We start from the raw sequence: 68,974 nt of genomic DNA, 5'->3' as shown, positions 1-68,974 counted from the left end.
ATAGTCATAGTATCTTTATTGATAACATAGTATCTTTTTCTAAGAACATTGTATATTTTTCTTGTTGTTGACAGGTTGAGATCTACATTTCAAACAAAAAGTAGACCTTCTCAATTGATTAAATTGATGAAGGGATTCACTGAGAAACAAAAAATCTCAGTGAGAGAGATTGGTTTTGGGGGCCTTCTTAGTTTGAAGTTATGTAGAAATTCAACTGGAATGCTTGGTTGGCTTGTAGATTGTTTTGATCCCGATAGTTGTATGTTTTCCATAGACTCTTTGAAGTGCTTTCCAATTTCTGAACATGATGTATATGATGTTTTTTGTCTACCTCTGAACCCAAACAATAATGTAGAATTAGTTTCAAGGTGTGCGAACAAATATAATCCTGATTTTCCCTTGAAACAAGAATTTAGATCCTTTTTTTGGTTTTGAAGATATGAATGCAGCAATTCCTTTAGAATTGCTTGAACGAATGATCCCTAAGATGACTGATGGTGGGGATGAGTTCAAGCAACTTTTTGTTTTGCATGCTATTTCTTCTTTTTTAGCCCCTACCCAATACAGAACAATAGATCTTAAGATTGTAAAGTCTATAGTAGATCCGAATAAGATTAGTACTTTTAATTGGTGTAAGTATGTTCTTGATCAGTTTTGTGATTCTGTAGTTAGATATCGTAAAGGAAAGTTGCAATTTTTTTCTGGATGCATTGTTTTGATGGAAATTATTTATTTTCATCGTTTGAAGTTCAAGAATATCTCTGTGCCATCCTCTTTACCTCTTATCTCTCATTAGACTGATAAGGATGTATCAAAAAGAATTAAGGAGGAAATATCTGTTAATCATTTTGGAAATGGTATAATTTTGAGTACATATCCTGTGAGTGAGACGATGGTTTTTGAGTCTGGTCAAGCTGTTGGGTTAAAGGTGAACCACGTTGATATTGGACAACCAAGTGTAAATGAAGAACCCTTCAGAGATCAACCAGTGCAAAACGATGATAAAATTGAGTTTCAGTTGCCTTTGAATGCAATGCGAAATTCTGATATACGCCGATTAGCTGGGGATGTAAGTATAATCTTACTTATTTATGTTGCCTTCAACATTATATTTTTTATATAATGTCATAGTTACTTTCTTTTGAACAACATTTTTACTTATATTTACTTGTTTTTGTAGGAAATATGTGAGTTGCTTATGCTCATGAGGAGGGACACTTAAGTTGTGTCTGAGTTTTACATGGAGAAAATTAAATTGTTCTTAGAACAAAAACGTTCATTGTCTTCTCCTCCTGTCCCTTTACCTGATGTTCCTTCTACCTCATCTACACCTTTTTCTGAAACCCAAAGTTTTTTTTATGAATCCTACCGTGCTGAATACAATTGATGAGATTGTTGACACGGTTAAATGGGTCACCTCTATTCCAAGGATGGTGAATGAGGGTTTTGTTGCCGATGAGGGTAATGTACAAGTGAATGAGGGTGTTGATATTGTGGCTGATGTACTGGGGGATGTTGATGTTGTTTTGGATGAGGTATTTGAAGATTATGTACTGGATGAGGTTGAATTGGATCAAGTTGTTAATGATGTGGCAAATAATGTCATTGTTTTTGAAAGCCATGGTTATGAGAATGTATTGATACACGGCAGGGCAAAGTGTTCCATTCCTTTTAGAGGTGTGAATGATAAATTTATGTATGTTTTACATCTAATGAAATCAAACAAAAAATACATGAGAACTCTTGGTTCATTACTTCAAGAATCAGTCGACTATTGTTTTGTTTTTGATAAATGTTTCGACAATAGGTGAGTCTTTTTTTTTTGTTTTTCTTTTTTTGTGATTTTTGTTTTTTATTATACTTATTTTATTCTTTTATTTGACAGTGAATTGCTTGTGAATTATGACGACTATTTGAGAATTCAAAGGGAAGAGTTTTATACTCTGGGGGATCCCTCAAAGTGTACTCATGTTACTGTTGTGGATTGTTGGTGTCTATTACTCAATGAAAATGAAAAGAATAAGGAATCTTCCAAAAAGTTCTTTTTTAGTGCTAGTTCTAGTGTAAGTTTTTTGTCATTTTTATTCTAAATTAACTTTTATTCTATTTTGAACTATTTTAAGTTATTTTATTGTTTATTTTTACAGCTTGCTTTGTTGGATTTTAATAATAATGGTGGTTCTCAACAAATAGATTTAATTTATGATTCTTGGTCAAATGGGTGAATTTCAACCAAGTTGATTTGTCTAAGTTTGATCTGGTAAGATATTTTTTTAATGATTGATTCACTTATATAGTCACTATTTTAGTTATTATAGCTACTAATAGGTAGTTAGTACTTTTGCAATCACTTTTTTTTAGATATTTTATTGAATCAGTGATATATAATATACAGATTGTTGTTCCGATACTGAAGGGCAGTCAGTACTTCTTACTTCTTTTGAATATGAAGTTAAGAATAGTTCAATGGATTGACAATGTGAACCATATCGCTATTTCAGAAGAAGAAATTAGAAAGCTAGGTGACACTATGGTATGTGTAACATTTTATTATCTGAAAAACCTTTTGCCTATGTTGCTAAGATTATGAAATATTTATTAATAAATATTTAAGTGAAATTTTTGTAGAAAGATTTGCCGTCAATAATTTTTGATGATAAGATGCAAGCTACTAATGTTATTCCATTATGGAAAATGGAACGAGTTCCCACTGATTGGAAAACGACTGCTAGGACTAACATTGAAAGTGATGTATTCATGATGATGAGCATGCTTTTTTTGAGGGAACAGTTGATTTCCAGTGTCCAATATTGAATGCAGTTACGATTTTTCTTCTTAATATTATCTTTAAATGTATTTTTTTGAATGACATTCTAATTAAAAGATTCAAACTAAATGTATTTTCTTTTTATGTAGGCTCCATTGAGACATGTTGCAAGAGTTAAGATTGCTGGATCTTTGGTGTTATCTGATTTGAACAAACAAAGATCTAAAGTTCTAGAAGAGGTGTCCAATTTTAAGGATAAAAGACGCTCCATTGCCAAACAAGTTTCTATCAGAAGAATAAAGATTCGGTAATGTGAAGTACAAGATGAAGTTGTGAAGTTTTTAGTTGTACAAACATTTGATGGAACATAGTAGATAATCTAATTACTGTAGTTACTAGATAATCTAATTACTAGATAATCTAATGTGAAGTTTTTTATGACTGACAATCTTTTTCTATTTTCCAAATTAAAAAAAGGAGTAACTACACCTAGTCATAGTAACCATTAATCATAACATAGTATCTTTTTCTAAGAACATAGTAGCATTCACTTTTGCAACTTTTTCTTAGGTAATTCATTTCTCATATTCCTTTAGATCTGCATTCTGTTGCCTTTTTTCTTGTTTTTTTTTTATTGTTGTTTAACAATTTCGAATATATGCTCGATTTTAGTAGTTTTTTATGCTCCTCTAATTTTTTTTGAAATTTTGAAAAATAATTAGGGTTAAAGACATTCTTATTCAGTTCTGTGGATTCATTTTAAAAAAATTTCATATTATTTGCTTTATCTTTGTCAAATGCCTTTAGTTTTTCTACCCTAAAAATTTGATAATTGGTAATATTGTTGTTATAATTAATATTTAAAATTTAGTGATTTTCATGAATATTTGTATAGTATTGGTGTCAAAAATCCGGTTTTGTCTTGATTGGAGCAGATAAGGTATTCACCTGTACGGTCCTCGGTTCAATTCTGATTTGGCCCATCTTTTCCCTCACCCTCTCCTGCAAGTTAAAAAAATAAAAGAAAAAAAAAACTGTTGGTGTCTGAGTTTAATGGCAATCTGTGAATTTATGATCATATCAAGCGATAAGCTGATTAGTGTGTATGCTAGATTGATACTATATGAAAATAACGAGTTCGATTTTATCAATCCGATTTTGAATTTTTAGCAGATATTCATATCAAACCCATGTGGTGGAAATAACAAGTGAGACAGTGATTAAGAAACCAAAATGGTTAACATCAGTTGTGTGGAATCATTTTGAAAGGGTGAAGAACGCTAATATATGTTATGCTGATCAAAATTACAAAACAGAAGACAATAGCTATACATAGTCATAGTAACTTTTAATAATAACATAGTATCTGTTTCTAAGAACATAGTAGCATTCACTTTTGCAACAAAAGATTTTTCAAAATTACAAAAGAGAAGACAGTAGCTATACATAGTCATAGTAACTTTTAATAATAACATAGTATTTTTTTCTAAGAACATAGTAGCATTCACTTTTGCAACAAAAGATTTTTCAAAATTACAAAACAGAAGACAGTAGCTATCCATAGTCATCTTAATAATCTCTTCATCTATTTGTTCTTCAGCATCAATTTTTCTGCATAACAAAAATTTTTCGCTTTCATTTACATAATCAAATTATTAAATAAGGATACATTAAAATATAAGCAAATTATATATTTTTATACCTTAAGTGGGGTATCTTTTGTTGATGGGAAATTTCGACTATCATGATAATCAAATTTACCATAAGTTTTGCACTTTCTTTTGGGCTTCTTGCTTTGCTCAATAGTTTGTTCCTTTTCCCCAATTATTCTTTGTCTTTTTCCTTTGTTCTTTGATTGGATTGAGTTTTGTATTTCCATTGTCGAAGATGAACTTGTGCCTACTAACAATTCAATTTGTTGCTCTTTAGTAATGTCCACCCTCACATCATCACTTTCCTCCAATTTTCTACTAATATCTTTTAGGTTTTCTAAAAGTGATTGTAAATCACTCTCACTCCGTTGAGCTAAACCTACACAATTGAAAATTTCACACCAAACTTCCCCCAACAACTTCCCCACGTTGTCACACTTTTTGCTCTCTTCAATCAGATTCCCATGCAAATCAAATATAGGCTTCTTTAATGCTAGCTTTGTCCAACGATCTAAAACATATTGCTTTGGTATTTGTGTTATTTGTCTTGCACTCATAACACAAATAGCATGGGAACATAATATTCCTATCCGTTTAAATAACTTGCAATCACAATCTACCTTCAACTCGTCAATTGAACTTCCCAGTATAAATTTCACCTTGTACATCTTACTTACCGTTGAGTCCAACACAGTTATACTTTCCACACTTTCAATCTTTTCAATATTTTAAATATAAGTTTTGAAACAAGACTTATAAACTTCATTTTGAAAAAGAAATTTTTTTTTTCTAGTATAGACTTCACCGGCATGTTTTTCAATCGGCAATGGTGTTTTATATTGTGGGTTTGTGTGAAGTGATTCAGCATTGAGCTTATCTTGTTTGTACCTCTGTGTATCCATTGCACTTTCATAACTCATATAAAATTCAACAAGTGTCATGTGAGGGTTTGAAAAATGGTTGAAGAAACTATTAACACTTTCCGATCGGGATGTAGTTCTCAAAATCCCCCCTAATGGGATATCCCTAAAATATGCGGGTATCCATTGATCTCGTATACTAAATATACTACTAAACCATTTATCTGTTTGAAGATTATATTTGGTCATAATTCCCTCCCATTTTTCCTCAAATTCATTTTCTTCTTGATCAATATTCCACACACACCCATTTAATTCTTTCAAAAAATCCTCATTTTTGTTCAATTCCGGTCCAACTTTATCAGTCACTTTACTCATGATGTGCCACATGCAAAGTTTGTGTATTGTGTGTGGAAATACATTTTTAATCGCAATTTTCATTGCAGGGTCTTGATCAGTTATCAAATATGTTGGCATACACTCCCCCATACAATGTAAAAAATTCATAAATAACCACTCAAAAGATTCACTATCTTCCTTAGCTAATAAACCTATACCAAATGTAATACAAGACTTACGATGATCTACACCAGTAAAAGAGGCTAAAACCATGCTATACTTATTGGTGTTATAAGTACAATCAAAAGTAACCATTTCTCCAAATAAACAATAATTCTTTCTACTTATCGCATCGGCCCAAAATAAACGTGAAATGTGGTCCTCCTCATCTAAAGCATAATCAAAATAAAACCCCGTGTAAATATCTCTTTTTCTGATAAAATTCTCGATCAACATCTTCCCATCATCTCCTTTAATATATGTTTTCAAATCCCTATGGAAATTCTTAAAATCTTGCATTGTCACTCCCACATTCTCATAACCCCCGACATTTTCCTTAAACAATCTTAAGGATTTAACCGGTCCTATATTAACCCGTGCATTCTTAGATATGAAATTTTTGTGTAACAAAGTCATTTTCCTATTACCCAATAAATATTGACGCAATGTAGGGCTAACTAGACAATGATTGTGCGCCTCTTCGAATTTTAAAACATGGTATGTTCTCTTCGCTATGTCATATTTCAAAATCAATCTAGCTTTACAACCAATTCTTTTGGTTGATCTCTTATAACGTGCAATAACATCTGCACTTTTCTTAGGTTTAGGTTTTATGATACCCTCCCTACTACAAACAAAATATTTCAAAAAAACAATACCCTTTTTTTTGTAGCTAGTAGATGAACGTATATCAAAACCGCAAATTTCAGCATATTTACCATAAAAATCTAAGGCTTTCTCTAAGTTTTCAAAAGCCATACCAACAAATGGCTTTTTATCAAACTCACAATGAGGAATCCACAGGGTAGAACCATTTGGGGTAACTTGTGTTATAGTTCTTGGAGTTTGAGTCCCTGTTTAACATAGTCATAGTAACCATTAATCATAACATAGTATCTTTTTCTAAGAACATAATAGCATTCACTTTTGCAACAAAGATTTTTCAAACTTACAAAAGTGAAGACAGTAGCTATACATAGTCATAGTAACTTTTAATCACAACATAGTATCTTTTTCCAAGAACATAGTAGCATTTACTTTTGCAACAAAAATTTTCCAAAATTAAAAAAAGAAAACAGTAAGTATACATAGTCATAGTAACCATTAATCATAACATAATATCTTTTTCTAAGAACATAGTAGCATTCACTTTTGCAACAAAGATTTTTCAAACTTACAAAAGAGAAGACAGTAACTATATATAGTCATAGTAACCTTTAATCACAACATAGTATCTTTTTCTCAAAACATAGTAGCATTCACTTTTGCAACAAATATTTTTCAAAATTACAAAACAGAAGACAGTAGCTTTACACAGTCATAGTAACTTTTAATAATAACATAGTATCTTTTACTGAGAACATAGTAGCATTCACTTTTGCAACAAAAGATTTTTCAAAATTACAAAAGAGAAGACAGTAGCTATACATAGTCATAGTAACCTTTAATCATAACATAGTATCTTTTTCTGAGAATATAGTAGCATTCACTTTTGCAAAATAATCATAACATAGTATCTTTTTTTTTTGAAGAACATATTAACATTACCTTCTGACAGTTCTTTTTCATTGTTGAAAGTTTTTGGTGAATCTTCCATTTTAAGCACTTTTTGTAAATCTCAATCTGAGTCTGTAAATCAAAACATGACAATAATGACTTGAATCAAAACTTTTTAAACTCATAAACCCTAAAAATCGAACACAGTATCAAAAATGAAATCAAGAATACAGTAACACATAAACCCTAAAAATTGAAATCATACTTTTAAACACATAAACCCTAAAAACAACAATTTATAATCACATTGAATAAAAACTAAGAAATCAATCAAAACAAATCTGAATTTATAAACACGTACACATAAGAAATCGAAAACAAGTGAAGATTTTTCGCAGACTTAGAAATCAAGAGAAGAGGAAGATTTTCGCAGAAGAAAACGAAAACTAAGAAATGAATCAAAACAAAACGAAAAATAAAAACTCAAAAATGGTAAATTTCTAATTTGCATACCTTAATTCAAGAGAAGAGGAAGATTTCGCAAAAGAAATCGAAGGTTTTTGGACGATTTTGAAGGTTTTTCGAAGAGTATAGCATGGAAGAGAAAGGCGCTATTATTTTTCAAAAAAACCGAATCATCCTTTTTTTTTGTCTTGCCCTATTTTTCTGGTTTTTTATCCAGACCATTAGATCCTTGAGAAATCGAAGGCTCAAAATCCTTCTCATCCTTCTCATTTTCATACCCTTTCTCATTGGATCCCTCCCCTATATATATATATATATATATATATATATATATATATATATATATATATATATATATATATATATATATATGTATATATATATATATGTATATATATATATATATGTATATATATATATATATATATATATATATATATATGTATATATATATATATATATATATATATATATATATATATATATATATATATATATATATATATATGTATATATATATATATATATATATATATATATATATATATATATATATATATATATATATATATATGTATATATATATATATATGTATATATATATATATATGTATATATATATATATATATATATATGTATATATATATATATATATATATATATATATATGTATATATATATATATATGTATATATATATATATATGTATATATATATATATATATATATTTATATATATATATATATATATACACACACACACACACACACATATATATACATATACATACATATATATATATATATATATATATATATATATATATATATATATATATATATATATATATATATATATATATATATATATATATATATATATATATATATATATATATATATATATATATATATATATATATATATATATATATATATATATATATATATATATATATATATCTTAATTGTATTCAATCTTCTCTATAATGTAGATGTGCGACATTTATTATGCGTATGACATATAACCAATGACGTAGAGAACGTGGTGGACGCATTATGTGGCGACAAAAGAAATCAACAAGGGTAGATATTCAGGCAAACCAGATGGAACCCCTTGGTTAGTAGTTCTACGCCCGCTGAATTTTAAAATAGATCAGAATCGATTATGGCTACTTGGTCAACTAGAAATAAAAGGGTCGTTTAATATTTGGCTGGAACATAGATTCCACATAAAGAGAAATTTGTGCGTGTATGGACAAATGGCTGTTTACACATGGGTAACCAGACTTCCAGCAGAGTTGAAAGCCAACACTTGTCTTTCAAGTATTATCTTGGTAGTGGTAATAGCTCATTTGATACCCTGTTTAAAAGGGCACACGCACAAATAACAAATCAGTAATCGAGGATCCAACAAGCGCTACAGGAATCCATGAATTCTATTTCAAGGTCTTTGTGATATAATTTCTTGAGACCGTTATATCGTCATGTATCCATTTATGTCTTGGAACAATTGCTGCTTGAGCATAACCGTATGTTAGAGTTGGGTGATTATGTCTTTAACAATTGCGGTTGTGCATTTCAGAGCACTCATGGATTACCTTGTGCTTGTTACTTTTATTTATCGATCAAGCCACAAGGTTCATTGTATTTAGATGACATACATCAATTCTGGAAGACACTAACGTACATAGAGGCAGAAGTTGACACCAACAAAGGAGTACGAAATGCAAACGCTGATGATAAAGAGTACTTTCAATCGTTGGTTGATGAAGTGCTAAAAGCCGATTCCGTAGTTGTACGACGCATGTCTCAGGTACTTGAAGATGAATTACATCCTGATGGTACCGATATATTTGAGCCACATGTAAGTTCACCGAAAAACGGAAGACTAACTACAAGCAAAACCCTCAGTAGAAACAAAAGCGCTTTTGAATACAACATATCGTCCTCTAGGGATCGCGTATCGAGATCTTCATCACGCGAGAGATCTAGTTCTCGATCAACGCAATCGTCATTTGGAATTAACTTTAGTTTCAACTTAACTGGTACCCATCTTTCCTATTTGTTATTCAAATTAGTTTATTACAATTGAATGCTACTAACTTTTTTTTTTATTACGGATGGTTCAGCGGGTCGGGGTTTTTCACTCTTTCCATGACCAAATACATTTCGCATATTCTTCCTCCATACTTGTTAGATTGGATTGATGTTATCGGTGATGGAACCTATGGATCTAGAGCTATTGCCGTCACAGAGTTGGGAGGCGAGTAGGCATGACCTCTTTTACGACGTGCAATGTTCATGGAAATGCAAACGAATAGAGAGCAATACCTACGTTTGTATCTATTAGCAGAGACGCTAGATAATGCTATGCTCAGAATTGGTTCACATAGCAAGGGACCTGCACCATTTATTCACTGGTTAGAAGCACTGCTGAGATTGTACTCTGCAGCAACCTTTCTTAACATTGCCATTGCGTACTATGGTTCTACTGACGGTAATCCCTACTATAATTGTTTAGTTCTTCCATTAAGGTGAACAACGGGAACAGGAGTGCATGGTGTAAATAAAGTTCTACATATTTGTTGAGTGAATAAAAATCATTATGTTCAACTTTTAATGAACAATGATTCATCTCCACTGCCGCCAATCCAGCGATCATGGAGAGAAGCAGCTGACAATTCATGCAGACATTTAGAAACACATTTTCGCAGCAGGATTTCTCTTTGGAATAGAGTGTATGGGGTACAACTACCACAAGGTAATACTATCGCTGAAGATGCACTCAATTTAGATAGTCCATAGTACAGTAGTGCATATTGATTTAAGAATTGTATTTATTGTGTACTTAATTATGTTACCTTTGTATCTAAATAGCATTCAATATTTATAAATAAATATATTAATAAAAAATATAAAAAGCATTAATGTTAATTAATAGAAACCATTCGAGTAGTTTAGAAATACACGAATGGTTTCCATTAATTAACATCAGTAGAGTGACTGAGCTGCGGTCTAGTTGCGCGTTTTGTGCGACTCCTCCGTGGTTGGGTCGCATGCGACTAGTTCCTTCGATTATTTTTTTTTTTGAATTTTAGAATGAAATTTGATTAGAAATTACCTCGAATTGTTTTTTACGTTTTGATTTCCTTAGCTTTAGCTCTACAAATTTTAAGTTTGGATTTAGTATTTTTAGAGTGATAAAAGTTTTATTGAGTGAGATTGAAGTATTTTATACAAGTTTTAAATCGATGGCATTTTCGTCATTTCATTTAAATAGGGATGACGATAAAATGAAAAAGGTGGCGAAATGTTAATTGGGTTAATTATTCTCCGTGGATTATAACGTGTTGGGGATGTGGCTCTACAATCTCAAGTCTCATCGGTGCAAGTAGTACCGCGCTTTTCCATAGTCGACTGATAGTAAAATTGCTCCCACAAACTCATTTTGATCTCTATTTTGCTTAATCATGTCCTCTCTAAGCCAATCTTCTTGGCTCTGTTCTCTTCACACTACCAAAACCATTCAACCCTCTAAAATAATCATTCCTTTTCACCCTAAAATCAAATCCCTGAAATTCTCTTCTTTTACTGTAAGTAATTCCAAAGATCAATCTTCTTTGACACCCATTTCCTCAAATGACTCTGAACAAACCTTGGAAGAGTCTAAGCCAAATCGAGTTAAACTTGCACTTGAGAAAGCTCGAGAGTATAAAAAATCATTGCAATTGGATGATAATCAAGAAAATAGTAATGACCCAGTAGGTGAATCTGCTGGAATTGTTTGTGGAAATGTGAATTCACCAGGTAATTTTAATCTCAGTGTAATTTCATTGATTTTGTAGATATGTATTCTATTGATGATGTTATGTATGCATATTTCATTGGGGGACTATTCTTTTTCTGATTCATATCTATTTGAACAAGTTTATATTTGTTTGTATGAAAGACTGGGCTAAATTTTTAGGCCTTTCTGATACTAAAATGCCTCTAATTTTATATCGATTTGAACATGTTTATATTAGTTTGTATGATGTTATGTAAGAAGAATCGGATGTATCCAACCTTATCGTATGATCCTACATATTGCCAAAACTGCTTCTTGGTTCATATAAGTATGTGCACATTGATAAATTATGTACTAAGAGTTCCTTCCTAAAGAATAATTAGCTTAGATGGTTATGATTTTCGAAAACCAAGGTTAAAATGTTACAACCCGTTTGATTAATGGATAATTTTGTGCAAATCCCTGAAATCTATTTTCATTGAACATTGGGGTTTGGTTTTAGGGGAGGATGATGGTGAAGAAAAGGCGATTCCGGAAGTGGTTAGAAGAGCTATGGAAAAGGCAAAAGATTATAAAGAGAACAAAGGAGTAATGAGCAATGTGGATAATGAAAACCCATCAGGTACTTTGAATATATTAAATTGTTTATGTATATATTTTCAACATTAGATTGTAGGTGATATAGAGATATCAATGAAGAGATTGAGCAGTTGCATAGTTATACTTGTAAAATATGTCTTCGCTATAATTTTCTTGCATGCTCTGTGATCACAAATTGTGGGACTTGAGAGATGATTGATGATGAAATCTCAGGTGATATGAAAGGCGGAGATATGGAGGTCCCTGAGGCCGTTAGAATTGCAATGGGGAAGGCCAACGAGTATAAGAAGAACAAGGGGTTCGTAGATAACAGCAGTAGCATTGTAGAAGATTCAAAATTGATAGGTATAAAATGGAAGTCATTTTCTCTAGATTGAATGGTGTTAAAAAAGTTTTGGAACTTGAAGTTAAATATGGGTTTGTGGAATTGAGTCACGAGTTCATAAGCGTTTCGTCTGTAGGATTTGAAGGAGGAAATGCAAGCAATATGGGGAGTAGAAATAATGAGCAGAACACTGAAAAAAAAGGAGATCTTAAAATTTCCAGCATTGATTTTGTTGGCCTCAATTTTTCGGATAGGAAGACGGGCAGGGCACTACCAGCTGGTCTGGTTCCACTTTCAAACCCTTTTCCCGATGATGACTTGCCTGAGGTAGAAATTCTTGTTGGTGATGCCAGCAAATTTGGAGAGGCTGCATCTTCAGAATCAAAGACGCCTTCGCAGGAAGAAGGTTCTGATCTTTATAAGCCAAAAGTTTCTACTTGGGGCATGTTTCCCAGACCTAACAATATTTCCAAAACGGTATGCTGTATGCTGCAGTTTCTTTTCATGAATATACCTCCTACTTTGGCTTTCATTATAGTGCGTCAATTCAGGAGTCATTTTATGAAATCACATTAAATTATATATACTCAATTGATTTAATTTTTATGTCTCTATCATCCCATTTGATAGTCTTTTGTGTGTGCGTATGTGTAATTCGAAAGTTTTTGTGAAGAGTAACATTAAGAGTAAAATGGGAAGGTTCAACGTTCACTCATAATTGAGTGTTTCAGGTTGTTTTCAGATGATCTAAAAGTGAATTGTAGCACATATTAGAGTTAAAGCGAGTAATAAAGGAGAGTTGTGTATGCTATATGTGAATGTAGCTCATTTCATTGTAGATATTAATTTTGGGCCTATACAGGTGAATTTTATATCATTGTCAATAGGAATATAGATTTTGTCAGCTAGCTCAGAGCATTGCTGATGGGATATAATTCTTGTCGTATCACGTAATGCCTCTAACTCGACTATAGACAAGAAATGGTGGTATGGTTCTGCTATGATCTGGCTACTTGAATTAAACAGTAAATTTGGGAATGAAATATTAAAAGGACAAAAGCAAAATGATATTATAATATTGATGAACAAAGAAAGATTGTAGCCCTAGAAATGATAAAAGAAAGATAAACCAAGCACTTCGAAAAGCTTGAGGTCTCCTAAAAATGAGTATAAACTCACCCACAATTTGCTTACTAATTTCTTGATTGTATTGTCTCTCTAATTCCTCTTATTTAATTACTATTTTACCTCTTCGTTAGCCCAATAACAGGTCATTGCAGGTTCATATGTTTTGATCCTTAACTTTATGTTTGTTGAAAAACAAATTTGCTGATTTGTTGTTCTATGTTAATTTTATATTTTGACGGTTTAATATGTTATTGAAAAAAGATATACTAGGAAATCATGGGGAAAAAGATCGGATTCTTCTTTCTTTGTGATAAAGCTTGGTAATTTGAACGAGTATGCTTTGTGGAAATCTCCACCAAAGATTTTTTTTTTTTTGGAATGTAGCTTGTTAACTCCTTATTGTCCCAAGTTGTGGTATCCTTTACATGGTTTCGGCCTTCGATACTGATTCCTTGTGTTTAATATGTATTGTTTGATGTTCAGTTTCTAAATTTAATGTCTGAGTTACGTCTATGTTTCTACAGTTTGGTGGCGGTAGAAACATTCGCCCTGGAGAAGCACTTGAAACTCCAGAGGACAAAGCTTCTAAAGAAGCTCGCACCCGACAATTAATTGCTGCTTATAAGCGTAAGATGGGATTAAATATAGATCCGAAGCTTAAAGCAGAATGTGAGAAGGTATGCTTAGAGCTTACAACTTTTTGCATAATCTTTAGTCTTCTTTAGCATGGAAATAGAGTGCTTTTAGCCTTTAACTAGGTTAGCGATTGATGCACTAGCCATGCACATTTCTTTGAAATCTTCCACCATTGAAAGGAGTCTTCCACCATTGAAAGTAATTAGGCAATAATTAGTTTGTTCCTTGCTGAGAGCGAGTTTAATTGCTTTGAAATCTTGTATGAAAGTAGAAGTATTCTGATTGTGGTTCGTTGTATCTATCACTTCTGTATCTGCTTGTTATTTTTTTAAAAAAAAAACCTCATCCCTTTGACTTGAATTGAGTATGACGGTATGTGATATCTTTGTATTCTAATTCGGTTCTGTAGTCTTTTAGGCATTGAAAAATGGTGACTTACTGATGGATGTTGGAAAGTTGAAGGAGGCTCTACCGTTCTATGAAACAGTTATGGATAAGTTGGCTTTCCAGGTAACCTTTTTGATATATAATTTATATGAATTACTTTGCTTCTCATTTATTTTGATCATGCCTTCATTGTTGGTTTGTCAACTTTGTGTTTCATTCCGTTATCCATCTATTTTTCTGAAAACCAAACTGGGATTCTTTAGCTTACCCTTTGATAATAAATTACAATAAATTGATAATAAAAACCTTCAGTCATTTGATAATAAATTACAATAATTACTCAATTTTTAAAGTACTATGGTGTTGGCATGCAAATAAGAAACTAAGAGAGTGAAATCTTGCATATAAGCCAATGTTGTAGAGTGATTAATCAAGGGAGAAGTGGTCTTAAGTTTTTAGATGGTAGTAGAAAAGGGTTCGTGGGCTCAAATGTCCATTGAATGCAAAAACCTTACCAAAAATTGAAAATGTTGCACTCTAAAGAAAAAATGGAGCAAATATGTTTTAGAAATTCATATTGTCTACAAGACACTCTTACGCTTGGATAGGGCTGAACACGGTTTGGTCTAAACCGTAAACCAAACCGGATCAAACCGTAATTTAAATATTTGGTTTGGTCTACAGTTTAAATGGTCTGGTCCGGTTTTTCTTTTTTTTTTAAAAAAAACGGTTTACGGTTCGGTCCCGGTTTTAAAATTTTAAAACCAAACCGGACCGGAAAACCGTAATAAAATCAAATTTTAGGGGATTAGGGCTAGGCAACTACTCAGTACTCATGATAATCGCTGCTCTATTTTTCTGCCATTTGCTTAGACAAGGAGGATGCTTATGTGGTCAAATTTGATATGTATTAGGAACAAGTTCTTGGACTATCAACCAATCAACTTCACTTTGTCCTACACATCTCCACTTGCATAATTATCACCATTTTCCCTTCCCCTGCTCATTCCCTTTTCTTAGCTACCCTTTCTACTGACAGTACTATCAATCTCTTGAATCTTCGATAAGGTCCTTCTGCATTTGAAATAGAGTAGTTATCTGTTATTTTACAATAGTAGCTATATATCTGTCCTATCCCTTTTGGATGTAGCTCAATTAAAAAAAAAAAAAAAAAAAAAAAAAAAACCGTAGACCAGACCGGACCAGAACGGTCTGGTCTGGTCCGGTCTGGTCTTTTAACTGGTCTGGTCTGGTCTGAAAAATTTCCAGACCGGAATTTCTAGTCTGGTCTGATTTTTCTGTCAAACCAGACCAGACCGGACCGTGTGCAGCCCTACGCTTGGATATGTAAGCTTGATGCGATGTCTTGGGTTGAAGATAGCATGATTTTTATTTGCTCACTTTGCTCATTGTATTTCCTGTTTTTGTCTCTCGGAACCATCATGCCAAAGCTCTAAGAACACAATCTGTTAATTCAGAGTGTCATTTTTCACTAAGCAAAGAATAAATTTGCATATGATCAACGAAAACTCATTTTCCTCTTTAATTAGTGAAAATTCAAAAACTTAGCTCATAATATTATCTTTCACATTAATGCACAAATTAATATCCATATATTGTTGAGGGAGTCCTTTCTCTAAGTATGAAACTCTTAAGTCATAGTCCCTCCTATCTTGCTCTAAATGTCCCATTTGGGATTTGACATTATTTATCAATTATTCTAAATTTGAATTTCATACTTAATCTATAAGTTAAAACATAGTCAAGTGAGATTTTGTTTGATTCGTCTAAATGTGAATTTTATTCATATTAACTTTTTATAATTTTAATTACGCACAAATAAAGATATTAAGGATTGAATCAACACATTGGCAAGCGCGCAAATTCCAAATAGTAGGGGATAGGAGGGTGTAGTGCTGAGGGAATAGTTTCAAGTCTCTTGTCCCACATTGAATATTACCTGATGGAGAAAAAATGAACCGTTTTCCTCTTAATTTGCTAACTTTTTAGGTGTTTTTGTATAAATTGTGGAGTGATCCTTGTTATATTGGAAAATGTGTACTTAATAGTCTGCTTTGTTTTGATAGTTGACCTATTGCTTTTAGATCCTCCACATGGCATATTAAATGTTGTAGTTTATCATTCTGTTCATGGTGTTTAACTGTGCATTGGGAATACTCCTAATTACAGTTCCAAAACATGATCCGTTGATCCTTTATAGAATTGTTTTATCTATGTCACTCAAACTCATATACCTATGTGTCCAGGTGTTTAGCATGGATAATTTGAACCAAATTGAAGTATTGAGTGTCCTACCCATGTCCGAGTTTTGAGGATCCGAATTGTTTACTGAAGTTATAGTAGAATTGTTTATGATTTCAATCATATTACTCTGATTCTTATTAGTTTTGTATTGTTTTTTTTTTGCAGACCGAGCTTCATGGTTTAGCTGCTTTGCAATGGTCAATTTGTGAGGATTCACTTAGTAGGTATGCTCTTGAAAGTGATGAGTTCCGTTTCTTTGTGAATACACACGTGACCTATATAATGGCTGCTCTTATATGCAAATGTTGGTTTGGTTGAAGCTACTACCAAGCCTTGTAAATTTCTTGCTATTGCATACTGAAGACAATGCTTGGCTGTCTCGTTATTCTACACATTCTAACATATTATGGCATTTTTGTCGAGCATTCGGCTTGTTTGCCAAGAATACTGCATAAACTTGTTGTCTTTTGGTTTGTTTGAGAAGTGCTGTTTGGGTAATCTTTTGGGTAAACACTCTTATCCTGGTATCTTTATCTGTGTTTCAAGAAATCGCACAAATTTTTATTTCTTTTGTCCAGTTGCATATTAAGTAAAAAAATTCATGTTACAGAAGAAACTAAAGCAGTCAATTCAGGTTTAAAGAGCAAAAAAAGTTTCGGTTTTGTTATTTTGACCAGAGTAGCTGCTCAATGCGTACATTGCAACACCATTCAATTTCTCCACTTCCACTTAGTGGCTCCTGCCTAAGTGAGGTTTGGAGGGGACGAATGTACGCAACTTTACACTTAACAACAAAGAGGTTGTTTTCGATTGAACCTCGAGTGTATACATAACAAAGGTGAAACAAGTATTGCAATTTTAGAAACTCTTAACACCCTAGCTCTTAGTTGTATCATTTCCTTGTTGGGCTTCACATGTTTACCTTGTGATATCTGCATCATTGAAAGTATTATTATGGGGGAAACATCTATTTAAGATATATTGACTTGGTGCTATTGTTATCTTTGTTGCTGGAGAAATTTTTTCGTTGATAACCAAAAGAAACATTTTAGGCAAAAGCCCATACAATTGAACCAAGGAACTAAAACACGAAACCCCATTAACAAGCTTCAGGGTCCACTCATACTCACCTAGGAATTGTCTTGTTAGCAACTCCTATTCTCAGGGAATAGAACTAAACAAGCTTTTGGAATTTCACCATTATCAACTTTACAAGTAAATCTGAAAAATTATGTCTTTAAAATGAAATGCCTGAGCTTCTGAATAATAACATATGTTCATGCAACTTACACTTGTTCAATATCTATACTCTTAATGCAATAACCATGTCAAGTTATTGAGGTTAGATATAGCAGTTCCATTGACATTCTAATCTCCAGCAAGTTCAGGGAGGCAAATTTTCATCCAAGAAGATATGAATGCTTTCTTTGAAATAGCCGAGTCACCAGGATATTTGGACCTCCACCATAAGTTTTCATGGAGAAGAAATAAGCTAATGCCAGAACTGCATGCTGCGTTGTACGGAATTGACCAATTTTTATCAACCTGTAAAAGTTTTCCAGCCCATGATTTAATCTTCACCAGGATTTAGTTACAGTTACAAACTTACAATATAAGTCCCATTTTTTTTTTGTGGCTAGTGGAAATCGATTTTCAAATGGGAAGGCACCTTGAACCAATATGCATCCAAAATTTGCTAGTGGAAATTTGTTAGAAAAACCCATGTAATACTAAGGGGACAGTCCTCTTGAAATCGCTACATACCTTATTTAGCAATGTTCCATTTACTTTACTAAATTTTAAATTTGGCTATCTATTTACATTTTCTCTCTTGATTTCAACTGAAAAGCTTTCCCTCTTCATCTCTTCCACATATTTCTTTTTCTTCATGTTCTCCCATTATATGCCAAAAATAAATTTACTGGACTGTGAAGCAAAGTTGCAGGAAATTTTCTGGTGTATGAGTTATAAATGCTATTGTAGATCTAGAAATTATTAATTTCTAATTGTAAATAAAAGTAGCTAGGCAATGTTAAAGCTAAGTATTGGACTGTAATGCAAATATGGAGTTGTTTGTAGCTTACATTGTTATGAAACTGCATGGTCTTAATGGCTCATTTAGCATTCTTGCCTTTTGGCCTTTGTTCTGTAGGTCTGAGAACGCTCGAGCTATGTATGAGAAGCTTCAGTCACACCCGAATGCTGAAGTGAGCAAAAAGGCACGACAGTTCATGTTTAGCTTCCAGGTAAATTTGATCTTTATGAATATTCTATAAAATGTCGTACTGTCTTTAACGTATTGAGAATATCGGTTGTGAAATGGTTGTCAATTATGTAGGTGATGTTTACGATTTCTAGGTGGCTGGTGATGGAAAAATTTCTTTCTGAAACATGTATTTTACATTTGAAAACTTGCATTTTACTAATCCCTTCCCTTTACTCAAAGGTGTTTTAACACTTTCTTGTCAAAATGGTGTTTAATATCACACTTCACCATAGGGAACATAAACTTAAATAGGGCATGCAGAGTTGTATGTTTGACTTTTGGTGTCATAGAATCGATTAAAACTGAGGAACTAAGAAAAACTTTCTGAACTGGAGGTGTTTAACGGGGGGCTCAACCTAATGGGTTAAGAGTCGGGTCACATTTTAACGGGTCATTAGCAGGTGGGGTCAATAATGGGTCAGGTCATTAACGGGCCTTGGTGTAAAGGGTAGGGTCGGACTTGGTTGGATAATTATAGAAATTGGTTGAAAAAATTTTTTTTACCACTTTTATTATTATTATTTTTTATTTTTTATTTTATTTTTATATAATATGTAATACACATAGGTGGGTTGATCCATTAGGTGGGTCAGGTCATTGTTAAAATTTGTCATCAAGCGTTATTTGTTATTAGTTTTGTTCATTAATTGGAATAATTCAAATATGCCAGGCCATGGAGATGATGAAAATTACTAGATCAACTGGTAAACCCAAGAACACGGGCTACCAGAGCTATTTTGAAGCTTTCGTTGAAGACAAACCAAATTATAGTTCCGAGAGCACGGAAGAGAAGGAAAATGCCTTTAATCAGGCTCTCTTGTACATAGTGTTTCTGGCTTCACCCATCTTACTCGTGCTACTATATGTTGCCATCAAGCAAGTATAGATTTTGAACGACTGAGCTTTGCCGATTACAAATTTAACAAGTCCGAGCTGTTTCGACTCTTGTACATCTTCGTAATTATTATTCTCTCTTGAAAGGATACGCTGTTGTACGTCACTATATATGCTAGAATTTGTCGTGCAATCTGTAAATGCTCCACCGGCAGAGTTACATGTCATATTATAGTTTATGGATGATAATAATGTCGATTGAAGGATCTACAAGCGTTTTGGTTTTTTGTGTGTTGTGGTCTCCGTTCCAGGAGAATATTGTTCGAGGTGGCCGACTGTTGTCTTCTATGATTGAAATGAAAAGATCGAAAACTTTTCTTAAATTTCTTGTTTTTTATTCTTGTTTTCTAAAATTCATTTCAAACAAAGTTTATTGTTAGTGACAACTAGTTTAAGTTAAAGTTAGTCACATCCTATGATAATGAATCAAAAATCAATTTTTGTGGGATCTCCTACTCAGCGATGCATTGTATGTTTTAAGCTTGGGTGTAATGAAAACTATGCAAAGATTGCTAATTTGTCGTTCAAAAGGGAAGCACAACATTGCCCGATTGTGGTGTCAAAAGAGGAAGGACATATTACTTATACTAGGACGTTGTCCAAAAACGACGTACCATATGGCCCGAGTGTGTCGAATGTGCAAGGGTACAGTATGGTTTAAGGATAAGAAGTTAAGGAAAACCAATAGTTTTATGTTCAGATTGGATCTTAAAACATTGATAGCTTCACTAGTGCTCGAGCCAAAACAATAGTAAGTGGAAGGCAAGAATATAAATTGTGGTGTGCAAACAAGATAAAAATCAGAATGAAGTTGGTGTTATTAAGGATGAATGAGCATATAAAGATGAAGTAGACAGAAAGAATGATAGGATTATAAGAGCAAAAGTCATAAGTGCCTATGCACTGGAAGTGGGGATAGAAGAATCAATTAAAATGAAATTTTGGAAGGATCTCAATGTATGGTGCAAATATACCAATGAATGGGAAGCTCTATATCAAAGGTGATTTGAATGGACATATAGGTTTATGTTGCGGTGGCTTCGTAAGCACCTAGGTTTTGGATATAGAACTAGGAATACAGAAGGAGATTTTTTTTTTTTTTTTTTTTTTTGGATTTTGCACTCTCATATGATTTGTGGCTAGGGATGGGCATGGTCTTGGACCCTATGTGTCTAGACCCAACCCGACCCTAATTTAATGGTTTGGATCCATCTATGTTTGGACCTTATGGGTCCGAGTCGAATCTAGGTCAATGACCTTAGGGTCCGAGTCTACACATTTGAGACTCAGATTCGACCCATGGATCCATAGACTCCTATTCCTCTTAGGAGTCCCATTTGACTTTTCACGGATTTTAAAAAGAGCCAAACTTGGACCCTAAGGGTCGGAAAGGGAGTGGTATTATGGGTTTTTAATGTAAGGATTAAGGAATTAATGATTTCCATCAATTTCAAGCATTTTGTAGCCCAATTTAAAAGCTGATTTATTAGCACCAAAAGTCTGAACTTTCTTTTCAGCTCAAGACCAAAATTACATCGATCGTCTACTTAACTCCGAAAGTACATAAGTAAGTCCTACAGGTACAATAATTTTTGGAAATTACATAAATTTCTCAAGAGTACTAAAGAAAATTAAATACATCAGTTACGGTATCTCAGATAGCCTTCTCAATTCTTCGACAGCTTCGGTGTAGTTGCAGTCGTTCCTAATCATGTGAGTGCGGATTTTTTTGCGATCATTGACTTCAGATTTTCCAAATTACCAAAAATGACGCATCAATAATTTCTTAAATAGCCACTGAATTGTAAACAACCAAATTTTCAAATTTAAAAAATTCATCACATTACCTAAATTTATTTTAAAACCCAAAATACAATGTCCAAAAACAAGGAAATCAAAAACTGCCGCCAATGACAGAAAACCAAAATAATGTCTGGCGCCAATTAAAGCTCAAAATTATCAAAACACACAGCAACATGAAAATTGGAGTGCCTAAAACTTCCATCAATTACAATTAGGTGCCAAAAATAAAATGTAAACCACCAAATATTATCAATCATTACATGAAAAACAGAAGCAATAAATAGACCAAACACAAGTCATTAATTACACACTCATCTAAAAAAATGACTCCTTCAAAAAATCTAAGTACTCAACAAAGAACCCAAATAATGCAGAAGCTGTTGTCTGCATTAAATAAGAAAGACAAACCAGTGCTAGGCACAATCAATGCACTTGTCACTGAGTTTCAAGTGTGTAGGAAAACAATCACACGTTTGTGGAATGAAGTGACAAAGCAGATTAAGAATAACAACACAGTGATTAACTTTAACAGCAAGAGAGTGGGCAGACAAGCACCAAACAGAATCCAATTCGATGAAGAAAAGTTTAAGGCCATCAAATATGAACTCAAGTGTACTCAGCATTCAGTAGCAAAGCAGATGGAGGTGTCACAAACAACGATGTGTAGGTAGAAGAAGAACAAAGTTATAAGAAAGCACACAAACGCAATTAAACCCACTTTAAATGAAAACAACAAGCTACACAGGTTAAATTTTTCATTATCATGTGAATATGATGAACAAAATGATTTATTCAAGTTTAAGCCATATACTAACGTTGTTCATATAGATATGAAAAATATTTCTATCTAACCTGAGAGACACAAACTTATTATCTAGCTCCGGGTGAAGTAGAACCACATAGAGAGTGTCAATCTAAGAGGTTCATTCCCAAAATCATGTTCATGTGTGCTGTCGCAAAGCCAATATTTACAACTGATGGTGATGTCTTTTTTGATGGTAAGATAGATATATTGCCATTCATTACACAGGAGCCAACGAAAAGGAGTTCCAAGAACAGGAAGAGGGGGGAGTTGGAAACAAAGCCAATACAGTCAATTACGAAAGAGCACATTAGAGCAATGCTTATAACTAATGTGTTACCAACATAAGAGCAAAATGACCTCAAGGTTTGTCAAAGCACATTTATATTCAACAAGATAATGCCAAGCCACATATAGCACATAATGACAGAGAATTTTGGGAGGAGGCAATGAAAAATGGATTTTACATACAATTAGTGCAACAACCTCCAAATTCCCTTGACATAAATGTACTAGATCTAGGTTTTTATAGATCAATTCAAGCATTGCAATATCATTTCAGAATCTAAGTCCACAATGTTTAAGGTTTGTATTCATCACTTTACATGCTCTTATGATAGAGGTCATGAAAAGATAAGGGGGATTTGACTATCATATTCCTCACATGAACATAACAAAGGCAGCAAGGGAAGATACTTTAGCAGATTACCTAAGTATTGAAAAACAATTGGTTGTTGATTCACTTCAACATTAATTCACAAAGCTAAGTACGGAAAAAATGAATCAGTTAGTGGAACTGATTGGCTATGCAGGGGGGATTGAACAAGGGACTATGCAAGTCAATGGTAATGTTGACATGGGAATGTACAATTAACAGAAAACAACAACAACCAATTTGAACCAAAACATCATTATTTTTGGGAGCATCAAAGCAAAATCAACAACATAGAAACCAGCATATGAAGAACAAAACAACAACCAACACAACAGTCCATGAAGAAGTTAAGCAACAACAGCACAGAAACCAGTAGTCCATGTAGAACAACAACCAACACAACAGTTTCCAACACAACAACATGTTTCAAGTGTAAATCCTTTTGATTTTGGACATATTTTTGTGATCTTAAACATGGGATGTTTCAGATGTAAACAACAAATTAAAAAATTTATGTTTTTTTCAATGAAACATTTGTATTCATATATTCATAAATGAAAAAATTGGTACACTTGTTTAATTCTTTGAAATCATTGAATGGAAAATCGAACATCTTTGTGCTTACAACGTTGGAAAATAATCCTAACCCTGTTTGTTCGATTTATGGTGGCTAAAAATTGCTCTCACTTAAAGATCACAAAGCAATGGAATAAAATGCATCAAAAAACGTTTAAATTAAAAATCATCAATGGAATAGTCAAACTTGGGTCTAGGTCTGGGTCCAATAAAAAAATATGGTCTGGATTTGGGTGTAGTTGCACCCAGCTCAGATCCTACTTTTTCACTTACCTATTAGTGTTCTTGTTCTTTAGCATTTTACATACCATCTTTTACTCGTTTTATTACCTTGTTTTATTTTTATTGTTTTTAAGTATTTTTATATTTATGAATAGTCAAACTTGTGTTGTATGATGCAACCTTTGAAATTTCAGTTTTACTTAATCATTTCATCTGCATGTTTCTTTCTTTTTTTTCTGAGGAGTTTACTTGAGTTTGAGATTTTTTGGTCGCATCCTCCTTTATAGGTATGGGTTGCCATCCCCTTCCCTCCTTAGACCTTGCTCATAGTTCCTATGGGTGGAATACACTGGGTTTAATGATGATGATGATGAAATAATGTAAATATTTTAGCTCTTCTAACAATTTTACATGTCACTGCCTAGATGCTTGTTTGAGTTCATACAAGGACTTTAATAAGAACGTTATTGTCTAGATTAGGTACACCCTCTACCTTTAATACATTGACTTCTTTAAGAAGATCTCCATGTAAGAAAACATTTCTCATTTCTCATTCATAAACAATTCAATGATTTAGATGCTACGACTAATAAACATTTAATGGTATCACTTTCACTTAGGGATGGCCAAGGAGCGGGTTACCTGAAACCGAACCGGTGCCGAACCGTCCTGGAACCGGAATCGTTCGTGACAGGTTCCGAACCGGCCTGAACCGCGGAACCGTGAAACCGCCAGAAAAAAAGTTTTCGAAATCGTGAAACCACCGAAAAAAAACTGCTTGAACCGTATCTAAGAACCGCGAGCCGGAACCGGTCCGGGTGAACCGGCCCAACGGTTCCATTGAACCGGAACCGAAATCGGTCCGGGTGAACCGGCCCAGCGGTTCCATGGAACCGAAACTATTAAACTAGCCGTTAAACGAGCCGTTTATAGCCATTGCAAATTTTTTTAGAAATGCACATCACTTTCAATCATTTTCATTCAGAACTCATCTCTTCTTCTACTCTCTCTACTTACTTTCTCTACTTAATTACTTAATTATGCAATTATTCTCTTAATTACATAATTAGTCTTTTAATTATTTCTTAATTTAGTTAATTACATAATTAGTCTATTAATTATTTATTTATTTCTTAATTCTATTATTATTTCAATATTATCAATCATGTCTTCTTTTTTGAATAAAGCCTCTTAAAAAGTTACTAAAGGGGCAAAATCATTCAGAGGTTCTAGCTCCAAAAGAAAGGCCACTTCAACTCCGTTGGTATCAACAACACCTTCGATTAGTAATTATAATTATGAACCAAATTATCCAAAAGGGTACGACTATTATGAGTGTATTACTATTTTTTATCATCTTCATAAGCATTCGCATGATGATACTAACCTATATTTAAAGCCGATTCTTGCAAATATGATGGATAAGTGGAAGACATATTTTACTAATTTTCCTTTTATTTATGGAATTGCGACCATTTTAGACCCATGTTTTATGACAGAAGTTCTTACTAAAGTAATTGGATTTTACTACCAATCATTAGATCGCCCGCCTAGTGATATACATAATTATGTTAGAACTTGTAAAAAACTTTTAGCAGAACTTTATGATTACTATGCTAGTGTATATAAGCCAAGTTGCGATACGTCTAGGCGTGCTAGCCTCTCGGCACGTCCCTCTTATTATAATTCCGTAATAGCTAACATAATAAGCCAAGATGATAGTTTTGTAGGATCATATTCTTCTTCACCCTCCACTTCATATTTAGAATTAGATAATTATCTTAAACATCACTTTGAAATTGACCAAGGTAGCTATAATATTTTAGAATGGTGGAAAGAAAAATCTACAAAATTTCCCATATTATCGAGAATTGCAAAGGATATCTTTGCAATTCCTGCTTCTACGATTGTGTCGGAGTCTGCTATTAGTGCAGGTAGAAGAGTTTTAGACGAAAAGAGATTCGTCTTGCTCCACATAATATTCAAATATGTGTTTGCAAGAAAGATTGAGATCAAGCGGAGCTTCGAATACAAGGACTAAAGAACGATGATGATCAGGGCGATGATGATGATCCATGGATGATGATGGATACATCTGTATCATCGTCAGGAGGAGATTCAACGGAAACATCTAACCAACTAGATGATGATGACGAAGACGAATAGGATCAATCGGACAACGATCAATCAATATTCAACAACTACAAATAAAAGGTATGACAAAGAACTACGTGGGCTTTGATTCCTTCAGGATACGTAGGCAGCTTAGTATTCCTTTGGGTATTAGGTTCAAGTCCATTTTCTCCCTATTTTTTTATTAATCATCTTTATCGTTGATTCGTTTCTTATTAATTTATTTTTTTCATTCTTTTTAGTAAATATTTTAATAACGATGACAAGCAATGAATTTTGGCTAATAATCAAGTAATCATCAAAGGTACGTCTGCATTATTATAGTATTTTTATATTATACTTAAAGCAAAAATAAAAATGGAACCAATGGTCCGACCCGCCTGACCCGTGAGTTGGAACCGTTGGAACCGCCTCATGAACCGTCAAGAAACCGTTTGGAACCGCCCGAAATCGGAACCGGAACGTTCGAATCAGGTTCCAAATGGAACCGGAAATGGTTGAAACCGGAACGGAACCGGCCCAACCCGGACCGTGGCCATCACTACTTTATAGGAGAAAAGGTCCCCTCATAGTCAATATCGTATTTTTGCCAATACCCTTTTGCTACTAAACGAATTTCACACCTTTCTAAACCTCCACATGATTTGAATTTACTTTCATAGGACCATTAACTTCATGATGCTTTTTTTTCCTTTTTTTTTTTTTTTTTTTTTTTTTTTTTTTTTTTTAAGGGAAGACTTGCAATTTTTCAAGTTTTATTCCTAGAGAAAGCTGTCAACTTTAGACATTGCTTCAATGCTAGCCTCTTTATAAGATTTTGGTTCAACATACTTTAACTGTATTTGGACAGTAGAAGAAAATCACTAGACTTTCCGAAAACAGAAGACAGTGAAGAAATATATCATGGTCAAGAGGTAAACTAGAATTATATCAAAAACACACCACTGGGCACTGATTAGACTACCATTCCTAATTAGGGAAAATATCATTTTAAAATTTGTACAAATATTAAAATAAGAAAACCACAATAAAAAAAAAAATTTCATATCCACATAATATTAAAAAGTAAATTAAGGAAAAAAAATTCATCACAAAAAATATATGAAGTATTGTTTCCATATACATCAAATCATACTGAATATTCTAGAGAGACAAAGGTCCCCAAATATGTGAAATTTTAATGCATAAACACAACCATTTAAATTAAAAAATGCAATAATGGTGGACCCTTTGGAATTTTATTTTTTTTTATAAAAGCACCCCATTAGCAAAAGTCCGCACAATGTTCCTTTCCTTTAGCATCTTTCAAAATTGACTACTAACTCCTTCCGTGTCATTGAATTTGAATTATTTTTTATTTTCGTTCATCTTAGTTATTTTGTATCATTTTTATTTTTGACACTGACCCATCACTTTCTTTTAATCTTATTCATAATTCTAACTTTCTTTTAATTTCATCTACACAATTTATTCTTATTTTTTTATTTATTACCATTTTTTAAAACTTAACCACCTTCTCTTTGACGCGATTCAAAAAGATAGATGAGTACATAATAATAATAATAATAATAATAATAATAATAATAAGACTAAGGCAGTTGAAATGATGCCAAAATAGATAGCACCACATAACTAAAACTTGAAAAACCCCGCAAATACAACTAACATACAAAATACAACTACTTTCCCTTTGTCTTTCCTTGTTCAACAGATTTGCTTAAGCAAAAGGGTTAAGGGTACCCCCAAAACCCAAATACCTGGTTTTCATAGCTTTCTAAATGGTGCACAAAAAAGGGGATGATTTGAAGGCAATAGGGATGAACAAATCTCGACTGATCACACGATCAGATGTTGAGATTAGCCTTTGTTTATCGCCTGAAAGATATAGAGTTGTCCGGCAGCCTAGAAAATCACCTCGTCTTGTTACGCCAAACACGAAAAAGACATCACCTTGTGCCATTCCTAATTATATGAAGAGTACACGCAGTTCAGAGGCAAGAAAGCAGAATAATCCTAAGGCAAAAACATTAAGCCAAACATCATGTTTTAAGAGGGTAAGAACCTTAACAAAGTCTCCTAGTTTTAAGCACACCGGAATATCAACCTGTTCGTCAACCTTAAAAGAATCAAAGGTTCCCCGTTACCTTGAATTGATACCTGGTGCAACTGAAGCTGAAGGGTGTTCAGTACTCAGAGTTTGCTCTTATAACTACTGTTCTCTCAATGGTCATCACCATAAATCTGCACCTCCGTTGAAGCGTTTCCTGTGTTCAACGCGGAGGGTGATCAGAGGAGTAAAAAACGGAAATGATCACGACAATTTCTTCGTTGAAATCTATGTTCCCGGAAAAGAGGCTGCTGCACAAGTCTCTGAGAGCTTATCAGATGGACCGTGCTCTGAAATTGATTTTCTCTATGGTGTTGATCAAAGCAAAGACACTAATTTTCCGAGTTCTATTCAGAATCATTCATCATTTGAGACGGAATTGGAGGAGGGAAGCTGTACTGGCATCAGTTTAGATGAGTTTTTCTGTGAAAACTCGGATATAGAGTGGGAAGAAGGGAAAATTTATACCAGCAATGACAATGATGATCAAGGTATACCAGGTTTCAAGATGTGTAAAAGTTTTGGCGAGTTCTTGGATGAGTTCCCACCATATTTTCATGATGAAATCGTAGAGTTTGCATGTTTTAGTGATGCTGATTCCTTACCAGATAGTGAGTCCACCCAGACAGGTAATGTCTTGTACTATTGGCTCCTAAGCATAGATACCTGATACATTTAGAACACCAACATAAAGCAGATGAATGTATCTCAGCAAATATCAATGTTTACTACTAATAAATGAAATAGAAGTTTGTGTATAGTCTGTTCTCGAATATATTCTTTTTTTAGTGATAATGTTTTCAAATCACAGTAATCATGAATTATTGTTTTAGCCGACCTTGATCTTTTGGGATTAAGGTTCTAGCATTGTTGTTGTTGTATTGTGGCTTTGTCTTGAAAAATTTAATCACGGTGCAGGTGAAAAGGACATAGAAGAGGATACTAAAGTAAGTTCTTTACAAGATAATGAGGTAGCTGAAGAATCTGATTCCGATCAGGACCTCCTTGACAGCTTCAACAAATTAAAAATAAGAATGAGATGCATGAAACCAGATGAGATTGTTGAGGACGAGAGAGAGTTCAATCCACGAGGACCAAACTTTCTCGAAATCGAACCTGACCCAGAAGCAGAAAAGGTTGATCTAAAGCACCAAGAGATTGATGAGAGGAGAAATGCGGAGGAATGGATGCTTGATTATGCTCTACAGAAGACAGTAAACAAACTTGCTCCAGCTCAAAGGAAGAAGGTAGCATTACTTGTCGAGGCTTTTGAAGCTGTTCTCCCTGAGCCCAAGCATGATACTAGGAGAAACTCAGCGAGCTTTACCCATGTAAAATCCACTCAAGCTTGCAGCTAATCAATCTTAATGAAGATAACAGTAGTGCAACCTAGTTAAAGCACACTAGAACTAAGTTACTTAATAGATTCATCTACTTTGTTTATGCAGATGCACAATACTACGATATGTACTGATGTACTAATGACTACCAAAATACGAGTAGTGTAAATTATAATGTCTCTGAACATCGTCTCATGTGACTGCATTGCATCTACCAAACAGGATGCCGTTGCAAATTTAAGTTTGCTACGGATAACTTAAATAAGATGCATTGTGTGAAAGAAGTTTCTCCCCTCTATCTTGTCTAATCTCATATTTGGGCGTGTTCTGAGCTCGCGCACTTCCATTTCTGTTCTTCGTTGGAATTTTTTTGTACATGTAGCTTCTATTAACTTGCTTCCTCCTTAGTCTCACAAGAAAAAGAGATGAAATTAGCAGCACAAATTGATCAGGCATACAGTTCCATGGAAAGCTCACTTTAATATTATGAGCTGGAAATATATACCCCAACCCCAGAACCCAAAAATGGACATTTCCATTGCAGCACAATGCAGAAAATACACTCTTTGATTGCCACTTTCAACTCTATTTAATGAAATTTCCATCCAATGCTTAAACAAAGGCACTCCGCCTCCGGTTGTTTAGTTTCAGTTGCACAGACTCATTAAGGAGTGTTACAATGCTTTCTTAGCTCTCAACCGGCTAAGGTGTGTTGATTAAGGAAATCTCTTTATGGTCTAAAACAGGCCTCACGTTGTTGGTTTGCAAAGTTGGCTCGGTCTCTTACTACTTTTTAACAATACTTGAGCTCTTGTTTTTATTACAAATAATAATGCGGAAAATAAATTACAAATACAAGATGATATTTGTAGTGTCTCCTTTGTGTATGGCAATGGACTCCTTGCTTGAATGAACCACGAATTGTACAATACCGTGGAGAAGATTTGTTTGCAACGGTAACGTCACTCGGAAATCTTGATATAGATTGAAGGCGACTATAAGCTTTTCTATTGTGATATTTTCCCCATAAAGGTACTTGGGTTATGAGAATAGAAATTCACAATCAGATACAACCAATCACTCTAACTGATTAGTACAAATCGATTGAACTAAATGATTATGTGTTTATGTAGAGAATAAAATCAGAAAAACTATAAAAGAGTTTATAACTCTTTTTTATAATTCAAGAGAATGAGAGAAAGATGAATTAGAAATTATGTTCAAGTTGTGATCAAAGTGTAAATGATTTCATGCACCCACTCTTATTTATAGTGTAATGTGGCATGGGTTTATCCAAATCATTTTACTAATTATATCTGATGGTTATCAAATTATAATCAAGTAAAACATTAGTTCATAACAACACAACACTCCATGAAATGAAGTTTTGATTCACGAGCAGATGCACTGTTTTCAGGTGCTCGAATGAGCATGACCCAAATAACTTTCCAGAAACTTTCTGACGCGAAATTACCTAAGTGTTCGAACGAGGAAATTTCAAAAACATCAAATAGAAAGTTTTGAAGCAAACTGCCAGGCCAGAACAACAGTGTTCGAATAAGCCACAAAGTGATCGAACAAGCACCACTATGCTCGAATGAGCAGCATGGTCAAGCTCCATTATTTGGTTCTCGGTGTTACTTTCTTGCTTAGTTTATACTTTAAGCCTTTGAATATCGTTCTACATGCTCTAAATACTCAATTGTTTTCACATGAAAGATCATGGTGTTCTAAAATATTTTTTGGGTATTAAAGTTGCTAGAAGTTTAGAGGTAATTTAGCTGTGCCAAAGAAAAGTATACTCTTGATATTATTTCTGAAACTGGTAATCTTGGTGCAAAACCAGTTCATTTTCCAATGGAACCGAATCATAGACTTGCTACTTCCACATGTCCACCTCTTGAAAATGTCGAGCAGTATCGCCGCTTAGTTGGTCTTCTTATTTATTTGGCTTTCACTTGGCCCGACTTGGCCTATTCAGTAAATGTACTGTTACTGTTTGTTCAAGCTCCAAGTCGAGATCATTGGGATGCGGCAATCCAAGTTGTTCGATACCTCAAGGGTTGCCTAGGCCAAGGTATTCTACTTCGTTCTAATTGTGATCTGTCTTTATCTGGTTGGTGTGATATTAATTGGGCTACTTTCCCTCTTACTTGCCGATCTTTGACGAGATGGTTGGTTTTTCTTGGATACTCGCCTATTTCTTGGAAGACAAAGAAACAGGTCACAGTGTCTAGTTCTTCAGCTAAAGCCGAGTATCGTTCTATTGCTGCAGTCACTTGTGAGCTTAAGTGTTTGAAAGGTTTGCTTCTTAGTTTGGGGGTCCATCATCTAAAATCTATTAACTTGTATTGTGATAGTCAATTAGCTTTACATCTTGCTCAGAATCCGGTGTTCCATGAACGTACAAAGCATATAAAGGTTGATTGTTATTTCATACGATATGCTATTCAAGATGGTCTCATTAGCCCCTCTCATGTTCCTACCAATGCACAACTAGCAGACAGTTTCACCAAGGCCTTAGGCCAAAGTCAGTTTACGTTTCTTCTTCGCAAGTTAAGCATTTGTGATCTTCACGCTCCAACTTGAGGGTGGTGTTAGTGTATTTATTAGTATATTTAATTATTTTGGGCTTATATAATTTTGGCCTAGTGTTTTATCTACCTTAGGCTATATTTATATATGTACCATTTGCCACATAATGGAAATTCACAAATTCTTGTGAGAGACGGTCTTTTTGAGAGACCATCTCTAATTGGGCAGGCCCAAAAAGGAAAATATTGAGTAAGTTTCTCGATAGGAATTAAGAGTATTGTAAGTAGGCATTTAGAATAATGTAAGTGCTTAAGTACTTACTCGGTAGGCATTAAGTATATTGTAAGTAGGCATTAAGAATATAGTAAGTAGGCTAAGTTTCTCGGTAGGCATTAAGAATATTGTAAGTAGGCATTTTAAGTACTTTTTCAGTGGGCATTAAGTATATTTTAAGTAGGCATTAAGATAATGTAAGTATACATTAAGGATACAGTAAGTGGATATTAAGGTTAAATGGGCTGGGCCTGAGAGACGTCTGAAAATAAAAGCCTCAAAGAGGTTTAACAATGAAAAACAAATGAAAAATTAAATGCAAAGTTGAACACAAGTGTATATGAGGTATCTTGGATACCTCCCCCTCAAATGTAGTTTATTATATTGAATTCAACAATTACAAGTATAATAAACCTCCCTTTCTCTTGAGAACAATCTCTCAAGATCACAAATACTTAAGCAAAGTAGGAACACTCTCAAGTTTCTAACAACGTAATAGCCCTCTTAATATGTGTGTTTTATGGTGAATGTTATTATGAGTGATGAATCCTATTTATAGGCAAGGTATTCATCACTCTTAGTATTCCATCATAAATCACCATAAAATCACATGTAACATCCCAATTAACCCCCTAATTAACTATGACTATAAACATTACAATAAACAATAGAGTAATGCACCACATTATTGCAAAGTCACTACAAATGCTGACCAAAAACAGGATCCAATGTAGTCTGCTGGACTACCGCTCGACCGAGCCACTACCTTGCTTGGTCGAGCGAGTTTCCAGTGAAGCTACTGACTTGTTCTGGACATCCTGCTCAACCAAGCCAACACCTCTCGACCCGTTGAGCTAGGCTCTGCTCAATCGAGCGGCTGGTTGAGCCACTCACAGTCTGCTTCTTTCTTTGTTGCTTTGATCAAGCAACTCTCATCAATCGTTACAAACTTTAAGCCACCCATATCCGACACATCTTTATCGACCCTTTTCAAGGTACAAGACAAAGCATGTTCGATTATATGTTTAAAGTTAACGTCGTCATTAAGATTATTGGCACTTGCTTTAACAACGTCTTTTAATGAGATGGTCTCTCAGGAGACCTACTGAAGGAAATTAAGGGAAAATTCTCCTAACACGTCGCGTTAGCCAAAAGAGTGTATTAATTCATTGTTCAGCTTGATGGTCTAGATTGGCAACTTTAGATAGACTTACTCAGTATCTCCCCTGTGTCCTTCATGTTAAATCAGTATATGACATATGGATTCATAGTATACTTTACCCTTCTCGACAAGAGAGCGATGAATACATACGATACAGACTATGACATTAAGGCATCAATACTGAACTAAAGCTGTAAATTAGCGTTTAGTGAGTCGTCGATAAAGTCTTCATCAGCAATACTGCGAGAAGGGAATCGCTGAACAGCTGGTAATGGCATATTCAATGAAGCATCAGCACTCAATTTCTGAAGCTGCACAGCATAATTCAAATTCCAACATACATCAGACATTAAAGGTCTCTCTTTTGCATCTTTTTTCAAGCATCTTTTAGCTGTCTCACTGAATTTCGTCAACGAATTTGGATTTATTTGGCTTGCGATAGATGCGTCTATAATCTTGTGTATTTCTCCCCGATCATAGCAATCCATCGCCCAATGCGCCAAATTTATTTGCTCCGTTGGAAGTGTATGATCCATCACAGGTCTTGCACAAAGTACTTCATGACAGTTAGTATGGAAGCGTTTTTTTGGTTGTAAAAGGCTTAATTCTTATTATTCTTCTGAGTATTTACAGGCATATATAATTACATTCATTATCTAATTTAGGAAGGAAATAAGGGCTGAATAAAACAATGCCTAAAATACAATATACTGATTTCTAATGAATATTTCTGATTTTATTTGATTTTCTATTGATTTCCTACACTCCCCCTCAAGTTAGGTCGTAGGATTCAGCGAGACCTAGCTTGCATATGGTGCTGTTGAATGTTTCTGTAGAAACAACTTTGGTGATAATATCTGCAAGTTGTGCTTTAGACCGAATGAACTGGGGATCGATAACACCTTTCTCAAGTTTTTCTTTGATGAAGTGTCGATCAATCTCCACGTGCTTTGTTCGATCATGTTGTACGGGATTACCGGAGATGCTGATGGCTGCTTGATTATCACAAAATATTTTACATGGTCTTTTCTGTGGAAAGGTTAATTCCCCAAGAAGTCTCCTGATCCATAGAATTTCAGTAATACCTTTTGCGATTCCCCGAAACTCTGCTTCTGCACTAGACAGTGCTACTACCTTTTGTTTCTTGCTCTTCCAAGTGACAAGATTTCCTCCAACTAGGGTAAAGTATCCTGAAGTTGATTTTCTGTCGTCTCTATCACCAGCCCAATCTGCATCTGTATAAGCTAGGAGATCCAAATTATCATTCTTTCGAAACAGAAGCCCCCTACTGTTGGTTTTCTTCAGATATCTCAGTATTCGCATAACAGCAGTCATATGATGAATTTGTGGTTTGTGCATGAATCTGCTAACTACACCTACTGCATATGCGATATCTGGTCTAGTATGTGAGAGATAAATGAGTTTTCCTACCAATATCCTGTAACGGTCATGATCTGTAGACTTTTCTCCTTCAATTATCTGTAACCCATGGTTTGTTGTAATGGGTGTATCTGCGGGTTTACAATCAAACATGTCGGTTTCTGCCAAGAGATCTAGAATGTATTTTCTTTGGCTAATGAAAATTCCCCTTTTTGATCGTAAAACTTCAATGCCAAGAAAGTATTTTAGGTTTCCCAAGTCTTTCATATCAAATTCTCCTGACAGTCTTTCTTTCAATATCTGTAGCTCATCTGTATCATCACCTGTGATCACCATATCATCCACATAGATGATTAGACATGTAATCCGATCTTTTCTTTTCTTAAGAAACAATGTGTGATCTGAATTACTTTGTGCATACCCAAACTTTTTCATAGCAGATGTAAACTTCCCAAACCATGCACGAGGAGATTGTTTGAGACCATATAGTGCTTTCTTGAGTCTACACCCCTCTTTTAAGTTGTATGTTTCTGAGAATCCTGGAGGAGGTTTCATGTACACTTCTTCTTCTAGTTCACCATGTAAGAAAGCATTTTTTACATCAAATTGGTGTAAGGGCCAATTTTTATTTGTTGCTATCGAGAAAAGAACCCGGATGGTATCAATTTTGGCTACTGGTGAGAAAGTCTCAGAATAGTCTACACCGTATGTTTGAGTATATCCCTTTGCTACAAGCCGAGCTTTGTAACGCTCAATGGTTCCATCTGTATGATATTTGATAGTAAACACCCATTTGCATCCTACTGCCTTTTTCCCTTTGGGTAGCTCACATTTTTCCCAAGTCTCATTCTTGAGAAGTGCAGATATTTCCTCCTCCATTGCCTTTTTCCACTTAGGATCTTGAAGAGCCTCTTCCACATTTCTGGGTATCTTATTGGAGTACAGAGATGCGTTAAAGGCTAATGCCATCTGAGCTAAATATTCAACATTGTTTTTGTCTGCGGGATATCGAGATCGTTTTGCTTCATATTCTGGATCATATCTCTTTGGAGGAACACCCCTTGTTTTCCTCGGAGGTAATTCATACCTGTTAGACATCTCAACACTCTGATCATTATTAATTTCAACACCGAATTCTGTATCTTCATTATCAACTATCATATTATCAGAAGTATTACCCATTACCTCAGGTGATTCAGGGGAATCAGGATGCTCAGGAGCAGGAGTGGACTGGAGAGTAAGATCTTCAAGAGTTTCAGAGGCAGTGTCGGTGGTGTAACCTACTTGCTCTTTTGGATCTATCCTACTAGGACTTATGAGCCAGCTTAGATCCTCAGTACGGTTCTCCCCCTGAGATCGAAGCGGGGAAAAATAATACGAATCCTCAAAGAACTCACAATCTAAAGTCACATACATCCGGTGAGAAATGAGATCAAAACATCGACATCCCTTTTGTGTAGTGCCATATCCCAAAAAAACACATTTGACAGCCCGGGGTTCAAGTTTGCTACGACTCCGTACGGGTAGATGAACATACACAACACACCCAAAAACCTGAGGAAGATGAGAATGAGAAGATGGGACTTCATGATGTGTTTTAAGAGTATTAAGGGGAGTTTGGAAGTTTAGGGCTTTGGTGGGAAGACGATTGGTGAGGTAGTTGGCGGTGGCAAGAGCTTCTGGCCAATAAGATGCAGGAACCCGAGATTCAAGCATGAGAGCCCGAGTAATCTCAAGAAGGGTTCTATTTTTCCACTCAGCCACACCATTTTGTTGGGGGGTATCAGGACATGTAGTTTGGTGTATAAGGCCATGATTATTAGCAAACTATTTCATGTTTAGATTAACATATTCCCCCCCCATTATCTGATCTAAGGATTTGAGGGTGAGTATGAAACTGGGTAACAATCATGTTATAGAAGGTAACAAACACATTAAAGACTTCAGATTTGTTTTTTAAAAAATAAAGCCAATTCATGCGAGTGCAATCATCAATAAAGAGAACAAAATATGAAAAACCCTGAGAGTTAAAACCAGGAGCGGGGCCCCACACATCAGAATGTAATAACATAAAAGGTTCATGAGTCCGGGATAAGCTAGAAAAATAGGAATGTTTATGACTTTTAGCTAACACATAGGATTCACAGTCCAAAAAATTATTACAACTATGAAGAGATGGAAAAAGACGTTTCAAATAACCCACTGAAGGATGTCCAAGACGTCTATGCCACATTCGTAGTTGGTAATCAGGAGATCGACGAGCAAGCGATGTATGACCTTTATGACCAGCCTCATCCACATAGTATAATCCTCCTCTCTTAGTACCACGCCCAATGATCGCTCCTGTTTGAGCATCCTGCACAGTACAACCAGTAGAGGTCATGAGAACAGTACAATGTAATTCCTTGGTTAACTGACTAATAGACAGAAGTTTATGTGTTAATTTCGGAATTAAAAGACAATTATTAAGTTGTAGAGAAGGGGAAATAGCAACCGATCCAGCTTTAGTAACATTAACAAAATCACCATTTGCAGTTTGAATTTTATGACGAGGGGTATGTTTTTGAGAGATGAGATCACTTGGGTCATAAGTCATTGTATCAGTTACCCCACAATCAAAAATCCATGTAAAATTATTCTCTTTTTCACAAAATAAACCTTTGGGATCGGGTTTATTATGTGGGCCGGTTAAATGAGTGGGCTTGGGTCTTTTATGTGGGCTGGATAAGGGTTTAGGTTTAGGTTTACACTCCCTATAAAAAGGAGTATTTAGGGAAAGTGACTCCTCCCCTTTTCTCTCTCTTCCTCCGTCCTTCTCTTTGCTTCTGGTCTCTTCTTCACTACTTGAGTCCCTTCTGGACTCTTCCTTGTTTTCTTGATTTCTGGGCTGTTCACTGTAATTTTTCTTACCACTTGTATTACCTGTCGGATTTTGGACATTGATGGTGTTCTCAGTTGGTGTTTGCCGGTGACTGGAGAGATCAGTGGCTAGATTAGCCTTACCGCCGGTACGGGAAGTCGTGGCCTTGGTGGCGTCTCTTCGAAGCTTGTATTCTTCCCACCATTCCATGTACCCAATCAGCTTGAAACATCCCTCTTTTGTGTGCTTTGAACCGCCACAGTGGGTGCACTTGAGGTATGTCCGATCTCCATTATCACGTCGGAGTAAAGTTTCTGACCGGCCTCTGATTGCAAGCCCCTTACCAATCTCTGAAGAATTTCCTCCTAATGATGAGGTGGTACTCATGATACCACGTCGTGCTAATTCTCGACGAATCATAGCGTACGCCATTTCAATAGTGGGTAAAGGGTCTTGATTTAGTAATTGTCTCCTTTCTGCGTCTAGGCTGTCATTTATGCCGGCCAAAAACTGATAAAGCCTTTGTCTCTAGATGAATGAATTGAATGTTGTGATATCTGCAAAACATTTCATCGGATTTGGCATCCGTCGATCGATTTCTTTCCAGAGTGTGTTAAGCTTGCCGTAATACACTTTGATTGTGTCATTGTCTTGTTTAAGGTTTGCTGCTTTACTACTAAGGTCGAAAATTTGTAATTCATCCCTTCCACCGTTTAAGAGTGTTTCGATTCCTTTCCAGAGTTCCCACGCCATAGTGTAATCGAGAAATTGATTTACTAGGTCTGAATCGATATTGGATATAATCCAAGATAAAACTACTGAGTTCCTTTGTTTCCATTGTATGTAATTTGAGGCTGTGGGCTCGGGAGGTACGTCGATGATGTGACTGAGACGTCCTCTGCCCTCGATAGCGATTTGAATAAGTTTACACCATTTGGTGTAATTGTGGTATGTTAGTTTTTCTGCGACCCGTAAGTCAATTGTTTGTGGTTCGTTTGTGGAATTGGTTTGTTTGGCTGGAAATATTGGAACATTTGTTCCATTTGAGCAACTGAAATGAGCTGCTGGTTTGTGTTTTGGTTTTCGTCTGCCATTGTAGGTAAGAAGGTAGATGATGAGTCCTTCAAAGGTTTATGGGTTTTTCTGGATCTGAACCCTAAGGCTCTGATACCATGAGGGTTAGTATGGAAGCGTTTTTTTGGTTGTAAAAGGCTTAATTCTTATTATTCTTCTGAGTATTTACAGGCATATATAATTACATTCATTATCTAATTTAGGAAGGAAATAAGGGCTGAATAAAACAATGCCTATAATACAATATACTGATTTCTAATGAATATTTCTGATTTAATTTGATTTCCTATTGATTTCCTACACTTCAAGCAGAACCACCCCAAAAGCGTATACATCAGATTTTTCTGTGAGCTGCAAACATATGATATAGTCCGGATCCATATAACCTAGTGTTCTCTTTACATTTGAAAACCTGAGATGAGCTTGTTCTAGATATCCCGATCTTAACAGCCCGAAATCAGCAACTTTAGCCACATAATTTTCATCAAGCAATATATTAGTAGACTTGACATCACGATGAATGATTCTTGTGCTTGTACCTGTATGAAGGTAATTAATATCCTCGGCAGCTCCTATGCAGATCTCCAACCTCTGTGTCCAAGACAGCGCCTCTTGAGTAGACAAAGTGGTGCTACTTTTTGAGTCATAAAGGTGGTATCTTAGGGTTCCCTTTAACTAATATCATGTCACCGCCTTCATAGCAGTAGCCGATCAAGGAAAGTGGATGGCGGTGGCGAATTTTTGACAAAATCATGATCTCTGTCTGGAATTCTGCCATTCCTTGGCCATGCTCTTGGTTTCCTCGCTTCACTACGACTTTATATCCATTTTAGTGTCCCTTTGTACACCTTACCAAACCCGCCTTCACCAATGATCAATTTTTCATCGAAATTTTTGTAACCCGCTTAATCTCAACAAATGGTATCTTTAAATGTGGGTTCTGATAAGCTGTAGCTTGAGAACATGAGCCATCCGATGCCCTGTTTTGAGAACTCGTTGCACCATACAAAGGCAGATTTCTCACACTCCTATACTTCAGCACACCTCTTTCTCATCTTTTTCTGTCGAAGGAAGACTAAAACAGCTGCCACAACAATTATCAGGCTAGCTGCTGATACAACCGACTCAACTATATGAGTACGATGCAAGTGATTGTTTATAACACAAGGCTCGTTAGCAGATTCATTCTTTACCTGCATAATTTCAACCCCATTCAGCAAAAGATAATCCTGAGGAGATTTACTGCTGGGTCCTACACTAATGTTTATGGTTCCTACATGATCTGACTCAACAACATAATCCTTATAGAACGGAGTATTAGCGGTCAGCCTTATCTCCTGACTGAAATTACTATATAGGTAAAGGATTAAGAAATACCCATTTGCAACAGCTATAATATCACAGAAATACACCCTCACATAATGCTTGGTGCCTTTATTCACACTGAAACACCAAGTAATGTTGCGAGCCGTGCTAGTATTTCTCAATACTTTTGCCGTCTCATAGACTTCTTGTGGGGCAAATTCATCTGTGGTGTCCTCAAATTCTGCACTGTTGCTCTTACTCTTATTCAAGGCATCAACCTCGTTGATAAGAGACTGATCATCTGGCATCCAAGTCCTCCGAAGGGTGTCCTTCGATCCTTCAACTTCTCCACCCCCGACATTAATCCGGTAAATAGTTTCGAGGAAATCAGATTTCTTTCCCTTGTAATTTCCCTCGCTTCCTGCAGATGTTACAAAAGGGATAGTATATTCGGTATTGTTTGGTTTCGTGTATTAACACCTCAATTGCATTAACGAAAGCTGAAGAAAATGGACTAGGCACAATTCTAAACTTTGCTGGTTGATTGATTGTGAAATTAAATTCCTTGATTATCGAAGAGTTTGTAGAGTTCGTCTCAAGGCTAAAGTCAGATAGTAGCATATGCCCGGAGGTTGTAATGACAGTACATGGTATCAGAACCAAATGTGACAAAAAACTCATAGCCTACAGGTTCAAATCTCAACAACCCATCAAAATCAAGGGGAATATATTTTTAGAATATACATCTTAAAATATAAAGCATTGTGTATTCATAATGCGAAAAATATGTCGGATTAAACAAACAGAGGTAGAGAGAAACCGAGGCAGATGAAAGAAAAAGTAAAATGATACATTCATCGTGGAATCAGAAATCACCTCCCTACGCCATCATCAAATGTGAACTGAGAGAACACTCCTCCGGTGTCAGCATTCAATAAATCATCGTCGGAATATTGATCGGTAATGGTCTGCGAAGGAAAACGCTGAACAGTAGGCAATGGCATGTTCAAGGAAACATTTGTCATAGTGTCATCTAGTAATTCTCTTTCAGTAGCTGCTTTTTGAAGCTGCAGGGCATATTCCAAACCCCAACATACATATGACATTGGAGGTCTCTCCTCGGCATTTTTGTTCAAACATTTCTCTGCTATCTCATAGAACTTCGTTAAGGAATTGGGATTGATTTCACTCGCTATCGAGGGATCGATGATTACGTCGAGCTGTCCTTCATTCGAGCAAGCGATTGCCCACTTGGATAAAATGACTTGATCTTTCGGAAGTTTATGATCTATTACAGGCCTTGCACAAAGTACTTCTAGAAGAACAACTCCAAAAGCGTATACATCAGATTTTTCTGTCAACTGCATGCAGATAATACACTCTGGATCGAGATACCCAAGAGTTCCCATCACAACAGATATACTGATATGAGTTTGTTCGAGATGTCCTGATCTCGATATCCTAAAATCAGCAACTTTAGCCTCATATTTTTCGTCAAGAAGTATATTAGTGGACGTAACATCACGATGAATGATCCCCTTGTTTGTTCCCGTGTGGAGATACTGAATACCCTTAGCAGCCCCTATGCAGATTTTAAGTCTTTGTTCCCACGACATTGGGATGGGGATAGACAATGAGCTCCTTTCGGAGTTATACAGATGTTCACGTAAAGTCCCTTTTTCCATAAACTCGTAAACCAATATCATCTCACCGTTTTCATAGCAATAACCTTTCAAAGAAACTAGATGGCGGTGTTCAATTTTGACAGAATCATAATCTCTTTCTGAAATCCTGCAACTCCCTGGTCATGATCTGGGCTGCCTCGCTTCACGGAAAATTTACGCCCGCTTCTATCCGTTCCTTTATACACCTTCCCAAACCCCCTTTCACCCACAATCAAGTTTACATCAAAATTATTTGTAAGTCTTAGAATCTCAACAAAGGGTAACTTTAAACCCAACTGTAGGCTTTCAAACGCGGAGGCATGGGAAGACGCACCATCTAAGGTCCTGTCATGTGAGCTTGTTGTACCATACAGCGGCAACATCCTCCATTCGGAAACTTCAGAAGGCTTCTTCTTCTTCTCCATATAAAGGCACACAAGAACAGCAACCACTATCAGCACAACTGCAGATCCAACCAAGCTGGCTACAAGAGCTACATGGGAAGTTTTGCTGTCAATACATGGCTCATTAGACGTTTCGTTCTTCACCTGCATTATTTCTAGGCCATTCAAGAAAAGATAATTCGAGGACTTATCGTTTGGTCCTACACTAATGTTTATGAATCCCAAATCACCAGAATCGACAATATAATCCTTGTAAAAAGGAGTATACGTCTGGGAGGTTATGTTATACGGAGTTACCAACTGACTAAAATTACGATATATAAAAAGATCGAACGTATATTTCCCATTTGCAGGGGACATAATATCACAGATATGCACTCGAACAACGTACTTAGTCCCTCTGTTCACACTGAACTGCCAATTCAGGTTCGGTATCTTGCTAGTAAGTGCTGAATTTCTCGGCTTCTTCGCAGTCCCATAAACAGCCGCAGGAGCATCATCCGCGGTGGCAAAATCAGGGTCGAAGTCAACATTATTGCTCTCATCAGCTGTATTTTCTGCATCATTTTTGTTGCTGAGATACCGATCATCTGGCACCCATGTCCTCCAAAGGTCAGAACTTGATGGTTTAACCTCTTGACCCCCAACATTAACCCTGTAAACTGTTTCCAGAACCTTGGATTTTCACCTTTGTAAACTCCTATCCTTCGTGCAGGTGTTACATAAGGCTTAGTAACCTCTGTAATGTTTGACTTTGTGGATAAAACTTCAACTGCATTAACAAAAGCTGAAGAATTTGAACTGGGTACAAAATAAATTCTGAATTTCTGTTTAGTATTGTTTATACTAAGCATAAACTCCTTAGGTAGAGCTGCTGAACAATTGGTAGAATTGTTCCCAGGGGTGAAATCAGGTAACAAAATATGCCCAGATGAAGTTAAAACACTGAATTTAGCAAGTGAAGAAGATAAGGCACAGAAATGTAACCTCACAAAATAAGTCCCATTTTGTGGAATGTCAAAGTCATAACTTGGTGCTTTACTGAAAGCTCTAGCTGTTTGGTACAAAGTCTCTGAATTTTTGGTGTTTCTGATGGCTTGGCTACCATGACCAGAGATGGTGATGATGCTGTGCCTTCGTCTCCGACGAATGTTTGGCCATTTTTGGTGGTTGTGTTGGTGGAGGAGCCACAGTTGATGAAGTATTGAACTTGGGAAGAACAAGTTGAGGTGAAGAACAAGAGGGGGAGTAAAATTTGGAAGTAGAGCAGCACCATTGAGTGGAAGATGATGAATCAAAGATCATTTGATGGATTGATTTTGGGTTTTGGGGAAGCAATTATCTGAGATTAGAAGAAGGAAGTTTGAAGTATCCTAGCACAATGAATTGGCAATTTGGCATAAGTTTTGTTGACTTGTAGATTGTTAGAATATAGTACAACCATAAGTCTACAACTACAGGCAGCCAAAATATTAAAGAAGTCATTAATAATTAGAATATCTCATGTTTTGCAATGTGAATAGTAAATTTTTCCTTTTTTTTTAAGAGGGTTACTAAAATTAATTGCATTTTCTCTTGACCATCTAACGGCGAGATGAACTTAAACAAGAAGCCTATAAACTAAACATTTTTATTATTAAACTATTTAACATAAGTATGAAACATATGTCAGAACTTCTCATATACAAATTTGTAAATTAACTATTATTAGATTACTTAAAACTCCAATGCCCACCTACCCAGGGTGACAAAGACTATTCTTCCCTTTTTATTTCTTGAGTTTAATATTATACTTATTTTTTATTTTTACACCATCATTGATAGAATACTTTGTTTAGTTTAAATTTACTTTATTTAGTTTAAATTTAATTTAATTTTGAAAAAAAATTACTTACAAGAATCCAACACTTTATTATTTTCTCTATAATAATTTTAACTTTTAATTAATATGAATTATCCCGACTATAAGGAGTGCTTGCTAATAATGCAATAATGGAACCTCTTACCTATACAATAAGTCATTTTGTATAACAAAATAAAAAAGTAAATACAAAATTAAATAATAAAAAAATTAAAAATTTTAAAAAGATATAAGTTTATTTTTTTATGGGAAATTACACATGGTAGCATCTAGTTTTCATGAAATGCTAGTAGATGTACTTTTGTAAGATTTTTCCACGTCATAGGATCCAGTTTATACACTATCTAATTGTTGTAGCATTTTCCGTTAAATTCTTGTTAGTTTCTGTTTAATTCATCATTTTGTAAGATTTTTCTGCGTGATAGCATCCAGATTTTGATCTCAAATGTTTAATTCACCATCTTGACGTTTAATTCACCGATTAATTTATCAACGCTTTTAAATGTTGTAACAATTTTTATTTTTATTCAAATTAACGGCATTATAAAGTTCAAAAGGTGCATTACAAACACTAATAAATAATTCAAAAAAGCATTTAATAAACTCAAAAGGTGCATTTCATAAGTTCAAAAGGTGCATTCTAAGCACTGATACATATCTACTTAATGGTTGCAACATTTAAGGCGTTGATAAATTAATCGGTGAATTAAACGTTAAAATTGTTAATTAAACATTTGAGAGGAAAAACTGGATGTTACCGTGTGGAAAAATCTTACAAAATGATGAATTAAACAGAAATTAACAAGAATTTAATGGAAATTGCTACGACAGTTAGATAGTGCATAAACTGAATGCTACCACGTGGAAAAATTTTACAAAGGTGCTACCATTGGCGTTTCATGAAAATTGAATGCTACTATGTGGAATTTCCTTTTTTTTATTTTATCTTGTAAATTTTAATATTTTTGTTTTTTGATTTTAGTTTTTCTTTTTTTTTTCTAGCAAATGACCAGCAAAAACTAGTTATCATTTGGTCAACAATGTTTTTGGGTAAGTAACCCTAAAATTGAAATTATTTATAATTAATCAAAAGTCTGGATTATGGTAGGAAAATTAATAAAAGATTGGATTATTCTAAGTAAATTTTCCTTTACTTTAATTGAATTTAATTTAGCATAATTTAATTTAACTTAATTGTTTTGTTAGGAATTTTACACCTAAAATAGTAAAATCGCAAAAATGTACAATGAGATGAGAATAAGAGATTTGATGTTGTTTTGATGAATTCTTGAGGTCGTTTTATTCGGAAATTTTCCTAGTAAAATCTTTCCCCCACTTAGTAATAGAATACTAGAATTGTAATGAGAATAAAATCAAGAACATAATAATTTCAAGCATTTAGGAATTGAAAGATAGATGAACAATTGATGAACTTGTAAAATACACAAATTTTTAGGTTACTTGATAAAAAAAAGAATAGTGTCAAAAAGTAATTAATAATTTTTTTTTTCAAAAAGTATCTAAAAAAAAAGTTTTGTTAAAAAATACATAACAAAATGTTTTCTTTTCCAAAGAGCACCAAGTAACGTTTTCCTTCAGTTGACCGTTAAATATAACGGTTGTCTGGTCAAAATCGAAAAATTTTTCTTCCTCATCTTTAATTTCTTTTCCAATTTAACTTCGATTTTGAGTAAAAAGTAGAGGAAGAAGACAGTGAGGAAATTGAAGATGAGGAAGAAAATTTTTCGATTTTGATCAGTCAAACGCTATATTTGATGGTCATTAATTGGTACTTTTTGAAAAAGAAAAATTTTTGTTAGGTGTTTTTTAGCAAAACTTTTTTATTAGGTACTTTTTTTAAAAAAAATTTATTAGATATTTTTTGACACTTTTTCTTAAAAAAAAATCATAAGAATTTGGGAATTTTGATCTAAAGGAAGTCAAAGAAAATAAGAGGAAATGATCAACCTTAAATCCATGTCCTATGTGTCTTATTTATAGAATAAGAAGACATCAATACATTCAACTTGCTTCAATCAATCTATATTTTGATTAATGTACATAATTACTTATAAAAGATACCATTTCATTTGAATAACTTTTCAAAAATGATTAACACCATTCAAAAATGATTAATTACTGAAACACCAAGTAAGGTTGCGAGCCGTGCTAGTATTTCTCAATACTTTTGCCGTCTCATAGACTTCTTGTGGGGCAAATTCATCTGTGGTGTCCTCAAATTCTGCACTGTTGCTCTTACTCTTATTCAAGGCATCAACCTTGTTGATAAGAGACTGATCATCTGGCATCCAAGTCCTCCGAAGGGTGTCCTTCGATCCTTCAACTTCTCCACCCCCGACATTAATCCTGTAAATAGTTTCGAGGAAATTAGATTTCTTTCCCTTGTAATTTCCCTCGCTTTCTGCAGATGTTACAAAAGGGATAGTATATTCGGTACTGTTTGGTTTCGTGTATTAACACCTCGATTGCATTAACGAAAGCTGAAGAAGATGGACTAGGCGCAAAATAGATTCTAAACTTTGCTGGTTGATTGATTGTGAAATTAAATTCCTTGATTGTCGGAGAGTTTGTAGAGTTCGTCTCAAGGCTAAAGTCAGATAGTAGCATATGCCCGGATGCTATAACATTGAATTTTGCATCCACAAGGGAAGGAGAGAATGCATAAAAATGCAAGCGCACGAAATAAAAGTCGTTATGTGTGATTTTGTAGTCATAACTAGATGATCTTTTGAAAACTCTAGCTGTTTGATACAGGCTTCCAGACAGGTTTTGTGAAACAATTTCGTCGTGCCCATCACCAGAGATACTAACTATGTTAGATTTTTCATCTCCAACAATTGTGTGGCCTGTGTAGGTGGCGTTTTTGGAGGAGCCGCACAGACTGACAAGAAGAGGGAAATGGGTTGGAAAATTTGGAAGACCGAGAAAGATGTAGAAGCTTTGTGGGAATGAAGCAGCATCATAGCTTGAGGATAGGGATGAGGAGGTTTGATCATCTGCATTTGGGATGTTTAAGGTCTGGTTTCATTGGGAAATGTGAATGTAAATTATGTTCTATGGATTCTGTAATGTGACTTTAAGTGTCTAACCATCACATTTGTTTGGCCTAAGCTTATGGTGACTTGTGTTGACTCGAAAAGTTGCATACTAGTCAATAATCATAGTCCAGACATGTGAATTCTGTCGCAGTCAGGGAGTGATGCGGTTATCATAATGCCAAGTATCATATTTATCAACACCCCCTAAACAATATAGTCGATGCCGATGCAATGCTATTAGGATTGTTATGAATTTAGTGATGTCATAATCCGACTCCTCTGGAGGTCCGAGAATTCGAGTCTAAGTAAAGTCATAGGATGTGAAATCTAAGTCCAAGTCTAAGATGGAATCGATTCAAGTCTTGCCGTCATTCCCAAGTTGTAAGGATGAAAGTGTAGTCAATTTACCAGAACATTATCAAGAGATAATTTGCAGATTAATCAGTAGAAAAAATTTACCAGAAAAAACTTTTATTAAGTACTTTTTAAGACTTTTTCTTAAAAAAAATCATAAGAATTTGTGAATTTTGATCTAAAAGAAGTCAAAGAAAATAAGAGGAAATGATCAACCTTAAATCCATGTCCTATGTGTCTTATTTATAGAATAAGAAGACATCAATACATTCAACTTGCTTCAATCAATCTATATTTTGATTAATGTACATAATTACTTATAAAAGATACCATTTCATTTGAATAACTTTTCAAAAATGATTAACACCATTCAAAAATGATTAATTACTGAAACACCAAGTAAGGTTGCGAGCCGTGCTAGTATTTCTCAATACTTTTGCCGTCTCATAGACTTCTTGTGGGGCAAATTCATCTGTGGTGTCCTCAAATTCTGCACTGTTGCTCTTACTCTTATTCAAGGCATCAACCTTGTTGATAAGAGACTGATCATCTGGCATCCAAGTCCTCCGAAGGGTGTCCTTCGATCCTTCAACTTCTCCACCCCCGACATTAATCCTGTAAATAGTTTCGAGGAAATCAGATTTCTTTCCCTTGTAATTTCCCTCGCTTTCTGCAGATGTTACAAAAGGGATAGTATATTCGGTACTGTTTGGTTTCGTGTATTAACACCTCGATTGCATTAACGAAAGCTGAAGAAGATGGACTAGGCGCAAAATAGATTCTAAACTTTGCTGGTTGATTGATTGTGAAATTAAATTCCTTGATTGTCGGAGAGTTTGTAGAGTTCGTCTCAAGGCTAAAGTCAGATAGTAGCATATGCCCGGATGCTATAACATTGAATTTTGCATCCACAAGGGAAGGAGAGAATGCATAAAAATGCAAGCGCACGAAATAAAAGTCGTTATGTGTGATTTTGTAGTCATAACTAGATGATCTTTTGAAAACTCTAGCTGTTTGATACAGGCTTCCAGACAGGTTTTGTGAAACAATTTCGTCGTGCCCATCACCAGAGATACTAACTATGTTAGATTTTTCATCTCCAACAATTGTGTGGCCTGTGTAGGTGGCGTTTTTGGAGGAGCCGCACAGACTGACAAGAAGAGGGAAATGGGTTGGAAAATTTGGAAGACCGAGAAAGATGTAGAAGCTTTGTGGGAATGAAGCAGCATCATAGCTTGAGGATAGGGATGAGGAGGTTTGATCATCTGCATTTGGGATGTTTAAGGTCTGGTTTCATTGGGAAATGTGAATGTAAATTATGTTCTATGGATTCTGTAATGTGACTTTAAGTGTCTAACCATCACATTTGTTTGGCCTAAGCTTATGGTGACTTGTGTTGACTCGAAAAGTTGCATACTAGTCAATAATCATAGTCCAGACATGTGAATTCTGTCGCAGTCAGGGAGTGATGCGGTTATCATAATGCCAAGTATCATATTTATCAACACCCCCTAAACAATATAGTCGATGCCGATGCAATGCTATTAGGATTGTTATGAATTTAGTGATGTCATAATCCGACTCCTCTGGAGGTCCGAGAATTCGAGTCTAAGTAAAGTCATAGGATGTGAAATCTAAGTCCAAGTCTAAGATGGAATCGATTCAAGTCTTGCCGTCATTCCCAAGTTGTAAGGATGAAAGTGTAGTCAATTTACCAGAACATTCTCAAGAGATAATTTGCAGATTAATCAGTAGAAAAAATTTACCAGAAAAAACTTTTATTAAGTACTTTTTAAGACTTTTTCTTAAAAAAAATCATAAGAATTTGTGAATTTTGATCTAAAGGAAGTCAAAGAAAATAAGAGGAAATGATCAACCTTAAATCCATGTCCTATGTGTCTTATTTATAGAATAAGAAGACATCAATACATTCAACTTGCTTCAATCAATCTATATTTTGATTAATGTACATAATTACTTATAAAAGATACCATTTCATTTGAATAACTTTTCAAAAATGATTAACACCATTCAAAAATGATTAATTACTGAAACACCAAGTAAGGTTGCGAGCCGTGCTAGTATTTCTCAATACTTTTGCCGTCTCATAGACTTCTTGTGGGGCAAATTCATCTGTGGTGTCCTCAAATTCTGCACTGTTGCTCTTACTCTTATTCAAGGCATCAACCTTGTTGATAAGAGACTGATCATCTGGCATCCAAGTCCTCCGAAGGGTGTCCTTCGATCCTTCAACTTCTCCACCCCCGACATTAATCCTGTAAATAGTTTCGAGGAAATCAGATTTCTTTCCCTTGTAATTTCCCTCGCTTTCTGCAGATGTTACAAAAGGGATAGTATATTCGGTACTGTTTGGTTTCGTGTATTAACACCTCGATTGCATTAACGAAAGCTGAAGAAGATGGACTAGGCGCAAAATAGATTCTAAACTTTGCCGGTTGATTGATTGTGAAATTAAATTCCTTGATTGTCGGAGAGTTTGTAGAGTTCGTCTCAAGGCTAAAGTCAGATAGTAGCATATGCCCGGATGCTATAACATTGAATTTTGCATCCACAAGGGAAGGAGAGAATGCATAAAAATGCAAGCGCACGAAATAAAAGTCGTTATGTGTGATTTTGTAGTCATAACTAGATGATCTTTTGAAAACTCTAGCTGTTTGATACAGGCTTCCAGACAGGTTTTGTGAAACAATTTCGTCGTGCCCATCACCAGAGATACTAACTATGTTAGATTTTTCATCTCCAACAATTGTGTGGCCTGTGTAGGTGGCGTTTTTGGAGGAGCCGCACAGACTGACAAGAAGTGGGAAATGGGTTGGAAAATTTGGAAGACCGAGAAAGATGTAGAAGCTTTGTGGGAATGAAGCAGCATCATAGCTTGAGGATAGGGATGAGGAGGTTTGATCATCTGCATTTGGGATGTTTAAGGTCTGGTTTCATTGGGAAATGTGAATGTAAATTATGTTCTATGGATTCTGTAATGTGACTTTAAGTGTCTAACCATCACATTTGTTTGGCCTAAGCTTATGGTGACTTGTGTTGACTCGAAAAGTTGCATACTAGTCAATAATCATAGTCCAGACATGTGAATTCTGTCGCAGTCAGGGAGTGATGCGGTTATCATAATGCCAAGTATCATATTTATCAACACCCCCTAAACAATATAGTCGATGCCGATGCAATGCTATTAGGATTGTTATGAATTTAGTGATGTCATAATCCGACTCCTCTGGAGGTCCGAGAATTCGAGTCTAAGTAAAGTCATAGGATGTGAAATCTAAGTCCAAGTCTAAGATGGAATCGATTCAAGTCTTGCCGTCATTCCCAAGTTGTAAGGATGAAAGTGTAGTCAATTTACCAGAACATTATCAAGAGATAATTTGCAGATTAATCAGTAGAAAAAATTTACCAGAAAAAACTTTTATTAAGTACTTTTTAAGACTTTTTCTTAAAAAAAATCATAAGAATTTGTGAATTTTGATCTAAAGGAAGTCAAAGAAAATAAGAGGAAATGATCAACCTTAAATCCATGTCCTATGTGTCTTATTTATAGAATAAGAAGACATCAATACATTCAACTTGCTTCAATCAATCTATATTTTGATTAATGTACATAATTACTTATAAAAGATACCATTTCATTTGAATAACTTTTCAAAAATGATTAACACCATTCAAAAATGATTAATTACTGAAACACCAAGTAAGGTTGCGAGCCGTGCTAGTATTTCTCAATACTTTTGCCGTCTCATAGACTTCTTGTGGGGCAAATTCATCTGTGGTGTCCTCAAATTCTGCACTGTTGCTCTTACTCTTATTCAAGGCATCAACCTTGTTGATAAGAGACTGATCATCTGGCATCCAAGTCCTCCGAAGGGTGTCCTTCGATCCTTCAACTTCTCCACCCCCGACATTAATCCTGTAAATAGTTTCGAGGAAATCAGATTTCTTTCCCTTGTAATTTCCCTCGCTTTCTGCAGATGTTACAAAAGGGATAGTATATTCGGTACTGTTTGGTTTCGTGTATTAACACCTCGATTGCATTAACGAAAGCTGAAGAAGATGGACTAGGCGCAAAATAGATTCTAAACTTTGCTGGTTGATTGATTGTGAAATTAAATTCCTTGATTGTCGAAGAGTTTGTAGAGTTCGTCTCAAGGCTAAAGTCAGATAGTAGCATATGCCCGGATGCTATAACATTGAATTTTGCATCCACAAGGGAAGGAGAGAATGCATAAAAATGCAAGCGCACGAAATAAAAGTCGTTATGTGTGATTTTGTAGTCATAACTAGATGATCTTTTGAAAACTCTAGCTGTTTGATACAGGCTTCCAGACAGGTTTTGTGAAACAATTTCGTCGTGCCCATCACCAGAGATACTAACTATGTTAGATTTTTCATCTCCAACAATTGTGTGGCCTGTGTAGGTGGCGTTTTTGGAGGAGCCGCACAGACTAACAAGAAGAGGGAAATGGGTTGGAAAATTTGGAAGACCGAGAAAGATGTAGAAGCTTTGTGGGAATGAAGCAGCATCATAGCTTGAGGATAGGGATGAGGAGGTTTGATCATCTGCATTTGGGATGTTTAAGGTCTGGTTTCATTGGGAAATGTGAATGTAAATTATGTTCTATGGATTCTGTAATGTGACTTTAAGTGTCTAACCATCACATTTGTTTGGCCTAAGCTTATGGTGACTTGTGTTGACTCGAAAAGTTGCATACTAGTCAATAATCATAGTCCAGACATGTGAAAATTCTGTCGCAGTCAGGGAGTGATGCGGTTATCATAATGCCAAGTATCATATTTATCAACACCCCCTAAACAATATAGTCGATGCCGATGCAATGCTATTAGGATTGTTATGAATTTAGTGATGTCATAATCCGACTCCTCTGGAGGTCCGAGAATTCGAGTCTAAGTAAAGTCATAGGATGTGAAATCTAAGTCCAAGTCTAAGATGGAATCGATTCAAGTCTTGCCGTCATTCCCAAGTTGTAAGGATGAAAGTGTAGTCAATTTACCAGAACATTATCAAGAGATAATTTGCAGATTAATCAGTAGAAAAAATTTACCAGAAAAAACTTTTATTAAGTACTTTTTAAGACTTTTTCTTAAAAAAAATCATAAGAATTTGTGAATTTTGATCTAAAGGAAGTCAAAGAAAATAAGAGGAAATGATCAACCTTAAATCCATGTCCTATGTGTCTTATTTATAGAATAAGAAGACATCAATACATTCAACTTGCTTCAATCAATCTATATTTTGATTGATGTACATAATTACTTATAAAAGATACCTTTTCATTTGAATAACTTTTCGAAAATGATTAACACCATTCAAGAACTCAGCCATTGAAACATAACAAAAAACTTATCAGATTATTGAAATGAATAAGAAGACATCAATACATTCAACTTGATTCAATCAATTTTTCGTTTATTGAAATGAATATATTTGACATATAAAGTTTATTTAAAACTTATGTACTTCCATAGTATACTTAAATATATACTAAATATCCAACATGTGCGATACTAATAGTTTGATTACTCCACACCACCATAGATCCAAAGTTTTTTTCAACTCAATTTATTATAACATGTATAAAAACTCGTGCAATACACAGAGTTGTTAAAATAGAAATTTACGCAAAAGTATTCAAAGAATGATGCACATATATATTATCATCACCAGAAATAAATTTTTTCGATAAAATGTAGTCATGTTAAGCTTTTTGTCAACGATTCCAATCCCATGTTTTGACCAAATTGTTTTGAGTTGTTTTTTCAATTTTATGAAATTTTTTAATTCCACGACATCTTAGTATTCTGAGCTTCATCAACATTTGTTTGTTGTAACTTGTAAGTTGTAACATTAAAATTGATTCCTTAAAAAAATTAAAATTAGTATAGAATAGTATATTATATCATGGTATGACAATAATTGCAGAAGTCAATGGGAACCTTCTTCACATTAATAAATGGTAAAAATGTATAACATATGCACTATTGTAAACTAATTTTGTTGCACGTATTCAAAATCTTAGTGTTTTGTAAACAATACATAAGTAATTAAACCAAAAAAAGTCTTAAGGCGCGACTTTTCTTTCTATAAATGCTACTATTTTTTGCTAAAAATTTTTATTCAAAGAATTGTAAATTAGTAGTAACAATCCTCTCATAAACAACACCTCCATTAATAACGTCGCCATTCCTACTTACACCAAGACCAAGAAGGTCATCAAAAGAATTATCAATATAATCTAAATTGAGTGCAACAATATTCGTTGGAGAGGATAAAGTGGAAGAAGTATTATGAGCAAAAGGAAAACCGGTTTCATAAAACTTCACATCCCTAGATACAAAGTATTCATCTGTTTCAAGATTATATAGTTTCCACCCTTTCTTCCTTGTGGATAGCCAATAAATATGCATTTTCTACTCCGACTCATAAACTTATCCCTCTTAGATTTGATGTTATGGGGATAGCACATACACCCAGAGACACGAAGTGTATCATAGGAAGGGAAAGTATTAAACAAAACCTCATAAGGACTTTCATTGTCGAGCAAAGGAGAAGATGCATGAGTAATATATACAACTAGCGGCCAAGACTCAATCACCCCAAAAAGATAAAGGCAAATTAGCGTGAAATCGTAAAGCCCGAGCTACATTCAAAATGTGACGACGATGTTTGCCTTCCACCTGTCCATTCTATTGAGGCGTATCAACACAAGAAGTTTGAAACGAAAAGCCATCATGCTGAAAATAATCTCGAATACAATTGAACTCTGTGCCATTATCACTTCGCACCACTTTAACTAAAACATAATATTGTCGCTCAATCATGAAAAAAAAAAGAACTAACTAGAAATTTATCTCTGGATTGTTTTGCTCTAGAATAATCATTAACACAAGTAAAAAAAAATAAGTAGCACCATAAGAGGAGGAAGTATGATACTTCCCCATAAATCACAATGTATAATTTCAAAATGCTTTATCGAATTATTGTCACTAATTAGAAATTTATCTCTAGATTGTCTTCTTGGTGACATATAATCACAAGCTTTGCTAGAAAATCTAAAAGATTGAACCAAAATAGGAAGTGATCTCATTACTTTATATGACTGATGACCAAGACGTAGATGCCACAAATTAGAAAAAGATACCCCATTGATATTCAATGCACCAATCGGGGAAATTCACAAAAATAGTGCAGTCCATCTCTCCGTTCACCCACTCTAATCAAAGTTCTCAAGTTATATCCTGTATAACACAGAATGTATTAGTGAAAAGCAAAACACAACTCATATCATCAGTCAATTGGGTAACATAAATCAAATTGGACTGTAGATTAGAGACATAGAGCACTTTTCATAGAACAATATCGTAACACGGTTTCACATCACCCTTCATGATGGAGACAACTTGCTTATAATTTGGTAGCCTAAGCGAACAAATGGTAACAATATGCATATTGCTCAACAAATCAAAATTGCCATTAACATCATGTGAAGCACCCGAATTAATAAGCCAACAAGATAAACTACCTTTCAAACGATTGCAAGAATCGCTTGTTGAAGAGTGACCAAAATCAGTCAAGAAAACGTTACCATTATACTTTCGGTATCCCAGACAAAATGTCATTTAATGTTGACCATAAGCATCCTCGTCATTGTGAGGCTTGATATTGAAGCAATAAAGAGGTATTTGTATTTCAAGTAGAAAATGTGTTGCCATGATAAAAAAGGGAATAGACAAATTACCTTGAACTTGTCGCATAAATACAAATCGACCAAAACACCAATTAAAGATGCCAAATGAATTACACTTGCACTTACTGTGAGTTGCTGAAAAAAAGGAGAGCATTAATGGTGTTGTAAATTACACGGCTAAAACGCCAATTCAGAAACCAAAACAAACAAACCCAATTATGCTCACTGTGAATTGCAGATACAGAAATTGCAATTCTATAAAACCTAAGTAAACTTAAGGTCCACCTGGATTAGGGGGAAGGGATGGAAAAAACCTGTAACAGGCGCAATAGTCCGGATGACAATTCACACTAATAAGAATGTTTACAATATATAAATAATGTGGAAGTCTAAAATTCTAAACTGGTGAAATCCATTAAAATTTAAAATCGTTTAAAACCATAAGATTATAAAATAACAAGTGATAGAATAACACATAATATTTTCTCAAAATATAATAAAAGCATAAATACACCATAATCATTAAAGTCACCATTAAGTAAAATAAAATGCAGCTAGATCCTTAATAAAGGAATTAAATGATGCGGCTTGGATCGAAACTTGAAGCTAAATCTTCCTTCAAAATACTGTCATCCATGATACGGATGAGAGCTGTTTGAATCGGAATCAGCGCCTAACGTCGAGTACAAACTCCTTAACAATGTAATACTATGACAATCATAATATATTCACAAGATATGCAAAAGTACATTTCAAAAACTTGATTTTAAGTTCTTCGGTTCTCGTTTCTTATTTCCAGTTCTCGAATACTTTCAACAAATTTTCACATTCATCACATGAATGTAAATAAATATCTTTGCTACAGTCACCTACACTTGGTAACTATAAGATTCATCCAATGGAGCTACTTAGACCCAAAATCACAGTTGGACAAGACACATACTAATGACTTTCTGATATATGTAAGGGTTTGGCTAGAGGAGGAACATATTCCAAACTCTAACTGTGATGAGAGTCGTCGCTCAACCAATTTTTATGCTCGAGATTCTCTACAGGATGGGAATCTCTCGGTCCCCCTGTCTGACCCCACATTTCTACGTGTCGGGAAATAGGGGTGCTGAATTACACATCGGTCCGTGGTTCGACATTTCCTTACTATTAGAGTCATTCATCCAAGTACACATAAGTATAAACAAGACTCTATGTGATCTCTTTCACATTTTTATAAGTGAACCCTAGTGTAGTCAAACTCCAAGTCAACATTCTCTTAAGGAAAAGTCAACATATTTGATAATTCAATAATTAGAGATTCTCAATAAGGAAAATATCAAATGTATGAAGTCTTGTGACAAAATAATTACACTATCAATGATATCGATGTTTGTAGGAGATAATAATGCAATAAAACGACACAAAGATTTAACGAGGTTCACCCAATTTAGGCTACGTGCTCTGGTGTGTGGTATCTCTTCTATTATCAAAGCAGTTTAAAGAACTCTCAAATATGGAGAATTACAATTGAGAATAGATTAGGCTAGTGTTTAGCTTGGGGTGTATTTTTGTGGATATTTTGGATGTACATATGAGCTTCCCTTTTATAGGGTGATTACGATTAATGAGTAATACAACTTTAATGTTAAATTTTAATCACAAAGAAATTGTTTCATGAGACTTTAAACACTAGAGAAAGAATCTAAGGCTATGCACTGTGCTGGACGCTCGTTCGAGCCAATATAGAGCTCATTCGAGCAGCTTCTTTGTTGACCCACGGGACTGCTGTTGGCCAACCGCTCGTTCGAGCATAGGCTGTCAGAGGGCTACTGACTTCTTCCTATACACTTGCTTGATCAAGGCAATTACACTACACTTTGATGCCTCGTTCAAGGCATCTATTGCTGAATAACAATCTCTTTAAATTCCTCATTAACTCTCATAATTCATGATCCCATTTTAATTCTTGTGTTTATGTATCTTCATCAATACCTTCATTACTCCATGTATTTAGTCACACTCTTAAACACTATATTCATCACACATTTAAATCACCCATTAAATCTCCCAAGAGATACAATCTCTATGTGCATGACTTGATTGTGTACTCATGTTACCATTAACGTTAACTATATATATAAGCATAAAATAGTAATTATGTGTCACTCCTAAAAACTAAATAAGAACACTAACTATGTCACAAAGGTTACTCCTAAAAAATAAGAATGAGAAAATACTAATCATGAGTCACTCCTAAAATATAAATAGGTATACAAACTATGTCGCAAAGATTACTCCGAAAAGTAAGAAGAAGTACATTAACTTGTCACAAAAATCACCTAATCCAAAAGTTCAAAGATATGGAAAGAAATACAAAAAACAAGTACAATACCACCTATTTCCCAAAAAATAGAGTGGAAATTTCAGGGACCACAGTGAGCAAGGGTACAATTATTATTTCCACTAATAGTAGCATAGGTTGTGACCATTTGCATGCATCCTTAACTTAGAATATGGCATTATGTGTAATCTTCAGAAATCTTCAGGTTTATTAACAATTAAGAGATTGAGATATTCACACTTTACTTCCATTGTTTTCGAGGTTTTGTCTAAGTCGGTATTTTAATCTTTCATAATGTCGTAATGTCTTCATTTGAAGTTTCTCCTTCAAATTTTTCTATTGTTCTTTAATAAGCTTTATGGCTGCTAGCTGTTGGACTTACAATTGATAACCTTTTTTGATCTCCAAGTCCCCTCCCCTTTTTGATGAAACATTAGATAGTTTGTACATTCTTTAAGGTATTTAAAATCATTAATTGATGTACAAAGTGTACATTCAAAGGATCAATCTCTAGTCCTTCATTCTTCCTTTCTTCTTGTTTTGTATTCCACACAACCTTTTTATTCCTATTTTTTTTTAACTTTAGCTCTTGTGAATGCAGCAACAATTGAAAATAGTCGTCCCACCTAAAATCAACAAAAACATTTTCCTACCATAATAATTTTCCGCAAGTTTTTGGCATGTTATCATCAAATTCGAAAGTATATCTTACGAGACATGAATCAACCAAACTGTACATGTATATGTGAAATAATTATACTTACATTCAATTTTAGCATTAATATTGCACGATAATTAAGAATATGGTAAGTAGGCTAAATTTCTCGGTAGACATTAAGAATATTGTAAGTAGACATTTTAAGTACTTTTTCGGTGGGCATTAAGTTTATTTTAAGTAGGCATTAAAATAATGTAAGTATACATTTAGGATACATTAAGTGGATATTAAGGTTAAATGGGTTGGGCTTGAGAGACGTCTTAAAATGAAAGCCTCAAAGAGGTTTAACAATGAAAAACAAAAGAAAAATTTAATGCAAAGATGAACACAAGTGTATATGAGGTATCTTAGATACCTCCCCTTCAAATGTAGTTTATTATATTGAATTCAACAATTACAAGTTAAATAAACCTCCCCTTATCTTGAGAACAATCTCTAAAGATCACAAATACTTATGCAAAGTAAGAACACTCTCAAGTTTCGAACAATGTAATTGCCCTCTCAATATGTGTGTTTTGTGGTGAATGTTACTATGAGTGATGAATCCTATTTATAGGAAAGGTATTTATCACTCTTAGTATTCCCTCATAAATCACTTTAAACTCACATGTAACATCCCAATTAACCCCCTAATTAACTATGACAATAAACATTACAATAAACAATAGAGTAATGCACCACATTATTGCATAGTCACTACAAATTCTGACCAAAAAATAGGATCCAATGTAGTCTGCTGGCCTACCGCTCGACCGAGCCACTACCTTGCTTGGTCGAGCGAGTTTCCAATGAAGCTACTGACTTGTTCTGGACATTATGCTCAACCGAGCCAACAGCGCTCGACCGGTTGAGCTAGGTTCTGCTCGATCGAGCGGCTGGTCGAGCCACTCAAAGTCTGCTTCTTTCTTTGTTGCTTTGATCAAGCAACTCTCATCAATCGTTCCAAACTTTAAACCACCCATATCTGACACATCTTTATCGACCCTTTCCAAGGTACAAGACAAAGCATGTTCGATTATATGTTTAAAGTTAACGTCGTCATTAAGTTATTGACACTTGCTTTAACAACGTCTCTTAATGAGATGGTCTCTTAGGAGATCTACTGATGGAAATTAAAGGTCACGTTATCGAAAAGAGTGTATTTATTCTTTGGTCAGCTTGATGGTGTAGATTGGCAACTTGGGATAGACTTACTCAGCATCTCCCCTGTGTCCTTCATGTTAAATCAGTATATGACATAGGGATTAGGCACAAAATAGATTCTAAACTTTGCTGGTTGATTGATTGTGAAATTAAATTCCTTGATTATCGGAAAGTTTGTAGAGTTCGTCTCAGGGCTAAAGTCAGATAGTAGCATATGCTCGGATGCTATAACATTGGATTTTGCATCCGCAAGGGAAGGAGAGAATGCATAAAAATGCACGCGCACGAAATAAAAGCCGTTATGTGTGATTTTTGTAGTCATAACTAGATGATCTTTTGAAAACTCTAGTTGTTTGATACAGGCTTCCAGACAGGTTTTGTGAAATGATTTCGTCGTGCCCATCACCAGAGATACTAACTATGTTAGATTTTTCGTCTCCAACAAATGTCTGGCCTGTGTAGGTGGCGTTTTTGGAGGAGCCACACAGACTGACAAGAAGAGGGAAATGGGTAGGAAATTTGGAAGACCGAGAAAGATGTAGAAGCTTTGTGGGAATGAAGCAGCATCATAGCTTGAGGATAGGGATAAGGAGGTTTGATCATCTGCATTTGGGATGTTTAAGTTCTGGTTTCATTGTGAAATGTGAATGTAAATTATGTTCTATGGATTCTGTAATGTGACTTTAAGTGTCCTACCAACACATTTGTTTGGCCTAAGCTTATGGTGACTTGTGTTGACTCGAAAAGTTGCATACTAGTCAATAATCATAGTCCAAACATGTGAATTCTATCGCAGTCAGGGAGTGTTGCGGTTATCATAACGCCAAGTATCATATTTATCAACACCCCCTAAACAATATAGTCGATGCTAATGCAATGCTATTAGGATTGTTATGAATTTAGTGATGTCATAATCCGACTCCTCTGGAAGTCCGAGAATTCGAGTCTATGTAAAGTCGTAGGATATGAAATCTATGTCCAAGTCTAAGATGGAATCGATTCAAGTCTTGCTGTCATTCCCAAGTTGTAAGGATGAAAGTTTAGTCAATTTACCAGAACATTATGAAGAGATAATTTACAGAGAATCAGTAGAAAAAATTGATATATTGTGTGATGTTCGTTTAGCCGCCAAGAGTAGTACACTTTTGTCCTTTTTAGGAAAATAAGAGTAAGGACAAATGAAGAACCCCATCTTTTGCTATTTCCCACTTGGGTAGGTAAATAGTTCCAAGAATTTCTTTGTTTTTTTAAAGTTTAGTCTTTGCCTCATTTCTGGCAAGGAAGATATTTAGGAAAAATTGTGAGGAATTATCCTTGTTTTTGTCAATTAGCTCAAAATACTTGTATGAACAAATTGATATGTGCTAATGAAAGATGGAGGTTGTAATGACAGTACATGGAATCAGAACTAAATGTGACAAAAAGATCACGGCCTACAGGTTCAAATCTCAACAACCCATCAAAATCAAGGGGAATATTTTGTTAAAATATACATCTTAAAATATAAAGCATTGTGCATTCATAATGCGAAAAATATGTCGGATTAAACAAACAGAGGTAGAGAGAAACCGAGGCAGATGAAAGAAAAAGTAAAATGATACATTCATCAACTGTGAACTATATCGTGGAATCAGAAATCACCTCCCTACGCCATCATCAAATGTCAACTGAGAGAACACTTCTCCGGTGTCAGCGTTCAATAAATCATCGTTGGAATATTGATCAGTAATGGTCTGCGAAGGAAAACGCTGAACAGCAGGCAATGGCATGTTCAAGGAAACATTTGTCATAGTGTCATCTAGTAATTCTCTTTCGGTAGCTGCTTTTTGAAGCTGCAGGGCATATTCCAAACCCCAACATACATCTGACATTGGAGGTCTCTCCTCGGCATTTTTGTTCAAACATTTCTCCGCTATCTCATAGAACTTCGTTAAGGAATTGGGATTGATTTCACTCGCTATTGAGGGGTCGATGATTGTGTCGAGCTGTCCTTCATTCGAGCAAGCGATTGCCCAATCGGATAAACTGACTTGATCTTTCGGAAGTGTAAGATCTATTACAGGCCTTGCACAAAGTACTTCTATAAGAACAACTCCAAAAGCGTATACATCAGATTTTTCTGTCAACTGCAGGCATGTAATATACTCTGGATCGAGATACCCAAGAGTTCCCTTCACATCAGATATACTGACCTGAGTTTGTTCGAGATATCCTGATCTCGATAACCCAAAATCAGCAACTTTAGCCACGTAGTTTTCATCAAGAAGTATATTAGTGGACTTAACATCACGATGAATGATCCCCTTGTTTGTGCCCGTGTGGAGATACTGAATACCCTTAGCAGCCCCTATGCAGATTTTAAGTCTTTGTTCCCACGACAGTGGGCCGGGGATAGACAATGAGCTCCTTTCGGAGTTATACAGATGTTCACGTAAAGTCCCTTTTTCCATGAACTCGTAAACCAATATCATCTCCCCGTTTTCATAGCAATAACCTTTCAAAGAAACTAGATGGCGGTGTTCAATTTTGGACAGAATCATAATCTCTGTCTGAAATTCTGCAACTCCCTGGCCATGATCTAGGCTGCCTCGCTTCACGGCAAATTTACGCCCGCTTCTATCCGTTCCTTTATACACCTTCCCAAACCCGCCTTCACCCACAATCAAGTTTACATCAAAATTTTTTGTAAGTCTTAGAATCTCAACAAAGGGTAACTTTAAACCCAACTGTAGGTTTTCAAACGCGGAGGCATGTGAAGACGCACCATCTAAGGTCCTGTCATGTGAGCTTGTTGTACCATACAGAGATAACATCCTCCATTCGGAAACTTCAGAAGGCTTCTTCTTCTTCTTCTCCATATAAAGGCACACAAGAATAGCAGCCACTATCAGCACAACTGCAAATCCAACCAAGCTGGCTACAAGAGCTACATGGGAAGTTTTGCTGTCAATATGTGGCTCCTTAGACGTTTCGTTCTTCACCTGCATTATTTCTAGGCCATTCAAGAGAAGATAACGCTTATTCGGGGGCTTATCGATTGGTCCTACACTAATGGTCATGAATCCCAAATCACCAGAATCGACAATATAATCCTTGTAAAAAGGAGTATACGTCTGGGAGGTTATGTCATACGGAGTTACCAACTGACTAAAATTACTATATATAAAAAGATCGAACGTATAATCCCCATTTGCTGGAGATATAATATCACAGAAATGCACTCGAACAACGTACTTAGTCCCTCTGTTCACACTGAACTGCCAAATCAGGTTCGGTATCTTGCTAGTATGTGCTGAATTTCTCAGTTTCTTCGCAGTCCCATAAACAGCCACAGGAGCATCATCCGCGGTGGCAATTTCAGGGTCGAAGTGAACATTATTCCTCTCATCTGCTGTATTTTCTGCATCAGTTTTGTTGATGAGATACCGATCATCTGGCACCCATGTCCTCCAAAGGTCAGAACTTGATGGTTTAACCTTTTGACCCCCAACATTAACCCTGTAAACTGTTTCCAGAACCTTTGATTTTTCACCTTTGTAAACTTCTATCTTTCCTGCAGGTGTTACATAAGGCTTAGTAACCTCTGTAATGTTTGACTTTGTGGATAAAATTTCAACTGCATTAACAAAAGCTGAAGAATTCGTACTGGGTACAAAATAAATTCTGAATTTCTGTTTAGTATTGGTTATACTAAGCATAAACTCCTTAGGTAGAGTTGATGAACAATTGGTAGATTTGTTCCCAGGGGTGAAATCAGGTAACAAAATATGCCCAGATGAAGTTAAAACACTGAATTTAGCAAGTGAAGAAGATAAGGCACAGAAATGTAACCTCACAAAATAAGTCCCATTTTGTGGAATGTCAAAGTCATAACTTGATGCTTTACTGAAAACTCTAGCTGTTTGGTACAAAGTCTCTGAATTTTTGGTGTTTCTGATGGCTTGGCTACCATGACCAGAGATGGTGATGATGCTGGTGCCTTCGTCTCCGACGAATGTTTGGCCATTGTTGGTGGTTGTGTTGGTGGAGGAGCCACAGTTGATGAAGTATTGAACTTGGGAAGAGCAAGTTGAGGTGAAGAACAAGAGGGGGAGTAAAATTTGGAAGTAGAGCAACACCATTGAGTGGAAGATGATGAATCAAAGATCATTTGATGGATTGATTTTGGGTTTTGGGGAAGCAATTATCTGAGATTAGAAGAAGGAAGTTTGAAGTATCCTAGCACAATGAATTGGCAATTTGGTATAAGTTTTGTTGACTTGTAGATTGTTAGAATATAGTACAACCACAAGTCTACAACTACAGGCTGCCAAAATATTAAAGAAGTCATTAATAATTAGAATATCTCATGTTTTGCAATTTGAATAGTAAATTTTTCCCTTTTTTTTTAAGAGGGTTACTAAAATTAATTGCATTTTCTCTTGACCATCTAACGGCGAGATGAACTTAAACAAGAAGCCTATAAACTAAACATTTTTATTATTAAACTATTTTACATAAGTATGAAACATATGTCAGAACTTCTCATATACAAATTTGTAAATTAACTATTATTAGATTACTTAAAACTCCAATGCCCACCTACCCAGGGTGACGAAGACTATTCTTCCCTTTTTATTTCTTGAGTTTAATATTATACTTATTTTTTATTTTTACACCATCATTGATAGAATACTTTATTTAGTTTAAATTTAATTTAATTTTGAAAAAAAATTACTTACAAGAATCCAACACTTTATTATTTTCTCTATAATAATTTTAACTTTTAATTAATATGAATTATCCCGACTATAAGGAGTGCTTGCTAATAATGCAATAATGGAACCTCTTACCTATATAATAAGTCATTTTATATAACAAAATAAAAAAGTAAATACAAAATTAAATAATAAAAAAATTAAAAATTTTAAAAAGATATAAGTTTATTTTTTTATGGGAAATTAAACATGGTAGCATCTAGTTTTCATGAAATGCTAGTAGATGTACTTTTATAAGATTTTTCCACGTCATAGCATCCAGTTTATACACTATCTAATTGTTGTAGCATTTTCCATTAAATTCTTGTTAGTTTCTGTTTAATTCATCATTTTGTAAGATTTTTCTGCGTGATAGCATCCAGATTTTGATCTCAAATGTTTAATTCACCATCTTGACGTTTAATTCACTGATTAATTTATCAACGCTTTTAAATGTTGTAACAATTTTTATTTTTATTCAAATTAATGGCATTATAAAGTTCAAAAGGTGCATTACAAACACTAATAAATAATTCAAAAAAGCATTTAATAAACTCAAAAGGTGCATTTCATAAGTTCAAAAGGTGCATTCTAAGCACTGATACATATCTACTTAATGTTTGCAACATTTAAGGCGTTGATAAATTAATCGGTGAATTAAACGTTAAAATTGTTAATTAAACATTTGAGAGGAAAAACTGGATGTTACCGTGTGGAAAAATCTTACAAAATGATGAATTAAACAGAAATTAACAAGAATTTAATGGAAATTGCTACGACAGTTAGATAGTGCATAAACTGAATGCTACCACGTGGAAAAATTTTACAAAGGTGCTACCATTGGCGTTTCATTAAAATTGAATGTTACTATGTGGAATTTCCTTTTTTTTATTTTATCTTGTAAATTTTAATATTTTTGTTTTTTGATTTTAGTTTTTCTTTTTTTTTCTAGCAAATGACCAGCAAAAACTAGTTATCATTTGGTCAACAATGTTTTTGGGTAAGTAACCCTAAAATTGAAATTATTTATAATTAATCAAAAGTCTGGATTATGGTAGGAAAATTAATAAAAGATTGGATTATTCTAAGTAAATTTTCCTTTACTTTAATTGAATTTAATTTAGCATAATTTAATTTAACTTAATTGTTTTGTTAGGAATTTTACACATAAAATAGTAAAATCGCAAAAATGTACAATGAGATGAGAATAAGAGATTTGATGTTGTTTTGATGAATTCTTGAGGTCGTTTTATTAGGAAATTTTCCTAGTAAAATCTTTCCCCCACTTAGTAATAGAATACTAGAATTGTAATGAGAATAAAATCAAGAACATAATAATTTCAAGCATTTAGGAATTGAAAGATAGATGAACAATTGATGAACTTGTAAAATACATAAATTTTTAGGTTACTTGATAAAAAAAAAAAGAATAGTGTCAAAAAGTAATTAATAATTTTTTTTTCAAAAAGTATCTAAAAAAAAAGTTTTGTTAAAAAATACATAACAAAATGTTTTCTTTTCCAAAGAGCACCAAGTAACGTTTTCCTTCAGTTGACCGTTAAATATAACGGTTGACTAGTCAAAATCGAAAATTTTTTCTTCCTCATCTTTAATTTATTTTCCAATTTAACTTCGATTTTGAGTAAAAAGTAGAGGAAGAAGACAGTGAGGAAATTGAAGATGAGGAAGAAAATTTTTCGATTTTGATCAGTCAAACGCTATATTTGATGGTCATTAATTGGTACTTTTTGAAAAAGAAAAATTTTTGTTAGGTGTTTTTTAGCAAAACTTTTTTATTAGGTACTTTTTTAAAAAAAAATTTATTAGATATTTTTTGACACTTTTTCTTAAAAAAAAATCATAAGAATTTGGGAATTTTGATCTAAAGGAAGTCAAAGAAAATAAGAGGAAATGATCAACGTTAAATCCATGTCCTATGTGTCTTATTTATAGAATAAGAAGACATCAATACATTCAACTTGCTTCAATCAATCTATATTTTGATTAATGTACATAATTACTTATAAAAGATACCATTTCATTTGAATAACTTTTCAAAAATGATTAACACCATTCAAAAATGATTAATTACTGAAACACCAAGTAAGGTTGCGAGCCGTGCTAGTATTTCTCAATACTTTTGCCGTCTCATAGACTTCTTGTGGGGCAAATTCATCTGTGGTGTCCTCAAATTCTGCACTGTTGCTCTTACTCTTATTCAAGGCATCAACCTTGTTGATAAGAGACTGATCATCTGGCATCCAAGTCCTCCGAAGGGTGTCCTTCGATCCTTCAACTTCTCCACCCCCGACATTAATCCTGTAAATAGTTTCGAGGAAATCAGATTTCTTTCCCTTGTAATTTCCCTCGCTTTTTGCAGATGTTACAAAAGGGATAGTATATTCGGTACTGTTTGGTTTCGTGTATTAACACCTCGATTGCATTAACGAAAGCTGAAGAAGATGGACTAGGCGCAAAATAGATTCTAAACTTTGCTGGTTGATTGATTGTGAAATTAAATTCCTTGATTGTCGGAGAGTTTGTAGAGTTCGTCTCAAGGCTAAAGTCAAATAGTAGCATATGCCCGGATGCTATAACATTGAATTTTGCATCCACAAGGGAAGGAGAGAATGCATAAAAATGCAAGCGTACGAAATAAAAGCCGTTATGTGTGATTTTGTAGTCATAACTAGATGATCTTTTGAAAACACTAGCTGTTTGATACAGGCTTCCAGACAGGTTTTGTGAAGCAATTTCGTCGTGCCCATCACCAGAGATACTAACTATGTTACATTTTTCATCTCCAACAATTGTGTGGCCTGTGTAGGTGGCGTTTTTGGAGGAGCCGCACAGACTGACAAGAAGAGGGAAATGGGTTGGAAAATTTGGAAGACCGAGAAAGATGTAGAAGCTTTGTGGGAATGAAGCAGCATCATAGCTTGAGGATAGGGATGAGGAGGTTTGATCATCTGCATTTGTGATGTTTAAGGTCTGGTTTCATTGGGAAATGTGAATGTAAATTATGTTCTATGGATTCTGTAATGTGACTTTAAGTGTCTAACCATCACATTTGTTTGGCCTAAGCTTATGGTGACTTGTATTGACTCGAAAAGTTGCATACTAGTCAATAATCATAGTCCAGACATGTGAATTCTATCGCAGTCAGGGAGTGATGCGGTTATCTAACGCCAAGTATCATATTTATCAACACCCCCTAAACAATATAGTCGATGCCGATGCAATGATATTAGGATTGTTATGAATTTAGTGATGTCATAATCCGACTCCTCTAGAGGTCCGAGCATTCGAGTCTAAGTAAAGTCATAGGATGTGAAATCTAAGTCCAAGTCTAAGATGGAATCGATTCAAGTCTTGCCGTCATTCCCAAGTTGTAAGGATGAAAGTGTAGTCAATTTACCAGAACATTATCAAGAGATAATTTACAGATTAATCAGTAGAAAAAATTGATATATCTCATGTTTTGCAATTTGAATAGTAAATTTTTCCTTTTTTTTAGGAGGGATACTAAAATTAGTTACATTTCCTTTTGTATGAGACCATCTTACTGCGAATTAACCCTAAAACAAGAAGTTTATAAACTAAACATTTTTATTATTAAATTATTTAACATAAGTATTAAACATATGTCAAAACGTCTCATATAAAAATTTGTCAAATTAACTATTCTTAGATTACTTAAAACTCTAATGCCCACCCACCCAGCTATCTAAACCAATGGGAGTTTGACTTAAATGATATAGTGGGTGACTAAGACTATTCTTCTCTTTTTATTTCTTGAGTTTAATATTATGCTTATTTTTCATTTTTACACCATCATTGATAGAATACTTTATTTAGTTTAAATTTAATTTAATTTTGAAAAAAAATTACTTTGGAGAATCCAACACTTTACTATTTTCTCTATAATATTTTTAACTTTTAATTATTATGAATAATCTGACTCAACTATAAGAAGTGCTTGCTAATAATGCAATAATGTAACCTTTTACCTATACAATAAGTCATTTTACATAACAAAATAAAAAAGTAAATACAAAATGAAATTATAAAAAATTAAAAATTTTAAAAAGATATAAGTTTATTTTTTTTTTGGAAATTCCACATGGTAGCATCTAGTTTTCATGAAATGCCAGTGATAGCACTTTGGTAAGATTATTCCACATGGTAGTATCAAGTTTATACACTATCTAATTGCTGTAGCATTTTCCGTTAAATTCTTGTTAATTTCTGTTTAATTCACCATTTGGTAAGATGTTTCTATGTGGAAGCATCCAGATTTTGATCTCAAATGTTTAATTCACAATCTTGACGTGTAATTCACCGATTAATTTATCAACGCTCTTAAATGTTGTAACAATTTTATTTTTATTCAAATTAATGGCATTATAAAGTTCAAAAGTTGCATTACAAACACTAATAAATAATTCAAAAAAGCATTTAATAAGCTCAAAAGGTGCATTTCATAAGTTCACAAGGTGCATTCTAAGCACTAATACATATCTACTTAATGGTTACAACATTTAAAAGCGTTGATAAATTAATCGGTGAATTAAACGTTAAAATGGTTAATTAAACATTTGAGAACAAAAATTAGATGCTACCGTGTGGAAAAATCTTACAAAATAATGAAT

General features: G+C 34.5%; 3 protein-coding genes and 1 pseudogene across 3 annotated transcripts; 2 read left to right on the top strand and 2 right to left on the bottom strand.

Annotated features, from left to right (window-relative positions):
* Positions 1–11,173: 11,173 nt before the first annotated feature.
* On the top strand, positions 11,174–20,673 carry LOC130801395 (uncharacterized). The gene is made up of 9 exons (XM_057665237.1): positions 11,174–11,610; positions 12,093–12,212; positions 12,404–12,535; positions 12,652–12,992; positions 14,168–14,320; positions 14,697–14,789; positions 17,097–17,155; positions 19,084–19,177; positions 19,868–20,673. The coding sequence occupies exons 1-9, from the start codon at positions 11,274–11,276 to the stop codon at positions 20,081–20,083; spliced, it is 1,545 nt and encodes a 514-aa protein (XP_057521220.1). The 5' UTR covers positions 11,174–11,273; the 3' UTR covers positions 20,084–20,673.
* Positions 20,674–27,883: 7,210 nt separating this feature from the next.
* Positions 27,884–30,291, top strand: LOC130801624 (calmodulin binding protein PICBP). Its single transcript, XM_057665500.1, has 2 exons — positions 27,884–29,018; positions 29,308–30,291. The coding sequence occupies exons 1-2, from the start codon at positions 28,061–28,063 to the stop codon at positions 29,745–29,747; spliced, it is 1,398 nt and encodes a 465-aa protein (XP_057521483.1). The 5' UTR covers positions 27,884–28,060; the 3' UTR covers positions 29,748–30,291.
* Positions 30,292–41,065: 10,774 nt separating this feature from the next.
* On the bottom strand, positions 41,066–43,848 carry LOC130801270 (probable receptor-like protein kinase At2g23200; annotated as a pseudogene).
* A 17,184-nt stretch (positions 43,849–61,032) lies between these two features.
* On the bottom strand, positions 61,033–63,914 carry LOC130801321 (probable receptor-like protein kinase At2g23200). Its single transcript, XM_057665147.1, has one exon. It carries the CDS (start codon positions 63,705–63,707, stop codon positions 61,224–61,226), a length of 2,484 nt encoding a protein of 827 aa, XP_057521130.1. The 5' UTR covers positions 63,708–63,914; the 3' UTR covers positions 61,033–61,223.
* Between the last annotated feature and the right edge of the window lie 5,060 nt (positions 63,915–68,974).

This window comes from Amaranthus tricolor, chromosome 15, assembly GCF_026212465.1.
Source record: "Amaranthus tricolor cultivar Red isolate AtriRed21 chromosome 15, ASM2621246v1, whole genome shotgun sequence".
Lineage (NCBI taxonomy): Eukaryota > Viridiplantae > Streptophyta > Magnoliopsida > Caryophyllales > Amaranthaceae > Amaranthus > Amaranthus tricolor.
The sequence above is the reverse complement of the archived record's forward strand: the minus strand, read 5'-3'. Positions and strand labels throughout refer to the sequence as shown.

Excerpts from the sequence above, each read along its gene's own strand:
- LOC130801395 (XM_057665237.1), top strand. The coding sequence starts at position 11,274 with ATGTCCTCTCTAAGCCAATCTTCTTGGCTCTGTTCTCTTCACACTACC. Across the intron at positions 11,611-12,092 it reads TGGAAATGTGAATTCACCAG|GGGAGGATGATGGTGAAGAA; the intron begins GTAATTTTAATC and ends GTTTGGTTTTAG. Across the intron at positions 19,178-19,867 it reads AGTTCATGTTTAGCTTCCAG|GCCATGGAGATGATGAAAAT; the intron begins GTAAATTTGATC and ends CAAATATGCCAG.
- LOC130801321 (XM_057665147.1), bottom strand. The coding sequence starts at position 63,707 with ATGGTGTTGCTCTACTTCCAAATTTTACTCCCCCTCTTGTTCTTCACC.
- LOC130801624 (XM_057665500.1), top strand. The coding sequence starts at position 28,061 with ATGGTGCACAAAAAAGGGGATGATTTGAAGGCAATAGGGATGAACAAA. Across the intron at positions 29,019-29,307 it reads TAGTGAGTCCACCCAGACAG|GTGAAAAGGACATAGAAGAG; the intron begins GTAATGTCTTGT and ends ATCACGGTGCAG.